This window comes from Apodemus sylvaticus, chromosome 8, assembly GCF_947179515.1.
Source record: "Apodemus sylvaticus chromosome 8, mApoSyl1.1, whole genome shotgun sequence".
In the NCBI taxonomy this organism is placed as follows: Eukaryota; Metazoa; Chordata; class Mammalia; order Rodentia; family Muridae; genus Apodemus; species Apodemus sylvaticus.
Window position 1 is genome coordinate 64754496 of NC_067479.1, and position 60948 is coordinate 64815443.

Genomic DNA, 60948 nt, shown 5'->3' on the forward strand with positions numbered 1-60948 from the left:
ATTTCTTCTGGCTTTCCAGGGATGAAGACGTCAACCATCAAAGCATTCTTGGCTAAACCAGACATCTGGTCTCCCTGGGGATCCTAGATGAAGGAATGTGATCTTCCTCTGCTGTGATGCTCCTACTCTTTGGGCCTTGAGACTTAAACATCAGCAGTAAAGCAAATTTATTTAAACAAACACTACCTACCCCTCCTCCTGTCACAGAGGGTCATCCCTGTCCCCATAAGCCCCTCTGATAAACATTTAGCCAACTGATATAACTCAAGGCTATTTTTGTAGTGTGTCAGTTCAGTTGGGGGCATGCTGAGAAAATGTTTGATGTCTTAAAGCAGATGCTAGGTAGTGCTTAGTGTAGGACAAAGTGACATCCTGAGCAATAATCAAGAATTGCCTTTAATCCCAGCACTTGGGAGGCAGGGGCAGGCAGATTTCTGAGTTCGAGGCCAACCTGGTCTACAGAGTGAGTTCCAGGATAGCCAGGGCTATAAAGGGAAACCTTGTCTCAAACAAAGCAAAACAAAAAAATAAACAAACAAACAACAACAAAAAAAATCAAGGCAAATAAGGGATGCAGGGTAAACCATTCGAAGGCATTCAGTAGTCAGACCTCGGGGTGCAGCTGGGGCGGGGTGGTTTCAGGTCAAGGAGGCAAGAGGTTGCGTCTCACTAGACAATATAAATTGAATGATAAGGTGGACATTCCCTATGTCACTGAACCCACTTTAGAAGAGGACTAGCTTATGAGGCCATCTCAACATTTTTCAGTTGAACAAATGTATGTGTCACCTATTGGATTCTAGTATCTGTCATAAAGTCAGTACTGCCCCAAGAGCCAGGATCTACCAGTGAGCACCGGCCAGGAGGAAAGCACTAGTTAGCACAGGGTGAAAGCAAGGCTTTACAGAACGCAGCTCCTCCATAGACTCCCTTCATCTCCCATGCCAGTCCAGAGGAGCCTGGGCATGGATGGCAGCAGGGAAGGGTACTCACAAACCTCTCTTCTATGTGGTACTTCTGACATCTGTTGGGGGTCACTCAGCTTGGCAAACAGGACTGTGCTGGGGGCACAATTTACAGAGGAAAGGGTAGAAATGTTGAGATTGGAGTTGGGCTCCAAAGCAATGCTCGTGAGGTAAGCATTCCAAAGCAGGGGCACTGTGGGGAACAAAGGCAGATGTCCTCTCAGGGATCCAGGACACTCACTTTTCCCTTCCTGTCTCTTGGCAGTGATGCACAGGATTCCTTCCCAGAGGCCTGTCATCACTCCTAAGTTATTTTTCCTCCTTTCTGAGACTAACTTTTGTTTTTAAATTACTATCAGCTATTGACTTGGAGACAAATGTCTGGGCTGGGGTGAGCTATAGGGGCTCATCATCATCATCACCACCACCACCACCACCACCACCATCACCACCACCACCACCACCATCACCACCACCACCATCACCATCACCACCACCACAACCACCACCACCACCACCACCACCACCACCACCATCACCACCATTACCACCACCACCACCACCACCACCACCACCACCACCACCATCACCACCACCACCACCACCACCACCACCACCACCACCACCACCATCACTACCACCACCACCACCACCACCACCACCACCACCATCACCACCACCACCACCACCACCACCACCACCACCACCATCACCACCACCACCACCACCACCACCACCACCACCACCACCACCACCACAACCACCACCACCACCACCACCACCACCACCATCATCATCCCAGCAGAGGCTTAGAAAACCTAAATTCATGGCCATCTGGAATCTTGAGTCAATCTTCTACAGCAGTCTGTCATGAGGGCTCTCCAACTGCCACTTGAGCCCAAACTGGCCATAACCTGCTCTTAGAAATGAAGTCTGGTTGCAACTCAGCCACTCCCATTCACATATCTTTTATTTTTCATGCTGCAGTAGAAGCGATAGCAACACATTTGGATAAAGTTTAAAAATGATGTGACAAACTTTGAAATATTTATCATTTAGCCCTTTTCAGAAGTTGGCTTAATCCTGATCCAGAATCAGAACAGACCATGTTTTTATTTATTTACACTGGAGCAGAACCCAGAGTCCTGGGAAGTCCAAAGTGTCTGAGGCAAGTCAGAGCCCCAGGCTTTCCTGGTGAGGCTGATGGACGGTGATGGGTAAGAGCTTGAAGGCCCTGCTGGGAAGCTCTGAGGTTGCATCTGAGCTGGTGTGGGCCCTTCCTGAGAGGCAAGAAGCACCACGCTGGGCAGAGAACACCAGGCGGTTCTTTCCCAAGGACAATCAGAATCTGGGGGTAATTTGGCATCGCTCCCAATGCTAGAAGTTGGCATTGGTGAGGTGGGGTTGTAAACATAGCCTTACCAGGAGGTCTGGTCACCATTCACACGGTGGCAGCAGCGGACAACAGATGGGGAAAGCTGGTGTGGCTGCAGTGCCCTTCTCCCCAAGGTTCCTGTGCACTCACTGGATGCTGGCCCTGCCAGGCGGAGCTGCACTTTCTTACTTTGGGGGTTGGGGCACTGGCTCACATGGGCAATCAAAAGGACAGCCAAAAAGGTTCCAAACATTTTAACTGTTTACTGTAGACAGTGCTACAAAATACAAAAGATGGCTCTGGTCATTTACGGAGAGATGCATGTAGCCCTTTTAAAATGTGTGCTCTTTAAAGCCAGAGATTCTCACACCTGTTTCCCCGGCCCACTTCGTAACCTGTTACTGTAACTGCAGGCAACAAGTCCTCTTACACAAAACAGTCCAGAGGGCACACTCTGCAGGCTTGCTTAATAACACGAGTTGGCTGAGGGAGAGTGTGCAAAACTAGCTTTCACACTCAGAGTATTTCGTAAGTGTGCAAGGCATTGGTTACTCTTGCTAAGTCTTTATAAAGTGTGCTAGCCAACTGTGTGTAGACCCAGATTTTCAAGTGCTCAAAGGTTTCAAAGCAAGGAGTTCTGCTGTCTGCTGTACGTTGCTGGCTGTTCTATGTAGCAACCACTGGAAGCAGCACCTCTGGATTCTAGGGTCCTGTGTTCCTGTGTGACAGTGGGCACCAGGAAGGCATGCATTCTGTACTGCACACTGACGCTGGGACAGTCACTGGGTGTCCTTTCCTGTTTAACATTTTGGCCATAGTTATTTTACTTTTGGAGTATGAACAATTGTCAAGTCAGCTCTGGCTATGTTTTCTTTTTCATTTCAAATAATTATATGAAGCATTAAATTGTATAATTGAGCATTCAAAAATAGATTTTATAATTTAAGTGTGTTGAAAATTTATTTCCACAAAAATGTCAGGTGTTTGTTTCTTTTCTTCTTCTTCTTTTTTTTCCCTGAACCTTTAGAAATATGGCACCTGTCAGCTAAGGATAGGTGGCATGGTCAACATACTAACAGTCTCTCAGTTCTAGTCAGCTGGCAAATGGGACCGAGAGCACCCTGTTAACCGAGAGCCAGGGACAGTGGTGCTCGGGTTTCTGTGACTGCCAAGATACACTCAGATGTAGAACTCCTCCATGTCATCAGCCTCGGGACCAACTGGTGTTGGAGGCAGTAGCATGTCTTGGACACCCTGTGTGGCTTTCGGGTCATGACATGGTAGGGGTGTGGATGACTCTGTGAGCAGGGAGGCACCAGAAGCTGAGAGACCAGGAGTGGTTATCTCTGCAGGGCTGTGGGACCCTTTCGAGAAGAGAGGGTGCAAAACACAGGCAGTGTCTGGGCTCAGCTCACTGGCAGCGGGCAGTGGTCCTTTCTTGGGACTCTTCTGTGCTGGCCAGTGGCTGCTACAGCTCTCAGAGGAGAGGGATGCCTCGACTGTGTTGCAAAACCTACTGGGGGCAGAATATGCAGAGACCACAGACAGGTCTGAGGAGGACAGCCGTAGGCCCGTGTCCACATCTGTCTCTTGGGCCCCCTCTAGGTCATCAATGGACATGAGGCGGCTCGGCTTCCACTCTGATGCGCTGTGTCTCTGGGAACCAGTTGGCAGTGGCTGTGGTTCAGTTGGGGAGGGGCCTCCACTGGGCAAACAGAACAAAGACTTGCTTCTCTGGAAAGACCAGGCAGGGCCGGAGGTGCTCGACTGTGGCCTGTACTCCTGCTTGTCCCCAGGGATCGGGGCCATCTGGTTGGACGGGCTGTCATGTAGGGCTGTCTGGTTGCTGCCCTGTCCTGTGTTTGGTGTGTCGACAGCTGCAGGAGGAGTGGAACGAGGTTTCTTCTCAGAGGAGTGATGCACTCTGCTGCACTTGGGGACCTTTTTGTGTGTCTTCTGTGCCTGTGGAGAGAGGGCTCCATTTAGTCAGAGGCTACATTGAGGCTCACTGTTAAACACAGCATGAAACATCTTGCCAATTATTGGGAACTCCAACTCTGGCTAGGAAGCCTCCTCCGAGTCTGGGGAATACAGCTGACTCTCATACTGACAGGGTATTGTATTACATAAAATCCACATGTGGATGTGCCAAGGAGCAAGATCCTGGATGATGAAAATTCCTTAGAACTCTCCCTGTACTGCTCAGAAAGCTCTGCCACCTCTGTCTTTGCTCTCTAGTTTGGAGCACACAACAGGGCTTTAGTTGAGGGGAGAATAAATGTCACCTATACTCTTTTACATTTCTAGGGGAGTCTCATTCTTTGTCTGTTGGGTACATTCCATGTTAACTTTAAGCACTATGATTTCCTGTCACAGTGAGGAACCAGTTGCACTTTCCCTTGTCCCCCTCCCCCAACCCCGCCCCCAGACTGAGATACCCTCAATTTGAGATAACCTCAGCCTAAGAACCATTAAGTAAGGTCTCCCGGGTGTCTTGTGACTTTTCCTGGAGCAACATGAACAAACATCTATTTAACCGAGGTATGCCACCAATGAGAGATTAAGGAAACAGTGTCACCCAAATCCAGTGAATCAATGAGTTTACTGGAGTTACTTACAGTAGCCAGAGTCACTCCATGGTAGCTGTATCACCAAAAAGCCCAGCTCAGTATGGGTGGTGACTCAGGAAAGCAGCATCTTTTGCAATCCCCTCTCAACCTGTCAGCAGCTCTGTTGAAGAGACTCACACTGCTAACCATGGTCCCCCCATCCCAGCAGCTGTTTAATGCCTTGGAAAGGGCCTTGTCACTCTTTTACTTTCTCTGAGTGTCCTGAGCCCTTTCACTTTGGTCAAGTCCTTCCTTCCAGGGGGCACTATTTCTATTTAGAGGAAATAGTTTCTCAACACCAAGACACAGTCTGAGAGGCGGCCCTAGTATAGGCAGGATGTCATCCACAAAATAGGAGCTTTTGGGGGGTCAGCATTTATTCACATTTTGCCTTTCAGGAATAGGGAAGACAGTTGTTGACTCCTGATGAGTCGTGAGGCTGTGTTAGGTAGGGAAGACAGCGTCACCCTTCAACACCTGACTCTGCTCCCTTTGCACACACCAGCCCTGCTGACCTAGCAGTTCACCAGGATCTGGTGTCTTCTGCATGGAACCAGCCTCTCTGCTCAGGTACATTTCGCCTCCTCTGCTTCTCTCCAATTATTCCTCTTGTCCAGATCCAAGATGATAAGGCAAATTTAAATCACACAGCAGGTTAGAGGACAATGGGTCTGGATTTATTCAGGATTGGCACCTCTGACTGATAAATCCCTAAAATAAAAAGGTGTTGGTCCAGGGTTTTCCCAGAATGGGCATTTCCTTCTAGCAGGCTGAGACACGTGTCTTCGTAAAAGACACTCCCATTTCCCCCATCAATGAGGAACCTGGTTTCCACAAGCCACCTAGGAGCTATTGTTCAGTGCAGTATGTATCCATTAAATATTTACCATGGTAAAGGATGAGGAGCTACAACAGAAGAAGCTGCTACAGAAGAGATTCTCGTTCGACCACATGACTCTTTTCAAAACATTATTGAAAGAATCTAAGGCAAAACAGAGAAGAGAGACCAGAGACTGTGATGGTCAGCCCTTGAGGGAGAGAACTCATCTTCCCAGTGGGCAGAGTGGACATCAGTGGAGGTGAGTCCTGAATCACACACAATCCAGGACACGGGCATGTCAAAACTAGGTGGCTTTCTGGCAGGATGGTGGCATGCAGCAGGGGAGATGGCGGGATGGAGGTGGGAGCCCATCCAGAAGCCACTGCAATGATGCTCCAGTGCTTAAGTGCTGGGACACATAAGCTACATCTGCACGATGCACACAGCCACTCCTTAGCTGTGCATCCAGAGGCACAGACTCGCTTGGGACTATCTGCCTGGCCTTTCTCTCTGTGTCTCTCGGTCTGCAACCCATTTGACTTTTGTCCACATGTCTTGCCAGTCCTATTCTGCCGCCTAGGCTCTGCATATCGGCATCCCAAAGCTGTTTTTAGTAAGTGTGGCTTAAAGTCAATCAGCTGCAGCAAGTCTTCTGGGAGGCGGTAGAGATGGCCCCATTGGTGAAGTATTTGCTACACAGTTATGGGGACCTGAGTTTGGAACCCTAGCAGCCCTGTAAAAAAAGGGCGAGCATAGGACCATGTATCTGTCATTCCAGTGCTGGGGAGGACGATGGTCAGATCCCTGGAGCTAACTAGCTAGTCAACCTAGATGAACTGGTGAGCTCAAGGTTCAGTGAGAGACCCTAGCTCAACAAATAAGATGGAGAGAGCTTGAGAAAGACACCCAATGTTGACCTATGGCCTCCACATGCATGCACAGGCACCCAAATGCACGTGTGAATATACAGAAAAACACATATATATAACACCCCCATACAAATATTTTTCTCAGAGTCAAAATTATGGATGCCTAAAGAATATGATGCGAGGCTCAAGTACACCGAGAAAGATCACAGCTGCTGGTGCTTTTAGGACAAACGATTTTCACCATCCTCAAGCTTGGCTGGGTGAGAGAGAAAACAGGATGAGCTTGTCGTGGGAAGGAATCTCTGAGGGATGAGGACTGCTTCAAGGTCTGGAAGGAACCCCAGTATCGTTTGCTTGTTGGTAAGTATGTACCACAGTGCTCAGGGTCATTCAAGCCTGCCACTCTCATGTAGCCCAGTGGGGTTAAATTTGGCTTCAAGTCCAGCATGACAGGCAGGAACACTGCGGGCTTGAACAGAGCTAGCTGTTCATGCTTCCACAAGCCCATATGTGGTCTCTCTAGTTTCTAAGGCACGGCACCGTGAAGGCAGGAAGCCAGAGAAACCCCACACCATGCTGCTCTGAAGCGAGCTGTCAGCTGCTCTGTTTTGCTGGGGAGTGCAGCCTGCATGGTGGAGGTGCCTGCTGGGTGTGTGTATCTCAAGGCTGGCACACTGCTGGGGATAGCTGCAGGCATCCCGGATGAGCGCTTGGGAAGCGGCTTCAGAGCTTTGCCTACCCTTCCCACATCGCCTAGACTCTGGGGTTGATGAACATGGGACATCTACCTGGACCCAGGCTGGTGGTTATTCTATAGCTTTCCCCAGTGGGGTCTCATCTGATCTCTATGCCAAGGATGGAGCCTCTGATGTGTTTCCCTGTGGCTGGTTTTTATTTTCCTGCCTCTCAGCTTAAGTGGGAACAATAGGGGCTGAGAGCGAATCCAGAAACTCTGCCCTAGAGGGATTTACTGGAGTGCAACAGGAGCTTGTGACTTCACTGTTGGCTGCCAGCTCTCAGGGGCACCCTCCTGAGCCCCAGCAGTGACAGCAGAGATGGTGTGAAGTCAGCCTCCCTCCATTCCCTCTGGAGCTGGATGCCCCACTGGAATTCACAAGCTCCTTTCCTCACTATTTAAGGAACTTTCTCAAAGAGCAGAACAGCATGCATAAATTAATCTGCCAAAGGAAGGCAGCCAGCCAGGGAGACCTGCTTATGCTTCTCATGTCGCTAGGAAATTGGAATCCAGCTATGAGCTTGTCCTGTCCTGAGACGGTAGCACAGGCAGATTTCTGGTGAAGGGAAGCGTTCTCCTGAGCTGAAGTGCTTTTCTCAAGTGTCTGAAGAAGCTCATTCGTGGATTCGTGGATTCGTGGATTCGTGGATTCGTGGGTAGAGCCATCCCGTAGGTGCTGGGAGAGGTCACTGGGGGCCCTGAGTGTCTCCCTGCTTGTTCAAGGCCAGGAAACCCTGGCTCTGCCTCCTCTTTCTGAATAAGGGCATCCTCTCTTGTTCTGTCCTTGGGGAAAACATGCTTAGCATAGCACTGCCTGCTGTCTAATAAATCAAAGAGAGACCTTTAAAATCAGGCATTAATAACAACCAGGGGGCATCTCAAGGAAACCGGGTAACTGAGTCATGAGAACCTGAAGTTCTCTCCTGCAGAACAGTCTCCGTGTAAGAGGCAGAGCTTGGCTCGAGAGAAAGACATTGCATCTCGCCTCTCTGTCCTCTAGGAGACTTTCATACACTTTCTGAGGATGCCATTCAAGGGTCCAAGCCTATGCTTCTTTGTGAATGAATAGTCAAGAGGGGGAAGAGGAAGAGGAAGAGGAGGAGGAAGAGGAAGAGGAAGAGGAAGAGGAAGAGGAAGAGGAGGAGGAGGAGGAGTTGTTAGGGGGAAAGGATGGGGTAAACTTAGGTGGAGAAAGCCAGCTACAATCTGTAACCCATGGCAGTTTAAGGGTGGTGGAAGGGGATTATTGGCTACATAAACATTTGGTCCTTTAGGGGGGCTGGAGAGATGACTCAGCGGTTAAGAGCACAGGCGGCTCTTGCAGAGGATACGTTTGATCCTCAGCACACTCATGACAGCTCACCATTGTCTGTTAAGTCCACATCCAGAGGATCTGACACCCTCTTCTGATCTCTGATCTCTGGGGCACCCTGCACTCTGTGGCACTGGTGCACAGACTTGCATGCAGGCAAAAACACCCTACACATAAAATAAATATTCAAAGAAAAAGAGCTAGTAGTTTAAGCCAATTATCAGGAGTGCCACTTCTCTGCTAGGGAATCCAATTATGAGCTTGTGTGGAGACTGCAGCACAGGCAGATTTCTGATGAAGGGAAGCGTTCTCCTGCCCAGCTCCTATCAGTGTCTGTTGAGACACCTGCCCAGTCTCTGAGGCAAAGGGCAATGGGATGTTGTGAAGATTTATCTGGCCACCTCTCCTCTCCTGGGGAGCACTCATTCTCTTGGGCACATGAATAGGAACAGAGTTGCTGAACCCTGGGTGAGCATACTTTTATTTTTAATAGACACTTTCAAACATCCCAGAATTGATGGTATAAATGTTTAATTCTGCCAAAAAGTTAAACATATTTCAGTTGATTCATACTCTCACCAAGATCTGGTATTATCATTGTATTTAATTTTAGCCCTTCTGATGGGCAACAGTATTTCATCATTGTGTTAATTTGTATTTCTTTGATGACACCCACCCCATCTCCAGGGTCACCCTATGTAACCCAGGCTAGCTTCAAACTCAAGATCCTCTTTGCTGCTGCCTCAAGAGCTTGAATTAGAGGCCTGTACCATCGTGCATGACTGTAGGATGTCTTTCAATGCTCCTTGGCAGAGACTCTGTGTGTGAAGTGCCTGCCCTTTGTACATATTCTGGAGTTAATACTTTTAAAAAGAGTTAAGCATCACAGATATTACAAACCCACCTGGAACTTGTGGTTTTATTCTGATTGTTTTTATGATTAAGCACTTTTAGTTTTGATGAAGACATTTACATGTTTTTTTCAACACTGTTGCTGGTTGTGCTATCTTAAGGATGTGCAGATGCAGGTGAGGTGACTCTGGGGAAGTGTTCGCTATGCAAGTATGGTGCCTACTATAGTGAAGAGAGACAACAGAGTTCTCAGGGTTGTCCTCAGACCCTCACACCTGCTCTATGGTATCTGTGCAGCCACACACACACACACACACACACACACACACACATGCATAGACACAGACACATACACATAGACACACAGAGACATATGCACACACAGACACACACACACAGATACACACACATACACATAGACACACACAGGCACATACACACACAGATACACGGACATACAAATACACACACACACACACACACACAAATGTCACAAATGTCCAGTATATGCATGTAGAGAGCCACCAGTCTCTTAATTGTTCCTGTATTTCTTCACTCTTCTGCCAGCACTAGAATAAGAACTCTATAAGCCATGGTTTTGAAGCCTGTCAGAGGAGATAGCAATTGTGGGATCACAATGGTTCCAGAAGTGACACACAAAACAGCGCCCTTCTAGGTGCAGGGTGGCATTCCCACCCTGTGCTTGTGTTGTCTGGTCTAGTGTGGCTGGTCCACATTTCCAGAGCCTAACCCTCTGCTTGTCCCCTGTCTGTCTGCCTGTCTATGTGCATGTTTGTTTGAATAAAAAAAAAAGGCAGGGATTTGGATAAGTCCAACTACCTTGTGTGTATATGCAACAATAAAATTTATTGTTGAAGGAATGACAATATGCCATGTATGTGTGTGTGTCTGTGTGTCTGTGTGTGTATCCTAATAAAAATTACTTACAAAACTAGATAGTGGGTCATATTTGGCCTATGGTTTTTAACTGGCTGGCTTTGGCTCAATTACTTTTTCTATAAACTTTAAAATCAGTGTTCTAAATGTATCAACCCCTCACCAATGTATGAATTAGGATTGGCTGCCCGACTGTCTCCCTTTTAGCTTGGCCATCTTCCTTGCCCACCTCCTTCCCTCCTTAAAGCCATGGAAACAGCAGCCTGGAGCTTTGACTCATTGATAACAGTGGTAAAGACAATAGGCAGTCAGGGAAGGAAGGGCGTACGCATGCTTCACTCCTAAAGATATCCTACCCACTCACATGCCTCCGGCTCCTCATATGGAGCCGGGTGGGAGAGGGGCTGGCTCTGTTCAGCTGGACCACCGTTTGCCTGGAAGAGGGAGGGGCTGGTCTGGTGGAAAGAACATCAATTATAAAAGCCTGGTGTTGCTCGTTTGCTGGTATTGTGATGGTTCCCCCATCCCTGGACTCCAGGGTATGAATTCATGGATAACTGAGTTACTTCCATCTCCTGCAGGTTAGAAATAGGCCATTAGAATGCAAAGGCAGTGTTATTGGAAGACTGAGCCATCTGACTACAGTAGGCAAGGAATACCAATGAAGCAGGCCTGCCAGATGGCTTCAAAACTTCCCCTGGCCTGGCCAGGTTTATAGCATGGCTTAGATGACAGCTGCTAAACCCTCTCCCTTAAACTTGGGCAACCCCACACCACCATCTGGACAAATGGCTCCATGTTTTTTCCAGAAATGATACTGGAGAAAATGTCTCAAGACGGAGGTTGTCACCAGAGAACCAGAGATAAGAGAACCAGAAATAAGAGATGAATTTACCTCTTGACATAGGTCAGCACATCACAACCTTGAGTGCATTTGGGAGACTTAAAAAAATATATGCACCTCTGTAGTAGCAGGAACAGCCTCTGTAGCTTGGGCTGGGGAGCAGGCAGGAAGCAGGAAGCTGTGGCTTCTGCCTTGCTGACAGCTACTCATGCTGCAGGTTTTTCTTTCGTATTCAAGGGCCCACACCTGTTTGTATGGTCACTTGACTACGTTCTGAACGGCTGCGTGGTTCCATGACTTCACGTAACGCCTTTTAGAACCTTAACAACCATTTTGGTTGATGTATTTGAAGTAAGTCTTTGCAACTTGACAGCTCCAAAAGTTGGTCCCTGGAAGCCGGAGACCCGGAGAACTGTAGGCTAGGAAGCCGCCACCTCCCTCTTGTCCAGTGCCCTTCTGCAGTAGCTCAGACAGGGTTTGGGCTGAGGTACAGCAAACTTGTCTTCTTAGTTCATCTGCCTGGGAAGCGATACGTCAGTGGGAATTTTACCGCCATATGTCCTTCGCCACAGCTTTTTACCTTGTTCTTATCTACAAACCTGATTTTACAGCAAAACTTGCTCGCTGGCCTTGAGCTTCATCAGCACCAGCCATTTCTACAGCGTTAGGAGTTTGCTCTTGTGACGTCATCTGGTCACTCATTTAAAACAGAGAGCACAGAATACATTTGTGATGTGAAGGCAGGGAATACCAAGTCTGCTTGCCATCAACTGACTCTCCCGGAACAAAGGCCCAGGCTAGACAAAAATTCCACCTGGCCTTCCTCAGAGCGTGGGTAGTCATGGTCGCTGGACAGGCTGAAGAGTAAAGACAGATCTAAGTTTCCCCATAAACCTGACTTAACTGGGAGATAGTGCTGACTGCTGAGCTTGGTCCAATCACAGTGCCTCTACTCTACAGAGCTGAGGTCAGCACCCCAAAGTATTTTGTGTTAATATGAGATGCTCCAGGAATTCCTATCAGTCCACCCTAGGGTGCTCTTCTGGCCAGAAATCTGAGTGGGCTTTCCTGGGTGGTAAACTATAAATAAAAATATTAATACTTGAAAGCCTCATATCTGAAGGGCTTAGTATTTAAGCTGTGGATGCACAAGCAGAGGACCTAGGGATAGAAAAACTCCATGTTAAAAAAGGATGGTAGTAATTCTTGCCAAGGACAAGGTTGAACAGCAAGCAGCGTTGCATGGCCTAAATGATGAGGGCGTTTCCAGTTGTGGCAATCGTATGACATGCGGGAAGTTGGCATTTGGCTGCAGAGACATCAGCTATTTTTACCTCTGGGGGACATGAGGGCTGAAGAACAAATCTGGGCCTGGGGTCTCTGAGTGAAACTGGGCCAAGGCTGGAGACCTTCAAGGGCAGATCTACGTGTCCAGGAACAGGGTGAGTTAGAGCAGAATTCCAGAACCGTTCACTGAGCCGTGACTCTCCCTGCTTAGTAATTGGGTCCTTAGACCTTCTGCAGGGCTGGGGACCAGCTTTGGCTCTACCTGAACCAGTTCTAACTGGAATTAAATTCATCTTTCATTTTCCAGAAGATTGATTTCAGGTCATTAGTGAAAGTATTATTGATCTGCTTTCACATATAGAAAAAACAAACAACAAAAACTCCTTTTAATTACATTTAGGTGTGTGTGTGTGTGTGTGTGTGTGAATGTGTATGTGCACATGTGTGCGTGCCTGCCTGCCTGTCTGTCTATCTGTCTGTTTGTGTCTATGTATCTCTCTGTGTGTACATGTTCATGTGAGGAGTTGGACAACTTATCTCCCTCTACAATGTGGGTCCTGCTAGTCCCCAAAAGCTACTTTTGAAACTGAATATTCAGGACAAGGAACATGGCTCAGTGGTCGGACATCTGCCTGGCAGGTGTGAAGCCATGTGTTCACTCTCCAGCACCACCCAGTAATGATGCTAATGACACTGAGCCAATTAGAACTGTCAGTTTTTTATTGTGTGTGGGGTCTGTGTGCTTGCACATACATGTGGAGGTCAGAGAAGGGCTTTGTGTGTCTTTCTTTATCTTCCTCTGTGTTACTGCTTTGAGACAGGGCCTCTCAATGACTGGAAGCTTGCACTTTGCGCTAGGTTGTCTGGTAAGCAGCCTCTAGGAATCTACCTGGTCTCTCTCTGCCAATACTGGGGTTATAGTCATGTGCAGTCACACTTGACTTTTTATGTGAGTGATGGGGAATCAAACTTGGGTCTTCATATTTCCACAGCAAGGGTTCTGAGCCCCGAGCCACCTCCACAGTCCCTAAAGCTATCAGTTTCTCTTGTAGTTGATTTCAGTTCAATTTGTAAATCTTATTACACTAGTAACAAATCTGCAAATGGTAACAATAATTGCTTTAAAGAGGCCTTCTGTGGATGAATTCATTTCCTTTAATATTTTAGAGATGCATTGGATATATTTATATATTTAGGAGTTGACTTGTTTTTCTTGGGCATGGAGCCCAGGGCCTCATACCTGGTAGGCGGGCAATCGTACTAACAAAAACTCAAGTGCAGTACTAAAGACACATCTGCAAGGTAGCTAGGCAACTAAAGCGGGGAGCATCAGAAGTCAGCAATAGTGCTTGTAAGTGGTTGTTGCATCAATAAACCTTTGTGGTGGTTTGAATAGGAATGGGCCCCTTAGACTCACATATTTGGATGCTTAATCAGCGGGGAGTAGAACTCTTTGATAGAATTAGAAGGATTAGGAGGTGTGGTCTTGTTAGAGGAAGTGTGTCACTGGGAGTAGGTTGTGAGTTTTCAAAAGCTGGCACCTGGCCCAGTATTTCTTTCTCTGTCACTCTGAATGTCTGTCTGTCTCTGTGTCTGTGTGTCTGTCTGTGGATCAGAATGTAGCTCTCAGCTACAGCTCTAGCACCATGCCTGCTGCCATGCTCCCCACTGTGATGATAATGGACTCTTGCCAGCAACTGAACAGTGACTAAGACCTCAGAGCGCCTTACAAGGAAGGCTCTTTGCAGATAGGTTCCTTCTCTGGCTCCCATGGATGTACACAGCATCACTCACGGTCCACAGAGCGCCAGCTTCTACATGCTCCTGAAGTCCTGCTTCTACGTGTTCATGTCACACCACCTTGTTCCGCCACCTGTGTGACTGTGCCGAAGGTGGACATCTGGTATAGGGGAGAGCAGTTAGCAGGGTACCTGCCTGGATTCTCCCACCCCATCAGACATAGAGGAGAGCAGTCACACCAACACTTCAGTGGGAGTCTGAGGTTGTGTTTAAGAGAAAGGCTGCTAATTCTGATCTGAGCCCATTCTTTCTTGTGAAAGATTAGAGTCCTTCTTTTGATAACATTGGGAGGTTATAAAATTGTCTTCAATACTGACCAAGCTCTGGGAACTTCCTCTTTCTTCTTATTAATATTTATTCAATTGTTTGCATCCCACTTTGTGTGTGTGTGTGTGTGTGTGTGGTTATTTTACCTATAGCTTATAGCAAATCATGAAGGGAAGTCAGGGCAGGAATGTGGAGGCAGAAACTGAAAGCAGAGGCCATGGATGAATGCTGCTTACTGGCTTTCTCTCTTTGCTTTCTTATACACACCAGGGCCACCTGCCCAGTGCCAGCAGTGCTCACAGTAGGCTGAGCTCTTCCAAGTCAATCATTAAGAAAATGCTCCATAGTCTTGCCTACAGGCTACTTCTATGGGGACATTTTCTTAATCTAAAATGAGGTTCCTTCTTTTTCTTGAACTCTAGCTTCTGTCAAGTGGACAAAAAGCTAACCAGTGCCTCAGGGAATCAGGACAAGTCAGAACAGGAGCTATGTCTAAATCAAAGTCCATTAGACTCTCTTGATGGGCTCCCAGGAGCATCCCTCTACTTGGCTCCTCAGTTTTCTTGGCCTCCAAGGCTGGAGTCAAAGGAGACAAACCCGGAGTCTGTCTTTAGTCACTTTGATAGCTGCTAGAATAGCGAGCATCATACTGTGGTGTCCCTCCCTGATGGCTTCTAGAGAGGAGGTGAGAAGACATTTAATCATCATTTGTCTCTTAGGTTAAGAACAATAGTGGGCGCACCTCTCTAGGCTGCAGGTGGGTACTGCAGTGTTGAACTAGCTCAGCTCTAAAGTATTATATCAAGGCAGCATTTTTCTTATCAAGAAGAAAAAATCATTAGTAAGACATAGCTGTGTAAATGATACTGTAGAGAGACTGGTGGATAATATTTAGGGTGTGCAATCCATTGGACTGTTAAAAACATACTAATCATTTTAGTCTTTGGTTATATTTTTATGCTAGATGTTTAAGACCACATAGGTAGCCATTAACTAGCTTTGTTCTGTGAGACAAGTCCTATGTCCCCTGGCTATCCTGGAACTCTCTATGTAGATCATACTGGTTTTGAACTTAACAAGATCCACCTGCCTCTGCCCTTGAGTGCTGGGATTAAAGTCATGCATTACCACTCTTGGCTTGCCATTTTTTTTTTTTAACTGCTAAAGCCAGTTGAAGATCTGGTCCTCAGAGGTTACTTGGATTTGGGAATGACCTTTGGCTCCTCCAGACTTCATTTAGCTACTTGTTCCTTTCATTTGAAGTTAAGATAATGGCCTTGCTTGACCATAGTTTCACTTGGAAGCTGTCTTAGCTAGAGTTTTACTGCTGTGAACAGATACCATGACCAAGACAACACTTATAAGGACAACATTTAATTGGGTCTGGCTTACAGGTTCAGAGGTTAAGTTCATTATCATCAAGGTGGGAACATGGCAGCATCCAGGTAGGCATGGAGCTGGAGGAGCTGAGAGTTCTACCTCTTGTTCTGAAAGCAGCTAGAAGACTGGCTTCCAGGCAGCTCGGGCAAATGTCTTAAAGCCCATGCCCATGGTGACACACTTCCTCTAAGAAGGCCACACCTACTCCAACAAGGCCATACCTGCAAACAGTGCCACTCCCTAGGCCAAGCATATTCAAACCACCGCAGAAGCACCGGGGAAAATTTCCTGGGTTGGTCTGCTTCTTGTAGATTTAGGATCACCAGGTGCGGTCTTCATGGCCTTCTTGAACAAGAGAATAGGTGCTGTGCCACTTGAGACATCCTGTTGTGGCCTGGGACCTCACTGACTTCTTCCTTTTTTAATTCCATATTAGCATAGCCTCCAGCCATGGATATGGAACACACAGAAGATTATTTATTCTAATCTGGTACTGTAACTTCTGTGCAATATTTACATAAAGCTTGGGAGAAACAAAATATTGTCAACTAAATTTGATTCAGCATATATTTTTATTTAATAAGAACCAGTCAATAACTACACTGGCTTGACATCAGTGTATTGGACTTTGGCCTTAGAATTTTTAATATTACATACACCATATCCAATTCTCATTCTTTACAAACTTTAAATAATTTATTCAGATCTCTGTGTTTGTCTGTTTGCTACATATACAAGCCCATCTTTACTAAAATCATTTACTTACAGTTTTTTCCCCTCAATAGCATGGGGCACAGTGACATTAACACATTTACTATCTGACATTAACTTTTTTCTATTTCTCTGTGGAGTAGAGGATAACTAGATATTGTCTGTAGTCTTCTCATTTAGTCCAGGTGACAAGCAAGAGCTTGGTTTCACCCTCAAGAACCGACAATGTAATGGACTTGCTTCTAGAACATGGGTGAGGGATTATTGCAGAAGCATGAGGGACCTTCCTAAGCAACTGCACTAGAAAGTCTTTACCCAGCATGAATGATGGTTTTCTCATGGACACGGTGGAGTCCTCGCTTCCTAGCCTATATACACACTCTAGCTGGTCCCCCAAACTACAAGGCCACGTATGGTTAGGGCAGAATTACCTACACCTGGCTAGAGGAGTGGCTGGATTCCGAGGCGGTGGTCTAATGACCATGCCCAACCTATCATTTTATGATGCAGTGTCAATAGTCAAAAAGCCCAGCTGTGGTGATTTGCAAGCAGACACAGCTTAAGATGGTAGTGTGGCTTACAGGATAGCGCTGTGCAGCACCACCTCAATTAAAGAAAGCAGAGCCAAATTAACACACAGGATAATGTAATAGATTAGCATTATCTGTTTACATGCCATTAGACTAAAAGGCTGTGAAAGGTCCAAGGTCAACCCTATGGTCTCCATACCATTGTATAGTATGTGTAGAGCCATTTAGCACAACTGTGGTTTGAGTTTTGCGGTGAGTCTAAGTAGCAAATAGAGAGAAGCAGCAGACATATAGCAAAAATTATTAAATTGATGCTTTTAACACCCATCAGACCTCAATCAAGAAAGTCCCATGAAGAGTGTGGTGTGAAGTTAGGCAGAGATACTGTTTTAGGTGGAGGGGCCCTTTCCCCTCCCTGTGACTGAGCATTCCGTTAGCTGTTTGTTGCTGTAGAAATCTCCATACTATGAGATAAATAATGATTATCTCTATTGGGAATACTCAGGTGTTCTCAGGGCACACTGCCTTCATTGTGGGCTGTTTGGTTATTCTCCTTTATCCTTGCCAGAGTCAGGGGTCAGCAGCACTCATGATGGCAGCTTGGGAGGACAGTCTGAGGCAAAGATGCTAGGGTCTGAGATGGGAGAGCCAAATATCATCTCTGCTGTCAGTTTCTAAGTAAATTCAAACAACACATGGCAATTTACCAGTTATATATATATATATATATATATATATATATATATATATATATATATATATATATATATATATAAAACATACATATATATTATGCACATATATACACACATGCACATACATGCACACACATATAAATATAACACACACACACATTATTTCTCTCTAAAACAACCCAGTATCTCACATTGAACAGGAGAATTGTGTTCAGTGATAACTGACTAGACTCTGGGAACCTGTACTCCTTATGACCAATACAGATTTGTCCAATAGGTGAGTTTTATCGTCTATTGAGTCACACATTGGGAATGGCTATTTTTCTTTTAGAGAACATTTGTTTTTTAGAATTCTATAATAGAACACTGGGGCTGAAGAGACAGCTCAGTGGTTATGAGCACTAGCTGCTCTTCCAGATGTCCCGAGTTCAAGTCTTAGCAACCATACGGTGATTCACAACCATATATAATAGGATCTGATGCTCTCTTCTGTCATGCAGGCATACATGCAAATAGAATACTCATATACATAAATATTTTTTTAAAACAGGCAAAACACTTCATGGGGCTAAAGATATAGCTTAGTAGTTTAGAGCACTGGGTGCTTTTCCAGGACCCAGGTTCAAGTCCCAGCACCCACATGGCAGCTCACAGTTGGCTGTAACTCTAGTCTCAGGAAAGCTGAGAGTGTTAGGTCGAGGGTCCCTCTGGTATCCTTGGGCACTCACACCTGGAGTGCACAGACATACATGCAGGTAAATACTAAAACACACAAAATGAAAGTAAATAAAAATTTTAAATATTTTTATAATTTATAATTTTATAATTATAATATAATAAACACACTTGACTTTGAAGGGTTGTTCCCTAATGTCTTTAAACTTTATAAGGTCACGGGTGAGTGGCATACATGGCTGAGGCGAGCCGGGCTAACAGAGTATTTGCTTTTACTAAGAGCCTTCCTGGCTGGATTAGATGACCAAGTGGTTGGTGGTCTATACCCACAGTCATTTAATGTGCCTGAGGTGGAGGCAAACAGTTTGTAAGACTTTCCTCATGAATAGACCACATTATAGGGTAATATAATACACTGTTATCTTTTCCATAGAGACCACCTTTTAACCTGCAGTGAGTGTCCAGGCCAGGCCCATGCATATTTGTAATCCCAACCATCCCTCCTTTCTTATAGCTAGTTCTGACAAAGATGGAGACCAGTGGACTCCTCCTTTGGTTATGAAGAACAAGCCCACATGCACCACGGCAAAGGGGGAATTCACTTACTTGAGGTTAAATTCCAGTTGTACAGAACATTGGGTTTTGGCTGGGAAATGTCTCCCATGGGCTCGTGGACTTCAACACTTACTTGGTCTCCCTTACAAAAAACATCTAGGAGGTGAAGCCTCTTCGAACAGAGGGGGCCACTGGGGGAGGGTTTCTAGGTTTGATAGCCGCACCCCCTTCCTGTTCATTCTCTGCTTCCCGAGGCAATGTCACCTGCTGCTTCCCGCTTGTGTCACCCATGACTGTGGACTGTAGCACCTTGAACTGTAAGAAGAAAACCTCTTTTCCCTGACAAGTTGCTTCTTGTCAGGGATTTTTGTCACAGCCATGACAAAAGTAGTTAATACACGGAAGAGATACCTATAGCTGTGAGATTGCAGACAAACTTCTGAACCCGTGGGGATACTGGGCTATATGAGACCTTGTCTTTCAATTCTCTAGTCTCCTCTCTACAGGCGAGAGCCTGGCCTGTGCACTCAAAGTGAGACAGTTTTTCCTCCCCGGTGGAAAATACAGCTGTTGTCTGATCCCAAGTTTTGCATGTGGGGTTTTTAGCCACCAGAAAGGAGAGTAACTTTTGTTTCCAAATTCTAGTTTCTAATGTTTATGTGATGTCAGGTGTACAGACAACCTGAATACACCAGCCACAGGCAGGGAAGCCACACTGAGGCAGCCCTCAGGCAAACATTCTACAAGCTATATCAGGTACATCCAGGGAAGCTACTGGGTGCATCAGCTACAGCCAAGAAGGCTGGACCGGGTCAGCCCTCTGCCCAGCACAGTATATAAGCGACAGTTAAGGAGGCTGGACTGGGTCAGTCCAACATGGTGTATCAGGTATAGCTGTGCATGGGGTAGAGGGACTTTCAGCCACAGCCTTCTGGGCAGGGTACGTCTTGGCAAACTATAGAACTGAACAGCACCTGTCACGGAAGGGGACACTTCACTCTGGTCCTCAACCTCCACTTAAATGCTTCAAAAGAAGCAGTATCTCATAAACAGCTAAATTATGTAGTTCATTTACATGAATGCCACCCATTCAGAGAACGGGAACACTGAAAACCATCTTATTTACATGGAATATATAGAACAAGAAACCTGTGCAACCTAGTGTTTTAGAAAGGTAAGGAAACGGGCGGCGTCAGACAGCGACTATGGCGCAGCCTGGCCTGGCAGCCCCAGGCACTTATGCTGCTTCTCAGTAAGTTATCCTCCTCTGTAGCAGCCGAAGCAGCTACGGACATCTGTAACGCTCACTCATTATTCTCGCCACAAAGATTTCAGTTAAGCAATACACCTGGTTCAGACAAAAATGGCCTGCATCTTGGAATTTTCAAAAGACTGTATTTTGTGTAATATAGACTATGCAAAGGTGTAAAAGCAAATTTGAAAGATATACACTATCATTTTGTCCCAAAGGAAGTTTATCCACGTTTCCAAAGTTTTTGGTGTATGTCTTAGCATATACAAGGACAGTCCTTGCTTGGCTAGAGCTAACTGAAAACTCTCAGATGCTGTCAGACTAATAAACACTGCTTTTCTGAATGGGATCAAACTCACAATGGAAGTTTTAGAAGCTCGGTGGAATCCCCCCAACCCTGTACCTCCTAACATACTCTATAACTTTTGTTACATTTCTTTTTTTGTTATTTGCCTCCACTGCAGAAGTCAATCTCACTAAAGCAGTGACTTCTGTCTGCCTGCATTCAGAGGTCACAGGGCATGGCATTGAGAAAGGCACCCTATGCACTGTCTGAGTCTGGCTAAAGTTAGGCTTGTGTGATACAATGCTGTGAGGGTTAGTGACAGTTGTTGGTGCTGTGCTGGATTAGCACTTTGGGATTGAGCATCTCATCAGCGTCCAGGCTGAATGTAAGTGACTAAAGTAGCTACTGTGTGTGTGACTGTGTTTCTCAGAGAAGACATTCTCAGGACTCTTCCTTGAAGCTCGTTTTGACAGGTAGCAACTGTTTGTGTCAGGGTGCTTTGCTTTCTACATCTTGGAAGGATGCATTTTTATTTATGTTTATGTGTGCGTCTGTCATGAGTCGGTGCACAAGTGCGAGGGTTCTCCTGAGAGATCAGGTGTGGAATTCACAGGAACTGGACTTACAAGTGGTTGTGAACCATGCGACATAGATCCTATGAACCAAACTTGGGTCCTTCAGAAGAGTGGCAAAGGCTTGGACCCACGTCAACATTACTCTTTATTTCAAATTCTTCTGTATCTGGTTGCTATTATTCTCCTTGTTAATTATATATATTTATCAGGCATCTTTTAAAAAATGTGGTATCCATTTATGAGTATGCAAAAAGAAGATACCATAGCCATTCTGGACCTTGCTTTAACTAGATACCTTCTCCTCTTGAGAAATATAGAGTTCAGGAAGGGGCTGAGTTGTTTATAGAAAAACCAAAAGCAAACAGTCCCTCTCCTCTAAAAGAGCTACAGCGGAGGAAGAGGCTGTGACACAGAGTCTGGGCACAGTGGAGGAGGGGAGAAGCTAAATGTGATCTCAGTCTGAAGAAGGCAGCTGAAGACCTATGTGGTCAGGGCTTTCTACAGCACATAACTACATCCACTGATCAAGGTTTTCTACAGCATATGACTACATCCACGGTTCAAAACTTTATCTTAAAAAGTATATCTGACAAGAGTGTTAGGGAACTACAATGTCTAATTTTGACTGTCAACTTGATTGCCTTGAGAAATGCCTGCTCAGGCCTGAGGAGGTGTCTGTGAGATTCCTTCTAGGCAGGTTTAACTGAGGATGAAAGACTCACTCTGAGTGTGGATGGCGCCATTTGTCTGTGCGGGGCTCCCATGCTAAACAAAAAGAGAAGCAGGAGAGAGACACCTGAGGGCCGCCATTTCTAGGCTCTTCCTGATCTGCTGAGATGTGAGTGGGAAGCCCCAGCCTCTGGCCAGAGCTTCAAGCTTCCTGGGGCCACGCCCTCCCTGACACACCAAGTCAAGGCTGTGTATACTCTTTACACCATGAGCCCAAATAAGTTCTTCCTCTCTTAACTTGCTGCCTCTCCCAGCATTGAGAAATGTAATGAATGTAGGAATACTTGGTAACTAAACCAAACCAAACAAACAAGTAAAAAAAAGAAAGAGAACTGGGTATAAAATAAAAAGGATGTCCCTCAGTGCCCTTCCCCTTTGTGACCTGAATATCTTAATTTTGTTAAAGACTGAAATATAAATTTTTACTCTGGAAAGTAACTTAAAGAGATGAACAGGAGTGTGGCTCCTGTCAGCCTGGGAGGCTGTTCTTTGTAGGTAAATAGTAACCATCCCCAAAGCTGGGAGGTGCTGTGTTGCCCCTACCTATGGTATTAACATGATGCTGCTTAACTGGCTTAGAGAGAAGGTCTACCTTCCTCAGTCCCAAGATGAGAATCTTTTTTCTTTCTTTTTTAACAATTCCTCATCTCCAAAAGCACGCACCCATATAGACTTTCTAGTCAGCGAAATGTGTGGGTCACCTTTGACATCCTTTTAGAGTTTCCTGTGAGGCAGGCTCAGGCCAAGCCTTGTACACTGTTCTTTCCTTTGCACTATTAGAAGAATCAAGACAATTCATTACAGTCATCACCTCTACCTGGGCCCTCCAGGACACATATGACCCTCTGTATTTCCTTAACTTTTACTGGGGTGACTGTTATACTTTGCATAGAAATTTGTCAGTGTTCAGATGCAGAATTGTTTTTCTCACATTTCAAAGATTAGAAAGCAAAGGTGAGCGTTTAGTTTATTTTAATAGCAGAGCCACATTCTTCAAAAGGAAGTCTGAAAATCAAGGAGGTCCTATAAACCGCAGTCATCTCTAGGTGACCCTGGGGTCACCTAATAGATCACTGATCGTAACAACCTCCTGTGGCAGCAATCGTGGAAAGCAGAAGGGGAGGGGGAGGGACAGGTGGAGGGGGAGGGGGAAGAAATCCATAATCTTGTCTACAGACTTGGCACAACTGTCAGAGCCCTGGGCTTCTCTTGTAAAAGTGGAGACTATACTTGAGAAATCGCCCTGGTGTGTGGAAGATCAAATTAAGGGCTCTTTATCAGCAAGTTCCCCAGGTGAGAAGCCTGTGTGCTTCCACCCCAAGAGCGCCATGAGGGTCAGGAGTGCTCAGCCTAGGGCGACACCTGGAAGAACTGCTCATGTGTCTACAGAGACCTGCAACACTGCAGGGATACTAAAAGAACCAGGGGCAGGGAGATCTTTAAACCTCTGCTCTGGATCGGAGTGTGGGATACCCTACTTGTCTAGAATGGACTTGGCCATCAGGCTAATCTTTGCCCTAACTCGGCTGTGTAACGTCTACACGGCTTTCCAGCAAAACAAGCTTGCAGACAAACAGACAGACAGACGTCAGACGACCTCTGTACCTGCAGAAGGATCTTGTTGCCATCGTGGTCCTCGGTCTGCCAGCGCCCTTCGCTGATAGGGCTGCAGGGGTTTGGAAGGAGTGGTACCAGCTGCCCGATGTCCTTCACTCGGAACTCCAGCACAGAGGAGTCGGTGGGCACTGGCTTCTGGTCGCAGGGTAGTCTTTTCAGGGAGAATTGAATGTCCACATCCAGATTGGAGAAGATGGGGAAGATGCAGAAGTCTGCTTTCCGCTGGCTGGGACTCCGGCGCAAGATCAGCTCATAGAAGCGGAGGCTGTCAGCATAGCTGTTATGGCGACAGTAGATAGTGAAGCGTACGATTTCCTTGCCATAGTGCACCGGCCTGATTGCCCACAGCGGAGTCCCAGGAGCCAAAGTGAAGAAGTCCTGACTGCAAGGCAGGTAGGGTATGAAGCGGCCATGCACTCGCTCTGTGTGGTGGTGGCGCCAGGGTGGCCGCTGCAGCACCTTGTGCACCTGTAGGATCTGCTCCTCTCCGTACTCCTCCTGCAGGAACAGCACCACTGCGAGCGCCGGCTGTGCACCCTTGGGAGACTTCCGCCTTCGCCTGACTGTGCGCCGCTCAGACACTCGAAACAGTGGGAGATCAGGGTGAACCCATGCCAAAACCTTGTCGATGGCTTCCTGCAGTGGCTGTGACTCCCCTGGGTCGGCGATGATGTGGATGCTCACCAGGAAAGGGTCCTGTGCCTCCTCCACAGAGAGCTCACCTGGGAGCACATAGGAATGAATGAATGGATGGACAGATGGGTGGGTGAGTAGATGGATGGATGGATGGATGGATGGATGGGTGGGTGAGTAGATGGATGGATGGATGGATGGATGGATGGGTGGGTGAGTAGATGGATGGATGGATGGATGGGTGGGTGAGTAGATGGATGGATGGATGGATGGATGGATGGATGAACAGATGGGTGGGTGAGTAGATGGATGGATAGGTGGGATAATGATTGAGTGGATGGATGAATATGTGGATAAATGGGTGCATGAGTGGATGAATGGGTGGGAAGTAGATGCATGGATGGGTGGGTGAGTGGATGGATGTGTGTGTGTGTATGAGTGAGTGGATGGATGGGTGAGTGTATGAAGCGATAATTATTCCACTAAGACAAACAGTAACGTTACAGATTGCTCCTGCAGGAAGAGACTTATCAGTGGAATTCATGATCCTAGAGTTTGTGATTTCAAGTTTTAGAGAGGAGGGGGAGCTGTTGCTTTCTGTGTTGGGCAGTGTTAGGAAAACCTTGATTGTCCATCAGGTTGCATGTTTCTTCTAAATAAGGAAAGTCATGACTCTTGACTCGGAAGCCCCAGTGGGCCCACAAGCCACTTTACACATACGCCAGCTGAAGGAGCGCTTTAGTTTTTTTTTTATTTATTAGATATTTGCTTTATTTACATGTCAAATGGTGTCCCCTATCCTCTTTTCCCCTCCAACGCCCCAATCCCATTCCCCCTCCCCCTGCTCACCAACCCACCCACTCCCACTTTCCTGTCCTGGCATTCCCCTACACTGGGACATCAAGCCTTCACAGGACCAATGGCCTCTCCTCTCACTGATGTCTGAAAAGGCCATCTTCTGCTATGTATGTAGCTGGAGTCAAGGGTCGAAGGAGGGCTTTACTAATGTTAGGTCAAAACTTGCCTGGACTTCTCATCTCTGTTATCTGACTGGGGAGTAGTCCGGTTCACTGTTCTCACATTCGCTCACAGCGTATGAGCAGTTGATATGTGTGAATTGCTAGGGAGTCTGTTTAGGAAGACTCCCAATGAACAGTGCTCTCTTAGAGGTATGTGGTGTACAGCCCGTGTCACCACAGCCTGCAGCTTTTTACATAACCATAGCCGCAGGTGAGACTTTCATGATTTAAGTGGGGAATGCAGATATAAAATTGTAAGCCCAAATGCAGTATGTGTTTAGAATTAATGAAACAGAATTGCATCTTGGGGTGGGGGTTATCAAGAAGTTAGGGCTGCCTATAGAAACTATAAACACTGGAGCATCTTTTTAAACTTCGTTTGTGTGGGAGGTGAAGTCCAGAGGACGACATGCTGGAATCTGTTCTCGCCTTCTACCGTCTGGGTCCCAGGACTCAAACTCAGCTTGTCAAGGGTGGCCGCCTTCACCTTTACCAAATATAAGAGGGATGGGGCAGGGTGGGCAGATTTAGATAATGTCTTGCACTTGTGTGGTTATCTGATGTGTGGCTTTCCATCCAGATTTGAATTATGAAAATCCATCACGATTGTTTAGAGAGCAGGCACAGGGTTATTCTGGCAGCTTTGGGGCTCACCCCGTCTGCCTGGCTGGCTTCCTTACATTTCCTTATATGTTGGCATCACCTCAGCAGCAGTGCAGCTCAAGTGGAAGCAGCCCCTTCCTCCAGGCGCAGCTCTCCAAAAGAAGGCTCCACATCCTTCTGCAAGATGCCTTGAACTCCTAACTCCAGAGACACATAACTTTGCTAAACACTTGGTTTTGGACAAGGTAAGTTTGGCCAAGGCATTACAGATGGCTTCCGTCAGGAAAACAGGATTAGATGAAGCAGAAGGGATGCTGGGTAAAGAACTTGTCAGAGAAATGAGGTGGCTCCTTTAAGATCCAGACCCCTCCCAGGGTGCACACACAGCCAGAGGCCGGCAGTGAGCAAGCTAATAGGAGTTCTTTCTAAAGGTTTGAGTACAGAGCTCATTTAGTCCCAGCTCAACCCTTGAAGTGGCTGAGCTCACGGCCTGCATTTTAAAAAGAAAATCAAGACACTGAAGCCAGTTCCCTGCCAAGAGCAGCAGAGGCAGAGAGACAAAGAGGCAGAGAAGAAGAGAGGCAGAGGCAGAGGGGCAGAGGGGCAGAGGGGCAGAGGGGCAGAGAGGCAGAGAGGCAGAGAGGCAGAGAGGCAGAGAGGCAGAGAGGCAGAGAGAGAGAGGCAGAGGCAGAGGCAGAGGCAGAGGCAGAGGCAGAGGCAGAGGCAGAGGCAGAGGCAGAGGCAGAGAGGCAGAGAGGCAGAGGCAGAGGCAGAGAGGCAGAGAGGTAGAGAGGCAGAGGCAGAGGCAGAGGCAGAGGCAGAGGCAGAGGCAGAGGCAGAGACAGAGGCAGAGGCAGAGGCAGAGGCTCTGGCATAGAGACCTGGGAGCCTCTGAAACCCGTTTCTGCTGTGCCTGCATCCTAGCATAGGTTTGCCCGCGTCTGGCCATGCTGATCCCATCCTCCCCTCCTCCTCTCTGCGGCCCCTTCCTGGCCACCAGCTTTGTGTCCAAGATACTTATTTGCATTTCTTTCCTCTGGCTCCAGGTCCCTTCTGAGGACAAGCACACCAGAAACCACCTCCCTCTTGGCTCACACCTAAGTCTTTATATCTCACAATGGTCCAGAAGGCACCACAGGCCAGAGCCACAGGTGGTGGTACCCAGGAGATAAAAACAGAGCAGACATTTCCAGAAAGCCCACAGGCAGACAGGAGAGTCTGGGCATGAAGAAGCCAGGGAGAGGGAGCTAGATTTCCCAAAGCTCCTAGAGTAGCCAGGGCCCCCAGCCTTATGCTATCTCCTGCCACCACATAAAGGTTTCCTAGAGAGCAGGAACAGAGGCTGAGGCCTGTCTGGACAGCGGAGTGTTTACAGCTCCGCAAAGGGCAGGCTGTCTGGCCTGGGAAAGTGAGCTGGGCTGAAAAGCATTGTAGTCAAGATGGAGCAGGTGCAAGACAAGACCAGAGCCTGCATCGCCTTTTGGACCCAGGAGAGGCTGGAGTACTGCCCCAGCCCAGCCCTGGGGAACACATGGGTGCTTGCTGGTGTTCTCTGCGAGTGAGCCTGAACACAGCTCTAAAACAGTTGTCGGGCACTGGGGTTACACACGCATCTCTGTAGCACTGAGCAGGAAACCAAGTATTTGAGGGACCGAAGAGAAAACGTGCATAATTAATGGTCATGGCAAGTCCCTGGACTTCCCTGGAGGAGCAGAGAGGCTGCACCAGGGTGTGCTCTGCCTTTATCTCGTCTATTTTCTGACTCCACAGAGCACCTCTTCCATCATGGCACAGCACAGCAAAAGCAACCCCACAATGACCACCTACCCCCACCCCATGCCTCCAGAGAGGCTGCAAGCTGCCTCAGGGACAGGAGCTGCTTTCAGTTAGCTCAAGTCTCCAAAAAAAGAGGAGGGCTCCTCCTGCGGTTACAGGATTAGAGTTTCTCCTGATACCGTGGGGCAGCTCATATGTTACAGAAGGCAGAGGTGAGGCTAGGCCTTCCCCGAGGAAGGACGTGCAGCCAGCCTCGGCTTCCTACACGCCCTACAGTTTTTCTATCCTTTAGATGCTCAGCTTTCTTTTTACTGCATAAACTCAAGACAAGAAATTAGATAACCCAAACATTTATTAAGTGCTTACTGTTTGCCAACTACTATCCTAAAGCCTTTGTATGATCTCATTTAATCTTGGAAACAAAATGCTAGGGGTGTATCTTTCCAATTTTGTGGCTAAAATGCAGAGCTGCTCAAGGGCCTCTGGCTAGAGGGAGCAAGGGCTACCTGGACCCAAAGTCTCCCCAGTCACTATTGATAACTGGTTTTCCCGATGATTGATAAGCCAGTGCAAGCTGAAGGGAAAGCATAAGTGCAGGTTTATTGTGGGCAGCTCTAGGGCGGTTTCACCAGTCTCTGAGGATGAGGTCAGTAAAGTTGCCATGCAGAGAGGAGGAGAGGGAGAGGTAGAGGGAGAGGTGGGGGGGAGGGGGAGGGAGAGGGAGAGGGAGGAGGGGAGAGGGAGGAGAGGGGGAGAGGGAGGAGAGGAAGAGGGAGAGGGAGAAGAGGGAGAGGGAGAAGAGGGAGAGGGAGAGGGGGGAGAGGGAGAAGAGGGAGAGGGAGAAGAGGGAGAGGGAGAGGGGGGAGAGGGAGAAGAGGGAGAGGGAGAAGAGGGAGAGGGAGAGGGGGGAGAGGGAGAGGGAGAAGAGGGAGAGGGAGAAGAGGGAGAGGAAGAGGGGGGAGAGGGAGAGGGAGAAGAGGGAGAGGGAGAAGAGGGAGAGGGAGAAGAGGGAGAGGGAAGAGAGGGAGAGGGAGAAGAGGGAGAGGGAGAGGGGGGAGAGGGAGAGGGAGAAGAGGGAGAGGGAGAAGAGGGAGAGGAAGAGGGGGGAGAGGGAGAGGGAGAAGAGGGAGAGGGAGAAGAGGGAGAGGGAGAAGAGGGAGAGGGAAGAGAGGGAGAGGGAGAGGGAGAAGAGGGAGAGGGAGAAGAGGGAGAGGGAGAGGGAGAAGAGGGAGAGGGGGGAGAGGGAGAGGGGGGAGAGGGAGAGGGAGGAGAGGGAGAGGGAGAGGGGGGAAAGGGAGAGGGAGAAGAGGGAGAAGGAGAGGGGGGAGAGGGAGAGGGAGAGGGGGGAGAGGGAGAGGGAGAGGGAGAAGAGGGAGAGGGAGAGGGGGAGAGGAGGAGAGAGAAGAGGGAGAGGGAGAGGGGAGAGAGGGAGAGGGAGAGGGAGAAGAGGGAGAGGGAGAGGGGGAGAGGGGGAGAGAGAAGAGGGAGAGGGAGAGGGAGAGGGAGAGGGGGGAGAGGGAGAGGGAGAGGGAGAAGAGGGAGAGGGAGAGGGCAGAGAGGGAGAGGGAGAGGGCGGAGAGAGAGAGGGAGAGGGAGAGGGAGAGGGAGAGGGAGAGGGAGAGGGAGAGGGAGAGGGAGAGGGAGAGGGAGAGGGAGAGGGAGAGGGAGAGGGAGAGGGAGAGGGAGAGGGAGAGAGTTAGAGTGGGGAGAGGAAGAGGGAATATGCAGAGGAGGGACAGAGAGGAGAGCATAGAGAAAGGGTAACCAAAAATGTCTGGATTCTATAGGGAAGAGCCTCTGGGGGAAGGGGCTATACCCTGTAACAGGTAGGGACTGAGGGATGCTGGGAGAGCCTGGAGGCCAGGTGCACTTTGATTTGTTAAATAGACACCTCAGTGATCCCAGTCACTTAACAACTATGTTGTCACCTCATAAATCTATCATTGACCTAAGCCTTAGTTTCCTTGGCTGGGGCCTTTGACTTTCTCTCCAGCTTCCTTAGCTCACTGAGTGCATGATCCTGCTACGATTCCATTGACCAGTTCACGTGGCACTTTTGTGCTAAGGAAGATAGGGCAGGGCCCGGGAGCTTTCTGCTTGTTGATAGACTTTGGGATGATAGATGATAGACACTTGGCTGTCTCCATGCTACTTGCATAGGGACCCTCACACTTTTCTCTCCGAGCCAGGGCCACATGCCAGCCTTGCTTGCTCTAACTCAACACCATCTGGTTGCTGCTGCATTATCCACCTCTTGGAACTGATAAACTGGAAGTTTCCATAGTACCTACCTTCTGGTACTGGGGGATAACTACTTCCTACTTCCAGAGTGACTGGAGCCATCTTAGCGCATGATAAACAGATAGGCTCTCCTGAACTTTTGAACAACAGCGGATCCCATGCATCCTCACTTTGTCAAGGATGAGGGACAATCCATTTGCAACCATTTATTTAACCTAGGAATGCTTATTGAGCACCTATTATGTGCCTGGTACTATATAATGGAAAGTAAGCTAGACTTAGCCTTCAGAGAGCATCTACTCTTCTGGGAGGAGACACAATGACAAGTGACACAGACAGTGACAGCTACTTTACTTAGCAAACATGAGTTTTGTGTGCATCTAGGAAGAGGCGGCTATCCACAGCAACAGCCAGAACCAAGTCCTAACAACTGAACAAACCACTCAGCATCCTTCCAGTGCCAAAATATCTACCAATAAATACCCCAGTACTCTGAGCACTCAGGAGGCTCACACTGCCAGCTCTGTGGGCTGTTGATCTTAGGAAAGGCTCAGGAGAGTGACTGAATCTCTGTTTGCCTCTCTAAAGCCTCACCGCGCCAGTGAACTGCTCAGGCATGGGTGTGACTGTCAACTAGATGCGTGTAACCAGTAGTAGACAACACAGATTAGACATGCAATAGACTTCCAGGGCACAGGATGACATTGAACCAGGAACAGACTGGAAGGCAGACTGGAAGGCAGGAGGGAAAGATTCCAATAACAAGGAACACAGACTCCATAGAAGGCCGTGCTCCCCTACTAAGCAGCATCAGAAAGAGGTGCAGGTCCCTCCCTGGGAGAGCCTTCCCTCCAGAATTTAATGAATAAGCTGCATTCTTTGCTTTTAGCATATTTTAAAAAGAAAATTATTTGCATCTCTGACTTAATGAGAAAATCATTAACAATTCCCTTAAGCTACCAATATTTAAGATAAATCTCAGATTTCCCCAATTACCAGTAATTTTATAATTTCAATAATAAGATCGGCAGGGAGGCGATGGTGGGCAATTCCCAGGGGCTTGTGCAGTGTAAATAGTGTGGCTCCTCCCTAGGTGTCCGTCCTACAACTCCCTGCAGCTCAGACCGAATCCAGCCTGCAGTGGTTAAGCTGGAACCTGGATTTTCACTCTGCAGAACAATAAGGAATCTTTGTGCTCTCTGGGCCCTTCAGGCTTTTGTGAACAACAGGCCTTTGCTACAGGCCACTGGGGCTCGCTCAGTCTTCAGCATTTGTACAGAGACAATGTCAAGGGCCTGGACTTCTACACAGAGCTCTTCTGCAACCGGGGCGTTATTAAGAAAAAAGAACTCACCAGTAAGGCAGACAGCACAAAGCCAGGCAGCTTGTATGACACAGGCTTCCATTTTACCTTAAATGTGTTTCTGAGCCCCTTCGGTTATGAAACACCCCAGGGGAAGGGGAGAAGGCCAAAGACAGCCACTGAACAGCGAGAAAGGAAATGTGAGCTGGGCATAGCCTGACAGGGATTCTGAGAGAGCCATTAATTAGTCTGAGGAGAGATGAGCACAACTAGAAACAAACGCTAGAGCAGCTAACTGCAGTGTTTTGAAAGCTTCTGAGAAGGGTCGTCAGTCTCTGCCTACCAGTGTTCTCTGCCCAGTGATACACTAAGACCCCGCTGTATAAAACTTCTGCTTTAAGACACTGGTGAGTCTGTGGCATTGTAGCCTCTCTTAGTTAGGGTTCTATTGCTATGAAGAGACACCATGGCTACAGCAGCTCTTACAAAGGGGAGCATTTAACTGGGACTGGCTTACAGGTTCAGAGGGTCAGCCATTGCTGTCATGGTGGCAAACAGGCAGACATGGAGCTGGAGAGGTAGCTGACAGTTCTATATTGGCAGGCAGCAGGAAGACAGAGTGACCGTGGACCTGACTTGAGCATTTGAAGTCCCAAAGCCCAACCCCAGTAGCATACTTCCTCCAGCAAGGTGACACCTACTCCAACAAGGCCACACCTCCTAATGACGCCACTCCCTATGAGACCAGGCACACCAAAGCCTTCCTTTTGCTCAGAGATTTCAATTCTTTTTTAAAGCACGTGAAAGGCTTGTCATAGTCCCCTATAGCAAAGGCATCCCAAGAAAGTTGTGCTCTTAATATAATCTTACAGATTTGAGAATGTGGCAGCAGGCTGTGGAAACAACACGTCCAGAATTAAAAATCCATCTAGTTTCAGAAAATCAAATAAGCCTATTGCAACAAAACAGACAAAAGAGAGATGTAGCCATCACTAAACTCATGGTCTTAAAACTCCAGGCCTCCCAGTGTTACAGGATGCTAGGGACAGGATCTTCACAATTCTACTACTGAAGGTTTCTCTGAAAAGTGATTTGTTCTGACGGGTGTTAAGCAATCGGTGAAATTGCTATTCTAACTGTTCAAAGGCAAGACACCATGTGCACACTAGTGAAGTACACACTGTCTGCCTGCACAGGACACCAGAGCTGTGACCCTGTGCTGCACAGGACACCAGAGATATGAGCCTGTGTTGTACAGGACACCAGAGCTGTGACCCTGTGCTGTCCTTGCCCCTGATCAACATAGAAACATGGGAAAAGGAGCTTGGAGATTTGTTTTGGCCTAAAAGTCAGAGGAAGAGTCAAGCATTTTGGCAGCTTTAGGATGGCACTGTCATGCTCTCTTGTCCCAAGTGTCCCTACACACTTCAGGCTCTCTTGAAGGGAAAGCTGCTTGGACAGATATAAACTAAAGACAACTGTGACATTTCATCTGGATGTTTGCTAACAGACAAGGCTGGGCCATTTTCCCAGGTGGACTAGTCTAGAAGTAGAGTGAACACCTCCAGCCTACACTTCTGGTTTCTGTCACCGCAGTGTCCCCTAGCTCCAAAGTGCCGAATCCTGCCAAAGCCCTAAAGATTCAAAAGAAGAGACAGGTGCATACTCACTTCCGGTCGCTGTGCCAGGATGACTGTCAGAAACCAGACTTCACGGACTGTACGGGTGGAGTTCCGCATGCTGAGGGAGGCGTGATGGAGTTCTTAGAGGGAGAGTGATTCCTATATGTGTTGGGTGGAGCTTGAGAGGCTGAGCTCACATCTTGGTGGATCAGCAAACAGAGAGCCCAGGCTGGATCTGTGCTGAAGTATATCCCCTGCCTCTACAGCTCTCTGCCTTAAAGGTCTCACAACCTCAGAAAACATTGTCACTAGATGGGAACCATGCGCCTGTGGGGGATGTGTTACACTCATGCACAATTGCCCATCCTTGTCCTTGGGACTCAGTACCATATAATTGAACAAGAAAGACAGACATACAGACTTAGGAAAATACCCATGGGGGATGCTTAGTTCCAAAGTATGGGGAGGATGAAATGCAAGGATGCAGATTTCCCTTTCCCATAATTTTTCTACTATTTCAAGACCCCACATCTGCAAATCCCTGGGTTTATTGCTTTAGGAAGAGAAAAACCCAAGAATCAACATTCTGAAGTTTGTTTGTTTGTTTGTTTGAACTTACTGCAGAGGAAATGGTCTGAAGGACTCCAATAGTAGTGCTGTGGGGCTGGCCATTGACCATTGTTAGCAATTCCTCTAGGCTCCGCCCAGCGGTTACCTAGCAACAGCTTGCTAGCCTGGCTTGAGTAAAAGAAGGACGTTTGCTCTCAATCTCTTTGTCTCTGTCTCTGTCTCTTCTCTCTCTGCTCATCCCCTCTTCCTGCCCTGTTCTTCCCCACATGTCCAGGCTGGCCTCTTCCCCTCTTTCTCTGTCCCTCTCCTTTCTCTGCCTCCACTCCTTTCCCTGGTCTCCCTCCCACCCCACCAATAAACCTTCCTGTTAGGTCTGTCGCATGGCTGATTCCCCAGGGGAACACCTTGGCAGGGTCCGTTGAGGTGTTCCCTCCCGCGGCACTATACTCCCAAGGTTTATAAACCACGGGGCGACTCTCTATGCAGCCATCTCACAGAAAGACCTCCACCTTCTCCACCATGACATGCGACTCCCGTTCATGTAATCCTCTCTATCCTCAAGCCTGAGGCAACAGTAGAATAACTATAGAAGTGCAGAGAAAGACCCACAGTTGAAAGGCTCACAACAACAACAACAACAACAACAACAATGACATGAATGAATGCTATTCTTCCCTGTACAGGTTAAACGACTCAGCCTCACTTGGTTCAGGAATTGGTGGATGATGCCAGAGGTGTTACGGTGAGATAAAAATAAAAGAGGAGATGAAGAAAGACTGGTCCTTTCTCTCCACCTATAACCACCTTGCTGTACAAAACACATTTAACAAATATGCAGAAAGTGGGGAAGGAGGCTTACAGGTCTGAGCCTCTTCAGATCTGACCTGGGGACTTTGTGAACATTCCCCAAGTCCTGATCTGCTAGAGCATCAGGTGATAAAGGCAGCCTTAGGGGTGCAGACCAGGAACTGCAGGCAACAGTAGAGACAGCTTCTCACGAAGCCTGTTCATTACCCGATGGTCTTATGGCTACTACTGCTGCCTGAGACTAAGAGGGAATTAGGCCACACTTTAAATGACTGGAATAGAAAAGGCTTCAACACGAGGAGCTCCACCCCTCAAGAGTCTCCTCTATCAGCTAGCTACTCCACAGAGCACTTCTGCTCACTGCCTGTACACAGTGCCTATATGCATTACCTTTTCCTGTATCTCTCCCTTTTGCATATTATGTCACAGTGCTCACGGGATATCTGGTTATTCTTCGGTGTCTGTGGAAGAGTGAAACGGTCCTCAGTGGAGAAGAAAAGGTGGTGGGCTTTACAAAAGCACGTGTTTATCTCAATACTTCTACCTGTAGGAGTTCGCCCTCTTCATAATGGATGCACACAGGTTGTTTAGAAGGATGTCCCTGGTGAACATGTTTATAATGGTGAAAGTGGAGCAAACCCGCAGGGTCTGGTGACTGTGCCAAGACACACGCAAGGAAATAAATACTGTCTGGGTGCTCAGACTGCTCTGGGAGGATGTTTCCGGAGACACAGTCATTTACAATGAGGAAATAATAGTGAGAGAATAAGACATCTGTCTGTCTGTCTCTGCCATTCTAATAAAAGTATTTATAATAATATAGATGTCATTAAAATATACAAAGGAAGACATCAAATGACACATAATGGATTTTCTGGGTGGGAGTCTAGGTTTTAATTTGCATTGTCTGACTTTAAACAAAACAAAATAAACAACAACAAAAAATCCCAATGGCTATGAGCGATTCGTACAATAAAATTATTTTTAGGATATTAGCCTAGAAACTTTGAATACCCAGGACATAATCCACAAATTAAATGATGTCCAAAAAGAATGGAGGAGTGGCCGCTGGTTCTGGAAAGACTCAGTGCAAGAGTATAGGGGAATTCCAGAACAGGGAAGTGGGAAGGGGTGGATGGAAGAATAGGGGGACGGAAGAGGGCTTATGGGACTTGTGGGGAGTGGGGACCCAGAAAAGGGGAAATCATTTGCAATGTAAATAAAAAAAATAAAATAAAAAATTATTTTTAAAATGAGAAATGTCATAGTCACATCAAGGACAGCTGCGAGTACTATCAGCTACTCTCCTTTGTGGCCCTCTTAGGGTCCTGACAGCGGTGGAAGAGGCCATGTATTCCTGAGGGGCCACTTGGGAAAAGTTAAGCAAGAGAGTCTGGCTCCGTTTTCATTCTTTTTCTTTGGTAGAAATTTTGTATAGTTGCAGTTAGTTCAAAATGAAAACTTTAAAGTCATTTCTCCTATTTTTGAAGCCAGAAGGATTCCACTGTACTTTTAAAATCAGATCTGAGCATAGCATCACACCAGAGGGGCTGTCTGTGTGGCAGGGTCTTGACCCTTTGATTTCCTGATACACTTTTTCTTGTCAGTTGTCAAACAGCAATACCGTCTAGCTTTCATCTCCCATGCAAAGAGAATAGGAGCTCTACACCATCGGACCACAGTGTGGTATGCAGATGCTTGAGGCTGTGCTTCCTTATCTCAGAGGTGTCCCTAGCCACTTCCCTCATTGTAAATGCTGCTGCCGTTTGTCAGAATGAACTCCAACATACAAGGGATGTGGTCTGAATTTTAAAGAAAACCATTCTTAGTGGGGGAATGAAATTACTTATTTTTAAAAGTTCGATAACATAATCCAAGTAGCTATCCAGTGAGCACATTTTCCAAGCAGACATTCTGAAAACCAGAGAACCACAAAGCATAGAGTTCAAGCCCAGGAAACATGTGCATAAGTCACTGGACGGTGTCAGGGCTCCTCAAGCTCCCACTAAGCAACTTCAGGTGGGGACACTCTGCGTCTGACGAAGGCAGCAGATCCCCAGGGCGGTAACTGCTTATTTTCTTCCAGGCTTTGACCAGCATTTTTGCAAAGCTGATAAAATGTGGGATCACATAGGCAACCTCAACCTGCTGGCTGTGGCTAAGCTTCCGCTGGAATCGTTGGAGGACCCAGATATATCAGAGTGCTAGCTATTAGCCACTAAATGACTCCATTCCTAACAGGAAGGTCCAGGAACACAACAAATGTCTCCAAAGTTGAAGCCATGCTGGCTACATGAAGGCCGGATGTGTAGGGCATGGGAAGAGCTGCCTCCCATTGCCTCCAGTGGATTCTTCTTCCCTCAGTGTGAGTGAGGCCTTTGCTTTTGGGAGGAAGGCAAAAGAAGGACTCTGTTGTAGTTAGGTATGTCCTGAGATTCATAATCATGTGTTAGAAACAGAAGAGAAACATGATTGCGATGTTTCCAAATACATCAGAGTTAATTTTCCTAAAACAACGATCTTTCTTTTGAGAGAGTGACACAACAAAAATGGCTCTAAAGGAAGACAAATCTGGCAATAAGTGATCACCTCTAATAAACAGGAAGAAAATGAAAACCTCACTGCAGATTGTGCGTGGAGCTCCTGCGCAGCTTCAGCTCTGCCATCTGCTCTTTCAAGGGCCAGTTAAGCTAGTGATTAAGACACAGTGAGCTCACTTCACTCCAACAGGCAGCAGGGATCACGAACATAGCCAGTGTAACCTGCTGATCCCTGAGGCTTCCCTAAGTATCCTGGAATTGAAAGGGAAGCAGAATCTCCGGAGATGTCAACAGGAGATAACCAGCAGGACGTTCTCAAATCGGAGGGTCCTGAATATAGCTGGTTAATTCTTTGTTTCCTACATGGGATTAGAGATCTGTTCCTGGGATTAGAGATCCTTAAGAGATGTCACATGCTCCCCCAAAAAGTAAATTTTAAGCTCCTCGTACCCTCTAAGAGTAATTTTCAAGTGTGATTATAATCTATATCTGGATGGAAATATCTAATCATACAGGATCAGATCTCAGGAGCATTACATGACACACTTATTTTTTTTCTTAGCATAATTACTGTTTTCCTTTCATCCTGTTTGTAAAATTTGCCCCTTTTATTCAAACCACTTAAGAATGCAAATCGGGCCTTGTGGCTTGATGATCTCACCAGCGTTCTGGAAACCCAGTTTAAGATTCTGAGAGTGAATGGAATTCCTCTTCCTTTATCTCAGGGAAATGCTATGAGAGCCACAGTGCGCTGAGCTCTTCAGAAAGCCTGAGAGACAGCCCGGCTTTCTCCATCAACATATAAAGGGCAAAAGAACCATTTATAGCTGGGAAAAATTCACTGAAGCCACACGTTAGAGCAGCCTCTCAGCGATGCGCCTTCCATGGCTGAATGGCATCATAAGATGTGAGTGTAAGCAGGAGTCCAGCATCATAAAGAAAAGGCGTGTCCAGAGGATCCATCTTCCTGCTCTCAGACATGGACAACGAGTGGAGTTTTATTTATTTATTTAAATTTTATTAATCGTTTTATTTGTTTACATTTCAAATGTTATCCACCTTCCTGGTCTCCCGTCCATGAACATCCCACTCCCTCCCCTTTGTCTCTAAGAGAGTGCTCCCCACCCACCCACTCACCCCCACCTTACCCCTCTAGTATCCCTTTTCTCTGGAGCATCAAGCCTGCACAGAACCAAGCACCTCCAATAAAGGTAGTTTTTAAAAAGTAGTCTTTGCCTCTGGTCCTGATCTCTTGCAATCTTTGACTTGCAGGTGGCCAATAGTAAGGAGAAGCTGAGGTTTGTCTAGTCCCAAGAAATTCCTTTTCCAAAAGTCCCAAAGGCATAGACAAAAGCCAGCATTCCCTTGGGGGTTGGGGGGGGGTTGAGAAAATGGTCCCTACATACTAAAATAAATCACTCTCCTTCTCTCTGGCAAAAGGGACCTATGGGTCTTCTGGTGACATGCCTGTGGTGTCCATTATCCCATCAAGGACTATGTTAGTTTCTAACTTCTTCAATCCTAGGCTCCCCACAAGAATCTGTCACACATGTCAAAGCTCTCCAACCCAGCGCACAGATGCCTCCCCTCCTGGGCACCTGTTTCCTTAACCCTGGAAATGTTTTTCCCAAGAGGCTTTCCAGAGAGATAGCCTTGGCAGTTTGGAATAAAAGTTTGTCTTTTCACCCACAGAGAGGCTATTTTGGTTTCTTCACTGCACTCATTTTGTTTATCTGGTGCCAAACCTGGGACTGGTAACGTGGCCTCTGAACTAAGCTGCTGATTTGACTTTCCTATGTATGTTTCTTTCTGCTGTCTCCTGCCAGCCAGCAAATTTGACCCCAAATTCTAGATTCCATCTTTCCCCTCTCCATCTCTCTAGTTCCAGAATCCTACTGTGCCCATGTGCCCCGCTCCTGGATAGCTCACCTTAGAGCTGCCTGCTTTGTCTACCACTAGAAAAAACATGCCTCTCGCCTCCACTGGCCCCAGTCACAGGGACAGACATCTGTGATTTGGAACCTTTTCCTCTCTGACAAGTTTCCCTTTCATCTTGGGGACATCCTCCCACCATAAATATTGTTGTGAGAAGTAACACTTTATCCACCTCAGCCTCTCTCTTGCCTCCTCCCCCCCATGACCCTTTCTTTGTCTCCCTCCCCCTAGGGCTGCCTGAAGTCCCAGGGCTGGTGGCTTCCATGGCGCTTTGCAGCCCCACCCTCTCTCAGCTCCCTCCCAAAGTTTCTCTTCCCCATTGGAGCTGCCTGCTCTGTCTCTTCTTCAGCCTCTCCTCCCTCCAGAAGAGCTCTTCCAGCAGCCAAGCCCAAGCCTGTCTGGGGCCACTAGGTGTGATCTCCTCTCTGTCTGTCTGTCTGTCTGTTTCTCTCTCTCCCTCCCTCCCTCTCCTTGTCCCTCTCCCCCGCTCCTCCTTCTTGGAGCTTATAGAAATTCTCCCCAGCAGAATTTTGTTTTGCAACCCTCTCTCTCTCTTCCTTGGACTATAAACAGCTTGGCATCAAGACAGATCAATGACCAAAATTTGGCACCCTTGATTTCCAAGTTCTCACAAATCATAACACCATCTGCCACTGTATGAACAAATGATCCCCAAACATCATATCTAAATGCACTCTGCTCTGCTCTTCCTAAGGTTTCTTATCTAAGGTTCTACTTCCCATGCTTAAAACTCTTCCCTCTATGATCTCTCTGTGCTCTGCTTTTAAAAACTCTCTTCAAACTATGTTGTAAACTCTATCTCAGGATTTGTAAGTTCATTGGATGAGGTTAAAAAAAATCTATAAAAATCTGTAACGAATTGTGTTTTAAAACTTATAACAAAAGGCCTATAGCTAAAAATCTATACATAGGTAATCCTAATTGCTACAACTTACTAATATATTATTCAATCCTTGTTTAAAATATACTGTATATGTAATTGGGATTCAATTCTTGTTTTAAAAAATAGATCGTCAAAATAAACCCCAAAATAAAACCCCCCAAATAAAAACCCAAACAAATATTTTAAATACCAATCACATGGCTAGCAGCCATCTTTACTGAGGTTAAAGGGTACACGCCATGTGACTCCACCCTCATAAGATAATTACATGGTATAAACCGACTAAGGTGACACTTGTAAGTCTTCTTAGTCCAGCTGAACCTTTGGTCGATCCTTGTATCTCCTCTTAGACTAAGGAAGCAACAGTAGTTCTCTAAAATATTTTGGATTGGTATGGATTTTTGTATGATGATAAATTCCTAGGGTTATAAAGATATACTCAGGTCAACAAAAGCTAACATAGAGACATATATCTAATTGTTTATGTCTTTGCCAACTGTTTTCAACACCAGGTTACTAAACATTTTAAATAAAAACCAATGTATTTCTGATAAGGCATATTTGATAAATAAGATTTATAAGTTCCGGAGGTCTATGCAGGGTCACAGTAATATATGTGCAGCCCCTTTGCCTGCTCACGTTGTTAAGCTTCTGCTATGTAGATAAAGCTGAGTCATACGAGAAGTTGCAATATTCTGTAATGGTGCACTATAAAGGGCCAGGAAAGAAGAGCTCCCAGCTTCTCTATGGACTATTTATGATTTCAAGTTTACTACGTTTATGGTCTAAATTTTTATTTTGATGCCAAAAGATCTTCAATTAAATCTTCAACTCAAAATTTTAAGGTTCAAACTTAACAGGGATCAAGCTGTAAACTCCTAATCTTATAAAAGCTGTTAATGTATAATTCATTTAGTGACAAGCTTCATTTAGCCTCCTGTATATGTTTAAAACTATTGAAGTTTGTTTAACTCGGGTATGCTTAATAGATTGTAACCCTCAGACTCTTCAGAGATCTGCTGATTGTGCCGTTTAAAATAGTTAATGAAAAAGCTTCCCCCAATAGACAGAAATGCCAACTCCAGCAGGAACCCTATGGTTTCGAAGGGAGAAGGGTGGAATGTGATAATTCCTCCTCATCTGTAGTCACGCTGACCACTGGATGAAACTTCTCCACGTCTTGCCTGCTGCCAGGGCTGTGTCCAGACTGTGGACACTGTTGGGTTGACTATTGCACTCAGCCTGGTCATAGGAAGCTCAGTCGCCCTAAGTTCCTTCTGCACATGAAAGTCTCTCAGGTCTTCTTGGTCTGGCAGCTGAAGGCCGATGCTGCTTCTCTGTTTGGGAGATGGAGACTGAATGGTGTCTGTCCTGTGTGACCACTGTGAACTGACTAACAAACAAAGCCCCCAACAAAGCCATTGAGGCCATGGGAGCCTAAGGCAGCTGTCTAGGTAGTGGATAAATCTCTGTCATTTTAATTGATATGTAGGCCATTTAGATTATACATCCTGCTATAATTTATTCTTCTCAGATCTTTGGTGTTGTTGACTGACTAATTGTAGTAGTCTAACTTTAACAACAGCAGTATCACAGTGTCAGCAGGAAGTAGTCATAGAAAAGATTACATCACCTTTATCATTTATTGTCAACAAAAGGGCTGTGATGTTAGGTCTCAAACTCAAGACAAGTAGCTGAGGTGCCTATTTAAGACATCACCCAGCATTCCTCAGTCCCTGTTGTAGGCCGTACCCTCCAGGCCAGGGGGCTGGGCTGTCCTTCCCCCAGCTCCTGGTCCCTGTATGATCTAGCCATTTTGGCTATGCTGGTCCTTTTTATCCCTTTGGCCTCTCGGTCTCCTCGTTCTCCCCCCTCCCTTTTCCCCTCTGCTCACATGGCCTGGCTCAAGGTCATGTTTACTATGGACTCTTCCAGGCGTCTCTGCCTTTGTCTTTGCCTCTGCCTCTTGCTCGTATTCTCCCTTTTATCTATAATAAACCTTCTCATCCACCTTACCTGGATGCAGTTATTTTCTCCTTTTTTATTTCTTTTTTTTTTCACTCAGGGTTGATTCTTTCAGCCCTGACAATGGGACAGTGGAGTGAACACCACAGGCCCACACATGTTTATTTCCTCAGATTTTCATTCTGAGGTCAAAGAGAGCAAAGAAGCTCAGGCTGTCCTTGTGTCTCCCTACACATGTATACAGCAGGAATTGAACCCACTGATCTTACAGGGGGACCATACCCGGTCCTCATGCACAACAGAACCTTCAGGACAATGACACAGTTGTCACCCTGTCCCTACTCTTCCCTTTGAGTTTGATTATCGTGGTCATGGGAGATGTGGTTTTAACCATCCACTTGGAAGAGCATATTGCACCATGGTGATACTTGTATTTTCCACGGTAGACTTTAGACTTAATTTTAAAAAGTGTTTCCAGAAAGTGCACTCTCTTTCAGTGACTGCCCAAGGGGCCTTCTGCATGTGGGTGGGACAAGATTTATGTTCCTGGTTAGGAACTAGTCAGGCAGGCGAGGTGCTGAGCTGACGCAGACCAGCTGTGTGACTCACCAGTATTCTTCACTCTGAGGAAAGGGCTGCTGAGCCCTGGGGACTAGAAATAAATGTTTGTCAAAGATCTGGCTCAAAGCATAAGAAAATTACTAGGCCATGTCTTGGGAAACTTTCAAAGCAAGGACTGGGGCTGGAAGTGTCGCTCAATAGTTCCCTGGTTATGGGAACTATTGACATGACAGTGCGCAAGAGCTTAGGACTCCCCAGGCTTCTGCTGCAGAGAGAGAGAGGCTGAGGCCTGGTGCTAGAGGAGGAATTTGCTCCCCAGGAAGAAAGCCTGAACAGTTCCTATAACCATGAAGGGAGACCTTGGAGCCAAGACAGTGATGGGCAGAACCACACACTGGCCCAGACTGCTAGGGTATGTTTATTTCTGGCCTCTGGGTTTTTTTTTTAAATGGGCTATTTTCTTTATTTACATTTCAAATGTTTTCCCTTTTCCAGGTCTCCCCTTCAGAAACCCCTATCCCATGCCCCCTCCCCTGCCTCTAAGAGGAATGTGTGCCCTTACCACACCAACTTCCAACCTCCCACCCTGGCATTCCCCCATAGTGTGGCATCAACTAACCTCAGGCCCAAGGGCCTCTCCTCCACTGATGTCCAACAAGGTTCGGGCCTCTGTTTTAACTACTTGGGCTTCCTTGTTCCACAGTGGAAAACAAACAAACAAACAAGCCCTTCTCTCCACTTTCCATTGTCACCTGTGTCTTCTAATTGATGAATTGAGGATGGGTAGCCAAGCCTGTTTTGTTTGGGCTGCCAAGCTTCGACCCTAAAAACTGTAGTAACACTTTGGCCTGCCTCTTCTTTTTTTCTTGTTGAGAATAAGGATGAGGAGGACGGTTGTGGTGGCGATAGCCATACTGTAAGTCTCAGGCAGCCTTTAGGATGGAGCCAAGGGCTGCGCCCGGTGCTGCAGATGACTGAAAGTGCTCTGCAGATCCGCACTGCCTCCTAGGCTGCATTCATTTTAATGATGCAGAATAATAAATCTCTACTTGCTTAACGGTTATTTTTCTTCTATTTCCTGATAGAAGCGCACACCGTGGGTGAGCTCTCGAGTTCAGGTTAGGGAAGAACAGTGACTCAGTACAGATCACAGAACCTCAATCCCAGATGGCAAAATGGAGGAAACCAAATGGCCACGCTCTCTGCCTGGAGAGGTGCTTCGCTGTGACCCAGAGGCCGCAGTGAGAGCACAGAGCCAGCAGTGGTGGTAGACGGGGAGCTTAGACAAACTCTCCTTGAGGAACTGTAGTAGTGTCTGGGTCAAAGAGGAATGAAAACGGCAGTCTGGAGAGCAGTTTGGAGGCTTAGCTGTGCACCAGCCAGCGGGGAACTGTTTTCATGATTATAATGGCTTTAATAACCCGGGAGGGGGGTTGTCTACAATGATCAGAAATTGCTCACGGCAGCCTTCCCTAATAACCGAGTAAAGTCTGACACTAAATTACAATTCTAGATACTCAGCTTTTTTCATACTCCCTTGCAGAGGAAAACCAAACTAGAACATCAATAAACATAATGAGCCAATTAAGTGTCTCTCCATTTGGGAATTACTTAGAGCCGAAAGCTTAAGAGGACCATGAGAGAGGGCAGAGCAAGTCAGTATTTATCAAATCGAAAAGTCAGGGCTTTTATTGTGGGACAATTGTTTTGGGTAATTTTAAAGCAAATGTTCAATCAATATGAACTGCTTTGATGTAATGTTTTTAATCACTAAAAATCCTGTCTAGACATAAGGCATCATTTCTCACACACACATTTACTTGTATTTTTATATAAGGTATAAGTGTTTACTCAGTATAAAACATATTATTTCTATTTATTGTTATTACATATAATGATCATTTATGAGCCAGGAGTTACAAAAATAGAAAGATGGATTAATAAAAATGTTTACATCCAGGAGGTATATCCCCATGAGAGTGCTTGTTTAGAAGGGCCCAGACTCAGTACAATCTCTACAATCACTAAGTGTCTAGTCTTTTTAGCTAGATTTTAAGTGGAGAGATAAGAGTAAACTTGTTCAATTATAGCCTCTGTTGGTGTTAGCATTGCTGAAACACACTTCACAGAGTTTCCAGAGCAGGGTGTCCTCTCTGTGTTGGGAGGGGATATTTGCTTGCAGAGAGAAGTGTGAGTGACAGAAGTCCTGAGAGGCGAGCTGAACTCCATGCAGGCAGCACAGGCTCTGAGCTTTTTCTTAGCCTTCACATAGTAGGGATTGGGGCACTCAGTGTCAAGGAATGAGTGAATCTGGTTCCTGAAGAGGCTGCTCCCAGAAGGCCTGCAGGATGCTGATAAAGCTTGGGGTACATTTACCCCATTTCTAACCCTAACCCTAACCCTAGTCCTAACCCTAACCCTAACCCTAACCCTAGCCCTAGCCCTAGACATAGCCCTAACCCTAGCCCTAACCCTAACCCTAGCCATAACCCTAACCCTAACCCTAACCCTAACCCTCACCGTCACCCTAACCCTCACCCTAACCCTAACCCTAACCCTAACCCTAACCTAACCCTAACCCTAACCCTAACCCTAACCCTAACCCTCACCCTAACCCTAACCCTAACCCTAACCCTAACCCTAACCCTAACCCTAACCCTCACCCTGACTGGGCTTCCATAGGGAGAGGATTCACACTTCTAAGAGACAGGGAAGAGCCCCCAGCTCAGAGTTAGAGTCCCCCATATTACATTCTTTGGAAAAAGACTTCCTTGGCATTTCCTACTCATTATCAAAGCATGTACCACACAGATGCTCTCTGTGGTTCTGAGCTCCGGAGGACTGCAAAGACAACCTTGATTCCTCAGTGGAAACTTCCAAATCTGGAAAATTCTGGAGTAATATACTCCAAGTTCTACAGAATATGACTGTCAATCTAGACTACTGCAATCAGAAAGATATATGTCATAGTTGAAGTGGAAAGAAAAACTTTCCATGACACAAATTAGCTAAAATAATTCCCACCCATCAAGTCAGTACTAGAGAAAATAACAGAAGCAATGTTTTGGACTGAAAGGACTAGGCAAGGCCAAGAGAACCCGCCAGGAAGATGAATGAAGGTATAACATACAAAGGGCAACTAAGACCACAAGCAGCAAAACAACAACAAACCCCCAAACCCAATGAAATGACTGCAACCAAGATACAATTTTTAATAATAGTTGTGACGGTTTGTATATGCTCATCCCAGAGAGTGGCACTGTTAGAAGGTGTGGTCTTTTTGGAGTGTCACTGTGGGGTTGGGCTTAGAGATCTTCCTCCTAGATGCTTGAGAATGTCCAGTCTGCTCCTGGCTTCCTTTGGATAAAGATGTAGAACTCTCAGCTTCTCCTGTGCCATGCCTGCCTGGATGCTGCCATACTTTTGCCTTGATGACAATGGACTGAACCTCTGAACCTGTAATCCAGCCCCAAGTAAATGTTGTCTTTTATAGAACTTGCATTGGTCATGGTGTCTGTTCACAGTAACAAAACCCTAACTAATAAAATAGCTAAATATTAACGGCCTCAACTCTCTAATCAAAAGACGCAGGCTAACTAAATTGATGAGGAAACAAAACCCACTTTTCTATGGCCTATAAGAAACTCACCTTAGCTTTCAAGACAGGCAACACCTTAAACTGAAAAAACTGGAAGAAAGTATCGCAAACAAACGGGAGCAGGAAGCAAGCAGGCTTTGCCATCCAGCAATTTGACAAAGTAGCTTTCAAACCAATACTGATCAGAAGAGATGAAAAGGGGCACTTCATTCTATCCAAGAGAGCAGTTAGCCAAGAAAACATTACTCTGACCATGCTAAACACATAGGCACCAAACTCTGGTGTACCTAATTTCACTAAAAAGTGTACTGTTGGAATTAAAGACACAGATTAACATCAACACATCAATAATAGGTGATTTCAATATCTCACTCTCTCTAATAGGTCATTTGAACAAAAAACTGAAGTGATAACCATCTGAATTAAATGACATTGTACATCAAACGGTCCTAACTATATACAGAACATTTCACCTAAGCACCAAAGAAAAATACATTCTACTCATTAAATAGAGCAGCTCATTAAAGCTTTTCTAAAACAGATCACATTCTGGGACGCAAAATAAATCTCAATAAATTTAGAATATTGAAATAACTTTATGTATGCTATCTGCTAATAATGTAACAAAACTTAAAAATTGATAGCAAATAACTGAATCCTTTAGTTAAGTATACAAACTCATGGAGATTAAAAAACTCATTACTGAATAACGAATGGCTCGAAAAAAATCAGGAATAAAAAAATAAATCTTGGAACCAAATGACAATGGAAACACAGCGCAATCAAACTGGGACACATAGGACTCAGGCTAACTAAATCGATTCATAATAATTTCCTATAGGGGAAACTTAGAGCTCTAAGCCCTGACAGTGAAAAAAATCAGGAAAAGCACAAATAAATGACTTAATGATGCAATCCAGGGATTTGGAAAAAGAAGAATGAACTAAGCCCAAATCCACTGGATGGAAGAAATAATAAAAACAAGAACACAAATTAACAGAAACAGTACAAAGAAGAAATAAAACTCAGTCTGGCTTCTTTGAGAAGATAAAGAAGATCCATGGACCCTTGATCCAACTAACTAGTAGAACGAGAGGACCCAAGTTAACGGAATCAGAAGCAACACAGAAACATGGCGACAGACACCATAGGAATTCAGAGTTGTATAAGGGAATGCTTTAAAAACCTGTGCTCCATTAAGCTGGAAAACCTAAAGGAAATGGGTGCATATCTAGATTTATCTGAATCACCAAAACCAAATTAAGATGAGGTCAACTACTGAAGAAGATCAACAACAAAGAGGTGGAAACACCCAAGAAAAACACAGGCTTAGACGCACTTATAGCAGAAAGAACAGGAAGCAGAAGGAATGCCTGTAAACTTTTTCTACAAATCTAGTAGTCTTTTAACACCAAGAACAGTAAAGACACAACAAAAGAGAAAACCATAGGCCAATAATATAGATGAAAAATCCTCAGTAAAATATTTGAAAACTGAATGCAGGTGTCTATTACAAAGATCATTCACCAAGGCCAAGTTGGCTTTATCCCAAAGATGATGAGATTGTTCAACATAAGTCCATCAAAATAATAAATAATGTATGCAGACAAAAATTAAATGATCATCTCAATAGATACAGAAAAGACACTTGGCAAAATCCAACATGCCTTGCCTAGGAAGTAGTAGGATTGGAGGGAACATTTCTAACAGAATAAAGCTGTATATGGAAAACTATAGCCAACATTATACTACATGGAGAAAAACTCAAAGAAATCCAATTAAAATCAGGAGTGAGACAGGGCTGTCTCCTTTTCAATACAGTGCTTGAAGCTTGAGCTGGAGCAACACGACAACACAGACAAACAGGTCAAACTACCCCTGTCTGCAGACTGGGATTCCATCAAAAACTGAGAAACAACCAACAATTCAGCCAGATGGTTAACTATGAAATCAACTGACAATAATCAGTGCCTTTTCTATATATCACCAACAAACACACTCAGAACAAGATCATGGATAGACTCCCGTAAACAGTATCTTCAAAAAATATATATATATAACCAGGAATAAATCTAACCAAGGAAATAAAGAACTGGACAATGAAAACATTACTAACCTCTGAAGAGAGAGACTGAGAAAGACACTAGAAAATGGAAGGATGTCTCTTGAACATGGATCAGTAGAATTAAGATGGTGATGATGACAATTCTAACAAAAGTGATTCAGAGATTCAATCCAGTCCTAATCAAAATCCACATGACGACCTTTGCATAAATAGAGAAAGGCATCCTAAAATTTATATGGAGCAACCGCAGCAACAACAAAATACCCCCAACACAGTCCTAAGCAATATGGACAATGCCGGAGGGATTACTGTTCGAGAGTTCAAGCTGTGTTACAGAGCCAAACAATAAATCAATGTGGTATTATCACAAAAACAGACATATAGACCAATGGAGCAAATTAGAAGATAATATAATATAAATTATTATAATATAAATTATTATATTATAATATAATACATATAATACATATAACACAAATATAAATACATATAACTACAGCTGTCTGGTGGTTGACAAACATGCCAGAAATACACACTGGAGAAGATGTTGCTGGGGAAACTGGATGTACACCTATAAAAGAAACAAATAGATAAGACCTGTATCTACCACCTTGCACAAGAACTAACTCTAGATATAGCAAAAAACAAAACAAAACAAATCAGTTAAACAAACAAACAACCCAGTAACATGAAACCTGACACACTGATCTTGCTAGAAGAAAACACAGTCTGCAACTCATGGTATAGATGCAGAAAGACTTTCTAAACAGGACTCCATTTCCTCAGGCATTTGGAGTTGCTAAGTGGGACTTCCTAAAACCAAAACGCTTCTCCACAGCTAAGGAAGACATAGGTTGAGTGAAGAAGAAGCCACAGAATCGGAGAGATTCCTAACATCCACCATTCTGATAGAAGATTAATATCCAGAACATATATAGAACTCAAAACAAAGACCAAGGAAAGAAATGATCCAGTTTAAAAATGGATTTAGTATCCAAATGGGAGTCTCAAAAGATGAAATAAAAATGAGTAAGGAACATTTCAAAAGAGTATTTATTCATTATCCTCAGCAATTAGGGAAATTTGAATCAGAACCAATGAGATTTCATCTTACCTCAGTCAGAATTGCAGAACAACAGAACAACTGTCAGCAGATGCTGGTGAGGACCTGGGGAAAAGGAGCCTCACATCCACTGTTGGTGGGATGGAAAACTGGTGCAACCACTAAGAAATCAGTGTGGAGAACTCTCAGAAAGCTAAAACTAAGTCCACTGTAAGCCCCAGCTCCACCACTAACTGGCGCACACCCAAAGGACCTGACATCCTACTCAACAGATGCTTGCTTAGCCATTCATTGCTGCCTTTATCCACAACAGCCACATGGAGATAACCTAAGTGTCCTCCAACTGATGAACAGACAGTGAAAACGTGGTACACACACGCAACAAAATACTGCTCAGATGTAAAAACAAAGAAATCATAAGTTCGCAGGTGCATAGATGGATCCAGAAAATAGACTTTGCGAGGTAACGCCGACCCAGAGAGACAAATGCCATGTGTTATCTGTGGTTCCTGGCTCCAAATATTCAGATGTGAGCATATAATGTGGAGAACGGCAGAAACCAGGAAAGGAAAGGACCATGGTGTGTGTGTGTGTGTGTGTGTGTGTGTGTGTGTGTGTGTGTGAAGGAGCTCTAGAGAGGGATAGCAGGCTACAGGTGGTATGAAGGGGAGATGGGAAAATTAGGAGGGGACTGTCTATAACTGAGGTGTGTCAATAAAGAAAGACAGGGAGGAATGAGGGGTAAAGATCGCTAAGGATGTTTGAAAAGGGGCATAGGGAATTATTATTTTACATTTACCTAAAATTACATATGAAACATACACATATATGTGCACACATAAATATAAATACATACATACATATACACAAATAATACACATATACACACATACCCCCAGAGAGGGGGAGGATTTAATGAAGTTACACCACTTTGGGCTGGCTTCAGTATCCATCCAAGAACCATAATCTATCTAACTAAAACCCTAGTACCAGGCAGAAGAAACTTCCCATTGAGTTCTTGGGCAGGGCAGTTCAAGGCTCTCCTAAAACAATAGATGCGATTCCTATTGCCTTGGTTGCCTCCCAGAGACTGACGGTAAGTCCTTATTGCTGAAGACACTGCACATACATATTGGACATATTGGGCCCGGAGGATTTGTGATGGAGTTGACCTGAACATCTCCTCCTGGTGAACTAGCTTTCATAGTTCTAGAAGGTGCTGTGAAAGCTGCCGAGGGGAGCAAGCAGTCAGTTGCTGTACCCAGCTGTGACACCTATGAACCACAGCCATTACCAGCATGACAAAATTTCCCTACAGGTGCAACAGTGGCATTTAATCAACAATAACGAACAGCTGTGTAATTGAACTCAAGGCCCACTGAACAGGAGGGAAATCATGTCTAGTACTGTACAATGTTAATTGGCCAACTCTATGTGACCAGTCAGGTCATGCATCTTAGAGAGGAGAACCTACAGCTGCCACACTCCTAAACCAGCACAATTCCTAACTATACTCTAAATATTTACTTTTACACCCACAGTTACGTGTAGATCCTACCCCAACCAAAGAAGGTTCTTTTTGCAGTAGGAGAGCATTACAGAAAGCACAACTACTCAAAATGCAGAGAACAATGAACTGTGGGGTTCCTAGCCTCTGCTGATACATCTGCTATACAGCGTCTGCATCTAAGGACCAGGGAACATGATGGAAGAGGCGTAGAGAGAGTATAAAAGTCAGACCAGGCAGTATGTTGTGAGATTGTGCCTTCTAGCTATGACAGGGAAGCTACACCCATGAAATCTCAATGACATGCAGGTCCTCAAGATCGGGACAATTCCAACAGCAGTTGACCAAACATAGATAGATAGGGGAAATGTAATGGGATCTCCAGCCTTAGTTGTGGTGCTCCATGCAGTTAACAACTTCTGAGAGATGGAGACTCAGTCTTCTCCGGGGATGACCGCCTGAATGGTTATCCAATGCTAAGTGGTCAGAAACACATGCATGCAGCAACGCATGGACTGAACAGGTTCTGCATTTGCTGTTTGACGGTATATGTAACAACGGTTAAAGAAGAGGAGGTCATGTATTTGGAAGGGAGTTGGGGGCACATGGGAGGGATGGGAGGGGACAAGCAGGAAAGCGATGTAATTATCCGTCAATCTCAAATTTAGAATACAACCTTGAAGGACATTTAGCGAATACTTACTGCTGGTGGAAGACAGATGGCTGTAGTCGGACCTGAAACATAAGATGTAAGTAGGATTAGACATCATTTTCCTTTAACTAAATGAATCACTTGTGTTAAAAACTTCGTTAGTGATTTAGTAGTATCATTTGCCTGCTAAAGCTCTCATGGGTGAAAAACAGTGCCGAGGCTTCTTTCTTGTAAATCAACGCTATGTTTGAATTTTAGAAACAAAACTGGGGCCTTCATATGGGCTTCATGAATCATTCTATGTGGTTCTCAGGCCCTCTAAATTTGCTGTAAAGTTTCTGAATATTTGTTATTTTTTTCTGGTGAGAAAGCCTCTGAGTTTTCAACAGATTCATAACTCCTCAGAAGCTTACACTCCTTCCTGTCAAAGGGCACCTTCCCACTGGTCACTCAGCACTGGGGGTGCTTTCCTGGTGACATGTTGGGAGGGACCCTGGGAAGGAGACTAGAACTTGGCCAGGGAATAGGAGAGCATCCACAGGACAGCAGGGACCCTCAGCACAGGGCACCTCAGTTGATTTCACTCCTAGGCCTGCTGGGTAGGAGAGCCACAGGATGGGGCCGGTGATGGGGAGGGAGAGTGGAGGGGAAATGATCCATTCACATGAGTTTGATGCAGAGAACTTGGAGGCTGGCGGTCAGTCACTATGAGAACAGAATCCTACCAAAGACCTGCCCTCCCAGTCTACCACGGTCCTGCCCCACGGGCAGGGCTGTTAAGACTTTCCTCTTTGGCAAGGAATTTAGTTTATGCCTTTGTACCCCAAAGTCATTCTCAGGAGGAAATTAATCTAGAGATGCAGGGATTCACAGTGCCTGGGAGCTAGGGGAGGTAGTTACACAAACTGCTACACCGAGTTTAATTTTATAGGTATATAGTCCTTTCCCGTCTCAGTCTCCAATTGCCTTGCTGGAATCATCCAGTTTCACCCCATTTACTACATTTAAAAATTGCACATAAAGCTTTTTGAGAGATTACCTTTTATGTGTTAAAATTGCTACAGTCCCCAGACTAGATGAGGCCCTGGTTTATTGGTAAGAAATAAAACAGAAGGAGAAGGGCACTGGCTTTCTTTTCGAGATGAAACATTTCAGTAGTCAAAAATTATTGGTCTTTCAAGCAGGAAAGAATAAAAATTGCTAAAGGGATTTACAGATCTCTTTATCAACTGCGCTCGCATGTGCCAAATTCTATTTTATTATCTGTCATATCAGTTTTGGTGACAAAATACCTGATACAAATGACTTAAGGAGCAAAAGTCTGGGGGGGGGGAAGAGTGAAGATTGTACACAAACAGGAAGTGGAGTGAGATGACGGCTTGTGCACAGCACTTCCTCCTGTTTCTCTTTTTATTCAGCCCAGGACCACAGCCTGTGGGAGGATAGGTCTTCCCTGTGCAACTGAACCTCTCTGGTACCATCTTCACTGACATGCCTGGGGCTCTGTCTCCTAGGTGATTCTAAATCTAGTCGGTGGTTACTTTCCACCTGGGGAGAGAAAGTGGTACTGTCTGTAAGGAGACCCGGAAGTGAGCAAGGCCGAGGGTTTGAACCCAGTGGGCAGAGTGGATGGGAAATGAGCAAGCTAGAAAGTTGGATGGGCTAAGGCAGGGCACAGTGCCATGTCGGCTGAGGAAAACGAAAGCAGCCAGGGTTGGTGACACCGAGGAGCTCAGAATTTCCACACCCAGCATTGACACCTTAAATTTTTTCTGATGCCAGACAGAGCAGAAACAACACATTAGGCTGGCACTGAGAAAGCTAATTATAGAAGAATCAGCGAATGCCCAGCAAGCATCGCTGTAGTAGATTCTATGACAAGGCTCTTCATCTCCCACATCTTCCATTACCACACCAGGATCTTCTTAGGATGGGCAGACTTTCCAGAAATTGCACGGCTATCCAGATCTGACATGGGGAGTGTATGACTATGTCTACTATAGAAAAACTGTGCCCGTCTTCTCAGCTAGAGCTTGCCAAAGATGGGATTCACACAGGCAGGCGCTGTAAAGATATGTACGCAGATGGATATGAATGTAAAATGAATATTATATCGAAGCCACAGTTAACAATCTTGAAGTGCCTTGGTAGTATTTTAGGATAAGCACTAGCATAAAGGACGTCCCTCCACAAGGTCCCCTAAATCTCTCATGGCAATGTTGGGGATACACTTGCCGACTGGCTGACCTCTGGCACATTTGTGATCTCCAGTTCTTCCATGCAGCCGATCTGCACAGCTCCATTCTGATCCTGTCTGACTTTCAATGGCATCCACACTCACTGGCTAAAACACAAACCCCAAAATCCACGGAGGTGGCCTCTGACCGGCTCTGCAGAGCTTTTCTCATCCAAACCAATCAGACAGAAAAGGTATCTAAAATTTCCCTCTTGCTCTCCAGCCTCTGGCTCTGAGTGTCTGTGATTTGCATAGTTGCCATAGCGATAGAGATACCAGCTCTGAAGCACTGCTCTTTTCATTTTAGACCATCTGAACGCGTTGTTCAGCAGCTCCCGTGGTCCCCGCTTTCGATGAAGTGATTCCCTGCAATTCACTCAACCTTTCGCTTTGGAAATCTCTGCGTGATTATTCTTGGTTGTTCACATTTGCAGAATAGAGGGAGATAAGATATTTATGAATAAAGCTTTGTGTTTCCTTTCTCATCCTTAGAAAAAATTACCATGATTGGGAATACAGACTATGTCAAGGCATTTCCAATCTGTAGCTCATACCCTTAAACAAGCCTATTTAATGGCATTGCCATGGAAAGACAATCTATAAAGCTTAAGACAACTATACGAAGAAGTAGATTAAGATAATTTCAGAAAGCAATCAGGTACTTGACCAGACTGCTTGGAGGACTTTGTGCTCCCAAACTTATTTAGTCGGTGGGACAGCTTGAGATTTTTGTGTATTGGTCCTATATCACCAAGTAGTCCCCTGCTAGCTCTGCATATGACATGCAAGCCTTCCAGAATGAAGCATAAGAGGTGAACTTAGGAACTTTAAGATGTAAAATTCTTGAACATATACTGTAGTTGGTATGTATTAATACAAGGATTAGTCTCTCATACCTGATATATATTCCAAATATTATTTTATTAATATCTGTGCTAATAAAAAGTTAGCTATGATCCAGGCTGTATGTTAAATGCATGCATTTGGGATTATAGGGGAAGGTATTCTGTAGTAAGATGGTTCATCTCTGCTGGAGGTCCACTAGATAATTTGCACATATATTCATTTTATCAAAAAATGAATATCTTTCTAATTCTCTTTTCCAGGAATCTAAGGCCTAACAACTGATCTGGGCCTTTCTGTAAAACTGACCTTCCTGTTGATGCAAATGCCTAGCTCCCTGTGACATGAACGTCCACACTTACTCTGTATTGAATGCCACGGTAATGGAGCTAACTGGCCTTGGACACAAACGATGCACTTCTGGGTGTAGTATGTTGACATACTACAAGGGTATTTTGCATTCCCTATAAGATTCCCTTTTTTGAAATGCTGATCCATTTAAAATCCTACTGTACCCACTCTCCCATATCCCTGTCTCCATCTTCAGTCCTTGCCTCTTTTCTTAGGCTGCAGGGGATGGTTGGTTGGGGTTCCTTGAAAGGTGTGTCACTGTCATGAGCCAAAAAATCAGTGACTCCTGACACAGAGGTAGAAGTCTCCAATGCCAGACCAAACTACTGAAGGAATATACTAGACATGGCAGGGTAGAGGCTATGTTTTGAAGACTCACTAAATATAGTCGTTGCTGGCTCTGGCTTTTATTTGTATTTTCAGGGAACTGCTTGTCCCTCTGTTAAGAAATTCTGTGTCAGAAGCTACTTTGCCAATGCTATCAGTGGCTTGCTAGTTTCTCCTAACAGCCGACAGAAGCACAGGCTCATTTTCCAGTGCAGCTTCCAAATGACATCTACTGTCACAGAACACTAGTCTGCCCTTTAGTCCTGGCCCATGTTAGGAAGATAGGTTTGAAAAGGCAACATTTCCTCCAAATGGAAACAAGAACTGATTGCAGATGAGAAGGTTCCTTGAGGGGTGGGGTTACTAGGTGAGCATGCTGAAGACTCCAGCTGCAGAACAACAGGCCATGGACCCCTTGAGTTTCTGCATTCTATTTCTAATATAATAGCAATGACAAATCCCAGGTGTGGCTGGATGTTCTGAATCGTGATCAGCTTCCTTAAAACGTCTGCTGTGTTGGTTATAAAGAATGTACGGAGCTTGGTGTAGGGGCACATGCCTGTAACCCCAGCATTTGGGAGGCTGAGGCAGGGGTATTTGCAATTGGGGACCTCCTCATCTACATAGTAAGACTGGCTAAAAACAAAACAAAAGGAGAACCTGTGGTTTTGATGTCAAAATTGCTATGTTATGATGAGAAATGAGCCTCAAGGTCTCAGGCTGACTGATGCTGGGCACCACCGGGGGGGGGGGGGCTTTAGATGAGCACGCTCATTTAATCTTCACAACGACGATTTCAGAGATACTATTGTCCTCATTGTATAGAGGGGGAAACCGAAGGCAGAGAGAGGAAGTGACTGGCTCATGCTTTCTAAGTGGAACCAGGACTTGACTCTAAGCAGGATAACTCTAACTTCCAAAATGACCAGCCCAGCCTGTTCGACACCAGTGGGACCCACAGTGTTTCTTAGAAGCATCTCTCTGATCACACAGAAAGAAAACCAACTGAAGTGATAACCCTGAGTCCTTTGCTTCGTGCTCTCCTCTGCACATACACTCCCGATCTGTGGGGACCTCAGGCAGCCCGGGACTCTGCCTGAGCCTAGGTACCAGGGCTGCAGAGAAAGAAGCAGCAAGACACATCTTGCCTCCTAGTGAGAGCCCACTCACTACCGCCCATCCAACCCATGCTAGAGCTCTATTCTGTGCTCTGTGCTTCAGAGTGGAGGCCCCGTCTGCTCTCTCCTCTCTCCCTCTTCTACCAAAGCTGGTCCATCCACATGTGGTCTGAAGTCCATCTCCTCAGAATGTGAACATCATGCACAGTCATGCTTTCTCCTGCATCCTTATTGTTCCCTTGAAGTAGAATCCTTTCTGTGGACAGGGGTTGTTCCATCAGAGCCCCGACTAGAGACTTCATCTCATTTTCCCCTCTGGATAATTTTCCAGACACATGCCTTAGCATTCACCTTTTCCTCACAGCTGATCTCTCTGTCTGTCTCTGTCTGTCTGTCTGTCTGTCTGTCTGTCTCTCTCTCTCTCTCTCTCACACACACACACACACACACACACACCACCACCACCACCACCACCACCACCACCACCACCAGCACTCTCTACTCCCAAAGCCTCTCTTCAGTATCTTCATTAATAAAATGGCCCTTCACAGTCCTTATCTTAATGAGATTCTCAATTGCTCACTATTGACCTGTGATTCTCCCAAACTCAACTCTTAGTTCCAGGACAGCCTGTTCCTTCTTCTTAGGCTCTGTCATCAGTTTCCTTGCCTTTGCTTGACATTCAATGCAATGGCTTCTCAAAGCGGAGCTGGCTAAGGACTCAGAGAGCCAAGGGAGGGAGCATGCGGAAGATTAGAGAGACAGAATACTGTGGGTGCTACATAAATGCTCGCTGTGATCGTCAATCGAGTTCATCTCTCTCAGGACGTCCAGGGCAGTTCCAAAGAGATTGTCATATTAGACTTCCACACTCAACTCCAGAGACACCAGTGACTGACTGCCCATCTTCAGACTGCATCTGCTGACACTGAAGCATCCCACATTCTTCCCCCTTAGAAAGGATCATGAGCTAGTTTGAGAATGTTTTTCTTTTCACAAAACTTTACCAAGTCAATTATTTTGTATATGCCTTGAAGCCATTTGTGGACCCCAAATTAAGGACACATCTCCTAGTGGATATGTCACTTGATCAGGGTTTTAAGAGAGGGAGTAGAATTTCACCTGATAGATAGGCATGCCAGACAGAAAGGGCAGAGCTGGCAGAAAGGGCAGTTTGGCAAAAGTAAAGCATCAGAAAAAACCTGCCAGGACGGCCAGGTCAGAGAGCAAGGAAACACCTGAGAGGGGGGCCAGCATAGAGGAAGGAACAATCCAAGGCCATGTTCAGTTCTTGCCATTGATAGACAAAAGAGCTGTAAAGGCCTGGAAGGGAGAGGGACATTACTGAGGAAATCCTGGCATGGGGTATGTGCCTGAAAGCCCAGTATTTGGGAAGGGAGGCAGAAAGATCAGGGCTTGAGGTTGTGATTTGGGTACTTAGTGATTTCAAGTTTAACCTGGACTGCATGACACCAGTTTCCAACGATAACAACAACAACAACAACAACAACAACAACAACAAGTAGCAAACACTTAATGCGCAAGCTCCGTGTGCTTTATATTTAGCTTGGATAGCAGAAAAAGGGAGAACCGTAGAAAAGTGAGCCAACTGTTAACAGCACTTGGGATAGCTAAACCAAAATTTAAAACACAGAGGTCAATGCAAACACAAGGTTAATGGCCACAAATTGAAACTTCTGTATAAAACACTGTCATCTTTCATTTTAAGTTTTCTAGTGGTGCAATAAGCACTCTTTAAACAATTCTGTCCTGGTACAGCAACACTAATGACAAGCAGAAAATAGAAGCATGGGTGTCTCCATATTAACTAGCTCTTCCCAAGTGTCCTGGGAGCTCTCATACTAGCCTGGCTCTTGGGGTGAAGACACCTCTCAAAGACAGTGCTACTTTCCTCTTCTCCAAGGCAAGGCCCTTGGGCAATCATCTGCTTTTGGTGAGCCCTCCAAGTTGAAAATTAGTGGGACAGAGACTGCTTCACGCCAGCTATAACAGAACTGGCAATATTTGCTGTTTCTTCTATTCAAGGTTCAATTAACCATGGGGGAGCGGCGGGGAGCCAAAGATGGCCAACTAAAGTTGATAAATAATGGCGGTGTGAGTTAGTGAAAGAATTCCTGTCTATGGTGCATGAGGCCTTAGGTTGGAACCCCAGCACCAAAAAATCAGGGAATAAACGAAGTTGACAACTGTCACACCAACAGAATTGAAGCAAAAGCAATGGTGGGCAGGGGTGGGGTCTTCCAATCAAGTTACTCCTCTATCACGGTTACCATGGATGGGTAACAAGAGAAAGCCCACAGTAGGGAAGAACGAAGGTCCAGATTTAGGGTACGGCCAGTGGAGAAGGCTGCAAGGAAGGGTGGGGTTGGGAGGCAGGAAGAGTTTGGGGGACACTTTCTCGGGTTAGGTCAGAACATAGGTCCATCCAGGAACTGGCCTCTCTCCCTGTTCTCAGTAGATTGCCAAATCCTAAAATTAGCTTGAAACCTCTCCACCTTCCAGGAATTCCGAGGTCTTCGGCAGTCTGGGTAGCCCCTGACCTCTAGCAGGACTTCTCTAGATAGGAAAAGACACACTTTCCTACTGGGGTAGCACTTGCATCCTGGATGTGGTGCTGACTGTGCACAGGAAAATCCTCTAGATATGGGCTGGGTGGAGACCATCATGGGACATTCATTTCTGAAAAATGCATTCTGTCCTTTGTCCTACTCAGGAAAATTGCTGTTGGGAGAGGGCTAATTAGCCTCCAAAGGTTGGAGTTAATTACTGAGTCCATTGATGCCCACAAGACCCCATGTCGGCATCCTGTGGGCACCTCAGGCTGGTGGGGTAGAGAGGCGGCTCAGCAGCACAGTGTGAGATCTGCAGTCCTCCTAGCCCGCTTCGGAGTCTTTTTCGTGTGCCCGGTGTCCCACCCTCTCCACCTGCTTTCCTCTTCACCAGCCTGGGGCTCCAGAGTCGCCTGGCTGGTGGGAACAAGTGCAGGCGCATGCATCTCTAGCTAAAGAGGGATACTGGCTGACCCCAGCACCGTGGGGCCACCAGGCTGCGAGGAATGACGCTGAGGCTCGGGTCCCATCACCTACCAGCCCCGGGTGGGGTTCTTCCCGCCCCTCCCCACCCTGACCCAGGCAACCACGGGCCATGCCGCTGGCACGCAGAACCCCAACCCCAGGACTGCCTTAGTGGCTCGGGCTCCGGAGCGCAAGTACTGAGCTCCCGTCCCGCCCGGCTGGGCTTGGCTCACCCTCCGGTCTCGGCGCCAGAGTCCACGCAGTCCTCTTCTTCACCGCCCGCCTTCGGGTTCATGGCGCGCGTGCCCTCCGCGCTCCCTCGGCCCCGGGACCCTCCGAAAGCGTCGTACCCGGCCTCGGCAACGACCCGGCCCCGCGCGCCAGCCGCTCGCCGCGCCCTCTCGCGGCCGCGCCCTCCTCGCCCTCGGCTCTGTGCAGCGCGGACGCGCCGGGTGTCGCTAGGAGAGAATCCGAGCGGGTGCACGGGATGCGCGCGTGTGCACGAGCTCGAGCGTGAGTGCGGGAGGTGTCGGGGAGGGGGGATGGACTCTCTCGGAGAGCGTGGAGTGCAGTGCGTGTGCAGTGTTTACCTTGCAACCAGCCTGGTAAATGCCAGCCCTGTGCGTTCTATAGTGACTGGTGCGGGCCATAGGTGAGCCGAGTAGCAAAGCTGCCTTCCCTGGACCCACACTAAAGAGTCTGGAGTCTTCCAGGCTTGCCCGGAGATTTTCCAGCCCCAGTCTGCGAGCAGCACTGGGGAATCACCCACCAGCACAACCAGGCCAGGGTGTGATAGCTCTCTCCATTTGGGGACCAGTTAAAACACGTGGGTGTTTTCTTCCAGGTTCCTCTGAACTGCAGATGTTGAATTCATTATCGCCTTGCTCACTGACCCAACTTGCCAGGGAATGCATTCTTTTGTTATCTGTCTTAAAAGAATGCGGAGAGAGCCCTGGATGTGCCTCCATTCAAGGGGTCTGGCAGCAAGAGGACATTGTTAAACCAAGCCATCCCTTAGGGTGAATTAATAATTGAAGTAGCAGGAAGTCTGTTCTTTTCACTCTAGCAGGCTGAAGATAGGCAACTTGGGGGCAGGCGGTTGCTGCAGTGGGCGGCTGCTGCTGCGGTGGTGGTGGTGGTGGTGGTGGTGGTGGTGGTGGTGGTGGTGGTGGTGGTGGTGTAAGAACACCTTAGACTTAATCCGTGGAAGGCGCTTACCTGTATGTCTTAGTCACTTTGTAGGGTAGTGCTGAAGACACAACCGGTGACCTTGAGCATGCTCTGCCCACCAGCCCAAACCCAGCACCTTTTCTTTTCAGACAAGTTATTTAACCTTCTGGAGCCGTAATTTCTTCACATATTGTGTTACTGCCGTCTTCCCTGTACCTCCGCTGTGACTTAAGCGAGATCATGTCTATTTAGGCTACTGGGATCTTCTCTGTACCTCCATTTTGAGTTATGTGAGATCATGTCTGCAAAACAGTTTGCTTGTGAGTTCTATTAAATGCCAAGTACTGGTTGCCAGTGTTACAGGCCAAGGCTAGCTAGCTGCATGCCCTCTCTCAACTGGCACAGCAGTGCCACTCCTGTGTGACAAGCTTCAAAGAGTAATCCTGTTTCTCTCTTTTTCTTTCTTCCTTTCTTTTCTCCTTCCCTCCCTCTCTCCCTCTCTCCCTCCCTCCCTCCCTCCCTCCCTCCCTCCCTCCCTCCTTTCTCTCTCTCTCTCTCTCTCTTTCTTTCTTTCTTTCTTTCTTTCTTTCTTTCTTTCTTTCTTTCTTTCTTTCTTTCTTTCTTTCTTTCTTTCTCTCTCTCTCTTTCTTCCTTTCTTTCCTGCTCTCTTTTTACTTTACATAATTGTCATTGCTTTCTGACTCTTGTTTTAAACACACTGCCCAAGAGAGAAGAGCAGTAGACAACAGCAGAGTAGAAACACAGTATCGATCAGGAAGAAAAATATAGGGAAGTGTGCCCATGCCAAATCTGAATAGCCTTCCCTAAACCTTAAATTCTTTCCCCCAAACAAGCAAAAATGGATT

The 60948-nt window shown here is 46.2% G+C and overlaps 1 protein-coding gene across 1 annotated transcript; it reads right to left on the reverse strand.

The window, feature by feature from the left end:
• Positions 1–1917: 1917 nt before the first annotated feature.
• Fam124a (family with sequence similarity 124 member A) lies at positions 1918–59357 on the reverse strand. Its single transcript, XM_052191235.1, has 4 exons — positions 59146–59357; positions 51054–51085; positions 23627–24360; positions 1918–4302 (listed from the first exon to the last, which is right to left on the reverse strand). Exons 1-4 carry the CDS (start codon positions 59205–59207, stop codon positions 3520–3522), a joined length of 1611 nt encoding a protein of 536 aa, XP_052047195.1. The 5' UTR covers positions 59208–59357; the 3' UTR covers positions 1918–3519.
• Positions 59358–60948: the final 1591 nt, after the last annotated feature.

Bases quoted from the DNA above. Each gene is read 5' to 3' on its own strand.
- Fam124a (XM_052191235.1), bottom strand. From the start codon at position 59,207: ATGAACCCGAAGGCGGGCGGTGAAGAAGAGGACTGCGTGGACTCTGGC. The intron at 24,361-51,053 runs GTAAGTATTCGC...ATGTGCTCCCAG, and splicing joins CCATCTGTCTTCCACCAGCA to GTGAGCTCTCTGTGGAGGAG. The intron at 4,303-23,626 runs GTACAGAGGTCG...CTCTCTCCACAG, and splicing joins GCAACAAGATCCTTCTGCAG to GCACAGAAGACACACAAAAA.